The sequence below is a fragment of the Condylostylus longicornis genome, unplaced genomic scaffold (assembly GCF_029603195.1).
Source record: "Condylostylus longicornis isolate FDR11 unplaced genomic scaffold, ASM2960319v2 ptg000048l, whole genome shotgun sequence".
NCBI lineage: Eukaryota > Metazoa > Arthropoda > Insecta > Diptera > Dolichopodidae > Condylostylus > Condylostylus longicornis.
In genome coordinates, this window is record NW_026578017.1 from 16,787,219 (window position 1) to 16,851,391 (window position 64,173).

Below are 64,173 nucleotides of genomic sequence, written 5' to 3' on the forward strand. Positions count from 1 at the left end.
TAATTTCAAAAACAATAGTAATAATGATAATAACGGTAATAATAACAATTTTGAGAATAGCGTTGATAGTATAAATAATTATAATAACAATAACAATAAAAATAATAATAATGATAATAATGATGAATATGACAAAGTTGAGATAGATATTATTAATAATAAAGACGAATTGTCAATGAAAAGACCGGGAGATTCGATCAATAATAATAAAAATAATAATAACATTAATAAAACTAAAAACTTAAATATTAATAAAACAAATCGAATTGTTAATAATGATAATGATGACAAAGATAGGGATGCGAAATCATCTCAAACCATATCGACTGCCATAGAAGATCCAATCGCTAAGGATCCTGTGATAGAAAACATGTTAAGAAACAACATAGGAAACAAAAGGTATTTTTCTCTTTCTAATTTTTGTTAAACTTTCATAAATGTTATATGAACTATATTCTTATATTTTTTTTTCAATAACAGATCGAAAAGAGAAAATTTAAATAAAAGTAAAATATATCTGCGGCGACGAATAAGACCGTGTTTAAGTGTATGCCAAACTGTAGAGAAAAAATGTCCATATATGCTTCCTGCTGATAGAGCTCCGGCACTACCAACCCAATATGCTGGAGAACCAACATTTCTCTGTCTTGGTATAATTTTTAAAATTAAATCAAATTTAGCATTTTATTCAATAATTTTTGTATATTAATCTTTTTAATATGTTGTTTTTATTTTAGATCCAAATATAGATGAAACTGGAGAACAACTTGAAAAATCAAATAATGGTCCACCGAATTGTTGTTATCGTTATTGCAGTAGTAACCCAATAGACGGTATATGTGCCTATTGTAATGAATTTATAAAAAGTGATTCAACATATAATGTTACAAATATAACAACAAATAATATAACAATTAAACGTTTATTGAAAAATGGCACCCCAATTAATGAATCTGCTATATCAACAACATCAAATAAAATGACTTCAATTACAACAACATCAACATTATCAACATCAACAACAGCAACAAAATCTACTACACAATTATCAACAACAGTAACAACAAATAGTAATAACAATGTTAATAATAATAAAAATAATAACAATTACAATAATGTTGAAGAACCTACAAGGTATTATAATAATACAATTATAATTAATATAAATGATTATGTTATAATTGATTCTGATATTTATATCGATGATGATCCAAATGTTATGCCACGTGATAATATTAATTGTTTAAGTTTTTCAACACAAGGATCAACATCATTAAATAATTGTACACCATTATTTTTATTAGAGGCAACTGGTTCATCATCGTCCAAAACATTAATTGCCAATTTATATTTAAATGCATATCGTCATTTATTATTATTGGCAATATTATGGTATTTAGTTAACAATTTAATAACAATAAAAAATATTATTAATAATGTTATAAATTTGGATTTAATATTAATAATCCATTTAATAGTATTTAGTAATAATTATATTACAAATATAATTATATTTATAGTTATATTTGTAATTATTATAAATTATTATACATTTTCAAAATTGCTAATAATAATAACATCAACAATTACAAATAATAATAATAATAATAACAATAATATTAATAATTATTATAAATATTATAATAATAATAATAATAATAATAATTTAATGATATTATATTTAATAATTATTATTAGTATTTTCATTGTAATTACGTTTAAAGCGATTACAATGTTTATTAAATACATTATTAATTTCGATAAGAAAAATAATAATAAAATTAAAAATAAAATTAATATAAATACTAATAATATTGATAAAAATAATAAATTAAATTATAGTAATAAAAATGATTATTATTATTATTTTAAAAATTTTGTTAAAATAAAATTAAAGTCTTTAGTAATATTATATAATTATTATATTAATATTAATTATAATAATATTTATAAAAATATAAATATTTATAATAACAATAATAATAATCATAATAAAAATAGTAATTATATTAATAATAATATTAATAAATATTATAACAATAATAACACTAATAGTTATAAAAACAGTAAGAAGAAAATTAATATAAAAAATAAATATAATTATAATATCAATAATAATAATAGTAACAATAATAATAATATTGATAATATTTGTAATAAGCCAACTGAAACAACGCGAAAGGTCATTGCAATAGAAACTAACCATGCCAAATTATAGTCAATATTTAAATCTTACAATTTAAAAACAAAAAACAAAATTGAAACAAATTAAAATGTTTAAATAAAATAAAGTTTAAAATATTACTTAAAAAAAAAACACACAAAATTAAGAATCTATAAATAAAAATTAATTATCAATAATAATAATAAACAAAAAAAAATATTGAACAAAAATGAAAAAAAAAAAAACTTTATTACTCAAAAACAAAAAAAAATTAATTATTAATTTAAAATTAATAACAATAAATTTAATAGAAAAAAAAATAACAAAAGAAAAAACAAAAAACTGCGCGCAAATATTAAAAGAAGACATTTTGTTTATTTAACAGAGAATGATAACAAAAAAGATATGAAGATTTATAATTACATAATTACATATATATTTGTATATATATATAATTAATATATATCTTTATATAGGATATAATATTAAAATATAATAAATGTTAAATAATTTAAGTAAATAAAGAAATTAATTTAAAAAAAATATTTACCTGTAATATCAAAATTAACAAAAAAAAATCGTATTTTTAAGAAAACAGAAAAAATTCAAATGAAAACTAAAATTCATTTCTTCTTTCGTAAAAATGAAAGAAGGGAATAAATATATATATATATATATATAAACATTATTGATATATTCTTAAAACATAAAAGGAACTATATATAGATATACATATATATATATATCTAAGCTATAAAGCGAAAAAGAGAAAGTAATACAGAATTTATAAAATTTGTTAAAATTACAAAAAAAAAAAAAAAAATTAAAATTAAAATTTTGTCGCATGTTATAATTGTTTAAAATATTTATAATTCGATCAAAAAATTCAATCTATTTAAATAAATTTTTTGTTTATTTTTATCATAAAATTTTTATATTTTTAGAATGCTATTATCAAAATTTTCATTTAAAATATTGATACACAATTTCACTCACTATATGCTTAAATAATATTTACGGTGGATTTTAACAAATACATATATAATTATGTATATATTATTATATTATATTATTTTCTTATATTAAATCCTTTGATTTCAGCAATAAAAATTCATTTAAACACAAAAAAATTTTTGAACATTTCATAATAATATAACACTTAACAAACACTTGAAATTTATAATAAATAAAAATTTTTATTGAAAAAATTAAAATTGTAAAATTAAGCTCAATTAATAATATTAATTGAGTTTATTTGCCACTAATATTAAATAAAATTACAATCATTCAAAATTTAAACTCGGTCACCGAAATTGAGGCATAAAATTTAATTCGATAAAGAAATATATCAGACAGTAAACAAGTTGCAAACTCCCATTTAATATAAAAGTTTAATTTTTTAAAATAATTTTATTACATAATATAAAAATTCTCGAATTTTAAAATATTTCAAAATAACACACAAAATTTTTATTTAGATGCTAAAGATTTTTAATTTTTATTAAAATTTATATCCTTATTATGATCGGCGAAACGAATGACTAGGCGAGTTAAATGAACTAGGCGAATCGAATGATATTTTAAATTATGATGCTTTTATTTACCAGATCCAAAATGTTGCTAACGCAAGATATCAATAAAACCTACTGAAAATAATTAGGTTAACACCACATTGTTTATTCTTTTTTAGAAAAACGATTGAATTTTTCTATCCCTTTAGGAATGTCCGGGTTGTTCTTCATTAATTTAATTAAATGCTCAAATTGTTTTTGGTTCGTTTTTTTTCAAGCTTAAATTAATATTAGCAATCAATATTTTTCACAATAATTTGTAGAATTTTAAAAACTTACTCTACAGATAGTTTAGATCTTTCCATTATATATCAAATAATATCAATTAAAAAAAAAAAACACTCATGTATTATTTTAATTTTTGGTTATATTCGCCAAGCTTGTCACACAGAATTTTCATTTGACATATTTGATATGATTAGCGAATTCGCTAATATTTAGGCGAATTCGCAAATCATAATACTAAAAATTCATATTCGCCAAAAATTTCATTCCCTTCGCCAAACATAGTAAGGGCCTTAAATTATAATCTGAAATTTTTAATGAAAGTTAAGTGTTTATTAAATGTATAGAATTCAATTAAATTAAAAATGTATCAATAAAAATCTTCAAAAATAATTAAAAAATCAAATCAATTCAATAAAGAAAAATAATATACATAAGCAACTTAGTGCTGGTTATTAAGTTGCATAGCGTATACAATTAAAATTTAATAATAAAAATTTTTTATTTTTTATTTAATTAAAATTATTTATTTATTTTTAATTAAAAGTAAACACCCTTTATTCATATGTATTGTTCAAATTATTGGTTTAAAAGAAATTTTTATTATATTTTTTTTTATATTTCAAAAATTGGTATCAGAAAATAAAAAAATTCAAATTAAAAAGAAACATATATAAAATATAAATATATATACATATATATACAAAAAAAAAATTATGTACTGCCATATTAGATTTAAACAAAAAATATATAAATAAAAAAAGAATAAAACAATAAAAAAAGAGGGTATACACAGTGTTGAATATATTAAAAATAAAATTTAAAGAATTAAAGTTAAAATAATTAATTAATTAAAAATATAATAGGAAATACAAACAAAAAAACAATGTTTCATGTTTTCATTTTTCCCACTAAAATATTGAAAGAAATTTTATTCAAATTTTATATCACAATATTCAGAATTTTTTATTATTGCTTTTCTACAAAAATTATATAAAATACAGAATTTAATTTGAAAATATTTGAAAAAAATTTGTTGTTAAAAAATCTCAAATTTTATTTCAATAAAAAAACTAATTTGTTAACATATATATTTTATTATTAGAGAATAAACTATAAAAAAGAAAAGAGGAAAAAATAATTAAATTATATATGAACTGCAGGCAGTTCCCTCAAAATCTCTAACAGAGAATATTATAAAACAAAAGAATGTTATAAAATTTAATTATTGTAGCGGAAAGAAAACTTATTTAATTCTTATTATGAAGTAAATAATGTTAAATTTTAAAATCTTAATTGTTTTAATTAAGAAAATTTATTTCATAAAACTAAAATTTAATTTGAGAACAAACTACATAATTTAAAAACAAAAATAATACAGGATATTAATTGAAAATGAACAATTAAAATAAAGGATGGATGAAAGGTTTTTTAAAAATAAAAATTTGAAAATTCAAAAAATTTTGATATAGGTATTAATATATAACTCAAAACTTGCAGTAATACGGCATCTATACATACAATTCAACTTATTGAGTTAGGTTTGATTTTTTTTTTTTGATTTTGAGTTTTGATATTTTGAGCAATTGTGTTTAAATTAAGCTTCTTTCATTTTATGATATATTTTATTAGTAAAAATTCTATATAACAGATCAGGAGTCGGCAACCTTTTTTTAAATGACAGAACATTTTCAAAATTAAATTTTTTATTTGTTCCGGCGCAGATTCTAATGTAGCTGAAACAGAATCGAGATACATGCTCATTTTTATATTTTATGGCGAAGTAAACTAATATTTTTGGATTCCCTTTTCCCTTTACAAAGAGTATATAAGGAATAATAGTGCTTTTGTATAATCATTAATAAAGAAATAATGTAAAATCCATTTTTCATTAGATTTTTAGTTTTTGTCATTAATTTCTCTTTCTTTGGTATTTTATTAATTTTTCCTGTGATAAAATATGAATTTATGTATTTTACCAATAAATTAATAATAAAACGTACTTCTCATTATCTGTTGCGATGAAACATCATACGGTTCTAAATTTCTACGGCGTTCAATGTGTAAATTTCTCAAATAAATATACAGTAGTTAATTAGCGAAATGAAGAAATGCTACAGTTTCTGGTGGGGAGGCGGGGTCAAATCTTGGCACAGGCATTGTTGCCGCCAACATATTTCGTCACTTTCATGCTCTATAATTTAATTGAATTTTTTCTTAAAAAAATGTTGGCCGCATGCTACAGGCCCCCGCCTTTGTGACAGATAATTAATATTCTCTCATTTACACTATAAATTTACTTATAAAAATATTGAAATTGTGCTGCAAATTTAATTTAATAAAAGAAAAAACAAAAATACATACATTTTTAAAAAAGAAATAAATCCCTAAACATTTTTTTTTTCGTCAAAGCAATGTAAAAAAAAAAGTCCCAAAGTTTAGGGAATTATTTCACTTTTATTTCATATTTTCAATTAATATCTTAAAAATTCTAAATAAAAAAAAAACGAAAGAAAAAAAGGCAAAATAAAAAAAAAATAAATGAAATCTTATATACACCGGTCTTTAATAATAATTTCAAATTGAACAATAATATTTAAAAAATAAAAAAATTCTATAAAATGAACTTTGAACACCGAATTATTAATAATTTTTCTTAAACTATAATATAAAAAAATATATTTATTATTATAAAAATAAAATAATTTCAGAATCAAAAATAAAAAATATTATGACAAAAAAAAAAAAACTAAATAGAAAGAGAAGAAAACTTTATAAAAATTTAATAATATTTTTGTGATTTTATTTTTCTAAATATTTTACATTTATCTTTTTTAAAAACAAAAAACAAAAAAATATAAAATTTTTTCTAAAAACTATAAAAACTATAAAATAAAAATAATCTAGAAATTCTTGTTTTTTTCTTTTTAAAATTAAGTTTGAAATATATTTATATTTTACATATATATATATATACATGTATATACTATAAAATATGTATGTAACTCTATCATATAATTATTATAAGTATAATGTTCAATACACCTAATATTTAAAAAAAAAAAGAAATAGAAAACAAAAAATTTAAAATAAAATAATAGAATAGAACTAACACCAAAATCCACCTAGTTAAAACGATTTCAGAATTCATTCAAATTTTTTTAATTTTTATTATAACAAAAAAAAAATATTATATCACTTTTAAAACAAATTATAAGTATAATATGAAAAGTTGGAAAATTACAAAAAAGAAAAATAGCTAAAAATATGAAAATTAATTTATTTTTCAGAAAAAAAATTTATGAAAATGTTAAATTTAAAAAATAAAAAAAATATTTTGTAAAACAAAACAGAAAAAAAAATTTACTACTTAATTAATTAGAATTTATATTTTGAAACTTTGTTGAAAATGAATGAAAAAATATTTTGTAAAAAGTAGAATTTTTTCAATAAGGTATAATGGTAAAAAAGGGTATAAAGAAATTCCATAATTAGAAAATGTGTAAAATTTTAACAGTATGTAATTATGAATTAATTAAAATTTAATTTATTTTGTATTAAAATTTGCACCAGAATTTTCCCGTTTTCACGACAAAATTAAAATTTTAAAAATTTCAACACAAAATGCTTTTTTCAAAATTTTTGAAACATTCTCAAAAATTCTTGTAATTTTTGAATTAGAATTATATTTTAATTATTCTGGTTTTCAAAATAAAAATTAAAAATTGACTTTGTTAACACGAAAAGCAAAAAATTTAATATTTTCAATTGTTGAGTTTTAATTTTTTATTAATCTTCAATCTTGTGCATGTTTCAGCAATTGAAATATTTCAGCTACCCTAAACGAAAACGTAATAACTGACACAAGTTGGAATTTTCGAAAATATTATAGAAATTGATTTAATTTAAACAAATAATTACGATTATTTTCATTTAAATGTAATCATGTATATATAATTTTAATAGTGTTTTAACATTTCTTATAATTTTTATTGCCATTTCCTTACCTAAATATTAATTAGAAAAAATATTGACCATCCATCATAATAACCAGTTCTATTTTCAGAAAAAGCACAATAAGGAGCTTTTTCGTTAACACATGGTCAAATTGAATTTGATAGCATTGTAATCACTTAAAATTTGTTTATTTATTCACTAACTATATGTTAGTCAGTTCACTTACAATTTCCAGATATTTGATTTATCGCTTATAATAATATAAGGAAATGTGCTTAAATAGGAAATTTTTGTTCCTTGTAAAAAATTTGATTTCAAATTTGATGCAACCTAATACGACCCACTATATTATATACGTGCACTTTTATAAATAATTTTTTTTTTTTTTATAATATTGCCTAAATATTAATTAATTATCAAATATTGTTAATTTATTATACTTTAGTATATAAAAATAAATAATAAAAATTATTTAATTTTTTGTTTTCTTTAAAAAACAAAACAATTAAGAAAAAATAAAACGAAATTAAAACAATTAATTCACAATACAAAAATTGCAAATTTTAGAATGAAAATATTTAAAAACATAATTTATTAATTTCTTAAACACTAAATTTCGAAAAGAATATTTAGAAATGAATTTTTATTATTATTAATTATTGACCTCTTAAGAAAACATTTAAAAAATTGTATTTTTGAAATTAAATATTGTATTTAACGAAATGAATGAAAAACAAACAATTATACATCATAAAAAAAAAAACAAAACTTTAATTATTTCCAAAAATTTTAATTTTAGAGAAATTCAAATTTCAACAAAAAAAAAAGAAAAACAAAAAAAGAAGCAAAAAAAAAATTTACCAAACAACTAAACGATTTAGAATGTAATGAAAAAAAAAAAAATAAAAATAAAATTGTAATAAAATAAATTTAATGTTATCAATAATTAAATTAAATTTAAAAATATGAAAAACTTGTTTAAAAGATTGAATGATTCTAGGAAAACAAAAACAAAAAAATATGTAGATAATGAATTTTAGATATAAAATAAATTTAAAAAAGAAAACAAAACAAAAATGAACTTTAGTTTTAGAAAATTACTCAAAAAACAACAAAATGCATACATATAAAATGCATATAAATAAGAAAATAAATATAATAAATCTATATCTATATAATATAGAAATAAATTACATGGTATGTAATAAAAGAAATAAAAAATATTAAAAATTTAAAAATTCAAAATTGTACAAAAATCGAAAAAAAAAAAAAACAAAAAAATCCAGAATAATAAACGATTAATTGGTTAAAATAAACAGAAAATTAAAATAAATTTAAGAAAGAGAAAAAAAAATAATATAAAATTAATAAAATATAAAAAAATAATTAATTAAAATCATAGATACGAATAATTTCGAAGCGTAGTTATAATAATATAGTTAATATTAATAAAAAAAAAAATAAAATAAAATGAATAACTACTCTTCATTCTAAGATAAAAATTTTCTATACTAAACAAATACATATATATATATATATATATATATCGTATAACAATATAAAATTATATATAAATTGTATATATATAAATAATATTATAAAAATAATGAATTGATTTAATTAAAATGAATTAAGTACTTATAGAAAAACTAAAAAATTAAAAATTTAAGATATAAAAAAAAAATTTTTTTGAAATTATATATTTCAATAAAGTTACATAATTATTTTACATAGATATATTATTATATGTATATATTATATGCCTGTATATTTTAATAGTCAATTTATATTCAATTCTCATTTATTAAAATTATATATTTTTTTTTATAAATATTATAAAAGTAAATAAAAGCTTTCTCTTACATATTTTATTGTTTTGATTTTTGAACTCAAATTGAAATTTTAACAAAAATTTCTCTCTCTCTCTCTCTCTCTCTCATGAGTTTATTAATTGTAAACAGCTAAATTATTAAAAAAATTACGGTAATTTATTTTTTGCTCATCGCATGTTTAAGAGACAAAAATCTTTTATTAATTTAGTCAGTGGAAAAATTTGAAAGTTTCATTCACCAGCTCTCATTTATTTTTTAATTCTCACTTAAATTCTTTATTATTAATTATTATTACAAATAATTTAATCGACAAATATATAATTTTTATTTTTATTAATTCAAAATGTTTACAATATTTTTAATAACTGAATGAAATTTAAGTTAAATATGAAATAATTAAGAAATGATAAATGAAAATTGAATCAAATTCAAAATATTATTATATAGGCATATAGGTAACTTTATTCAAGTTGAAAAAAAAAATATTTAAGATTTTTACAATTTTAAATTAACAACAAAAGAAAAAATAATAAAAATAAGTAATAAATAATTTCCAAAATTTATATAAAATATACTGACTACAAAATGTAAATGAAAATGAAAAACGTGAAATATGCAAAAGAAAACCAAATGTTTCACTATAATTTTCACCTATACAATACCACCATCTTCGTAATAATAAAACAAAATTTTAAATAAGAGAATGAATACAGAAAGAAAGAAATTGGATTTTTGTTTTAATGTAAGCGATAATATTTTATAAATGAACGATTTTTTTTTTATTTGAAGTTATTTTATTTTATAAAAATTACAATTATTGCTCTTGTAGCCATTTTATTTTTTCTTACGTATAACACTTTAAATATTATTATTAAAGAACGCTATTATAATAATAAACAAAATAAATAAGAATAAAAACGCCTTAAATGCAATATTTAATAAATTCTTTTTTTCCTAATTTATATTTTCGTAAATATATACGCATATACTTTAAAAGCATATACAAAAACACACAAAAAATATGATTTATAAAAGAAATCATAAAGTATATTATTTAATATATTAAAGTTATATAATATAATTTATATAATATAATAGATTTAATATATTTTCATTTATATAATATGCATATGATATCTGGGTCATTTATACATTACGTTTAAATGCTACAAAACATATGACAGTTTTCAACATATTATTTATAAATGCATACATGCATATTACTGACACATCCTTACTCCAAATTCAAAGAAACAAACATAAAGTACATATTATTTATTTAAATTTTTTTTTGTTGCTATTAAATGTATAATAATATAAATAATACAAAAACAAGCGTAATAAAAAATATTAAAATAAAGAAAAAAAATTATTACAAAATGATTCGAAATACAAAAACAACCAGCGATATAAATGTCAAATGAAAAGTATAAATATATAAAACTTAATTTCATAATTTAGATAGTTAACATGCATAGTTGCCTAATTATTAAAACAAAAGAAATTAAATTGATAAAAAATTAAAAAAAAATAAATTGAATAAATATTTAAGATGAAAATGAATAAATAATTTGTAACAAAAAAAAAAAAAAAAACAAAAATTTATTATAATTATTATATTATTATTATTAAAAAGCAAAAATATTATTTTAATTTACTAATTAACAAAAATAAATGAAATAAAGAAAAGAATTTCTTTAATAAATAAATAAAAAATTAAGCAAAACGAAGAAGGTAAGAATTTAAATGAAGAATAATAGAAAGAAAAGAAGCGGAAATGAACTTTGAAATAAATCAAACACAATTTTAGAAAATAAAATATTCTTTATATATATATATATATATATGTGCATTATGCATATGCATTTCTATATATATAAATAAATAAAAACATTGTATTTAAAAAGATTTTTTATAAATTATTTAAAAATCATAGAAAAAAAAACAATTGATACGCAAATTGATCTTATGGAAATGTCTAAAAAAAAAAAAAAACAAAAACAAAAAACGGAATAATTTTTTTTTCTTTTTTTTTTACAAAATAAATTATTAAAATCCTAAAAAATAAATATTAAAAGAACAGTAAAATTAAATTATTAAATTTAAAGAGAAATGAAAAATCTTTAACCAATTAATTAAGTACAGTAATTTATAAAATGTAGGTATCGTATAACATTTTATTATTGAGAAAACAAAAAAAAAAAATAATAAAAAAATTATTTGAACAAAAATTTTTGTGTCAAATACAATGAATGTCGTTATTACAAATTATAATTATTATTATTATTATTATTATTACGATTATTACATTAATTTATTATTATTATCATATTATACATATATACTATACGTATATATTGAAGGCATGTACATATTTCCGTATAATTATAGAAAATATCGAATTGTGGAAAATTATATTTCATTTGTTATCCTAAATTCCTAAATTTATTTGTCGTTTTATTAATGGTTCTAATCCGAAGGCTATAACTGACATAACTTGTATGAAAATTATTGATTTTCACAATAAAAAATTGTTTTTTTTTTTTTGGTACAGAAATATTACAATTCTATAAGCAATTCCAATTTATTAAAATTTCAATCGAATTATAACAAGTAATATTGGTACAAATAAAAAAGATATTCCATTGAACTAAAGGGAAAATTATACATGAGGAAATTCCAGAATAAACTCCAATTAATTCTCCATTCAGTATTCCATGTAGTTAGTTTTAAGCTTCCTCGAACCATTATCGCAATTTTTGTACCCACCATTTTTCCAACATATTTTCCAATATATTTTTATTTCATTGAATTTTACTACTTTTAGAACAATATTGTTCTTATTATTATGTATAAATTATTTTTATTATGTAAACAAATACACGATTATATAATATGTATGTACATGCGATTGATTAAAAAAAAAAGAATTAATAATAATATTTTAGAAGAATTGTTGTTAGTTGTCTAGTAATAAAGAAAAATAAATAAGTTAGTTTGTTGTTGTTTGTTGTTCTTTTATCTGAGGAAAAAATATGAAAAAAAAACCAAAAAAAAAAAAAAAAAACAGATGATGTTTGTAAAATATAAGTATGTATTAAATAGAAAATTTTTTTAAAAAATTCTTAAAATCTGAATTAATTATAAACACCGAAAAACAAATTTGAAAATGGAATTCAAAAAAATATTTATATATAATATTGAATAAATTTTGTTTGATTGCATCACTATTACATAGTACAGGTACCTATATAATAGAAATAATATAGTCCACTTTTTTTTTTTTTTAAATTACATAAGCTCTGCGTAAAAAATAAATAAATATTCTGTTCGTTAATCTGGAAAAATGAAAAACTCCATTTAACGTTACTGTAAAACATATCTCAATATTTAATCTGTGCACTTATTAATGTACGAAATCTAAATGTCCTTGATCATTTTCAGAAATCGATTCACCTACTTTAAATAATACTTCTTAATTTTAATACCTAGCCTCAAATAGTGTAATTCTCATAGCGTATTTATAGCTACTGAGAAATAAGAGTGAAAAACTCAATCAATAATTTTGAGTACTTATTTAATATGAAAATTCACTCTTAATTTATTTGCATACATTTGGGCGTCAAAAAGCTTCTTTATGTTAAAAAAACTTTTAAAAAAATTTTATGCAAACAAATTTTAATGAATATTTTTTTAATATGAATGCAAAATAAGAAAAAAATGAACAAAATAATAAAATAAGATAAGCCCGTCCTATACAAATTTATTGGCCTAAATGTTAACAATTTTGGATTCCATATAATTTAATTAATTTCATTATTCTTTTAATATAGTTTTAATATTTGATTGTATTTGCAATAAAATTCTTTTAAATACATAATATAATTTCTCAGTAAAAAAAACAATATAGAAGAGGAATTGTAATAAATTATAAAAAATTGAATCGTATTGTATGAATTTTTTTAAATATGTGTTTATTTTAATTGAATTTGTTAATATTATAAAAAAAAATAGAATTTGTATAAAATTTTAAAATACTTATGAAACGAGATGATAAAAATTTGAACGATAAAAAATTAATTTTTAAATAAAAGGCTTTTAAAGATTCAATTTATAAGGTTAGAATAGGAAAGTCTTAAGAAGCTTTGCGGTTCTAACACTAATAATTGAATTTTCGAAAAAGGTTTGATGCTTTTCGAAATTATTTTTTTTTTGCCTAATTTTGCCTATTCGTATTTCATTTTGCTTTGGTTTCTAATTAATTAAATAGCCAATATAGAAATTAAAAAAAAAACACCAATATATAAAAATCACCAAAACAAAATTTACAGAAAATAAATAGAAAATATAGAACTACTATAAAATGGTGAATACAAAATTTAAAAGCACAAATTATAAAATAACAGAAAAAAACAAAAAATTAAAACTAAATTTAATAAAACAAACATAAAATATTTTATTTTTCTTTTCATTACCATTGGTGATTTCAAAATTATTTTCAAAATTAATTAATTTATTAAAATAATGGCAACCATTATTTTTCATATAATTTAAAGCATAAAAATTTTACTTATATATAATCATAAAATATATACAACTACATGTACAAATAAATAAATAAATATATAAATATAATTATTTTAAATTTTTACAGAGAGCCTCAATAGTTTAAGATTATAAATATTATTATATGTTATATTATAATTATATAAGCAGCATACACAATTATGTATATATATATATTAAAAATATAATGCAAAAATTTAATTAATATTATTATTTTATTTAAATTAAAAATATACCATTTTTTTATTAATTTAAATTAAAACAAAAATCCAATTTAATGAGAAAAGAATTTCTAAATCCGAATGTTTAAATATTTTAAAAAAAAAAAAAATTCTAATTAAAATTGATTAGAAATCGAAGAAATGGGAAAATTTAAAATTCTACAACATTAATCAGTATAGTCAGTGTCCAACGCACATAGTTATTTTATTCACTTACTATTATTACTATTATTATTATTATTACAATTATTATTAATATTATTAAATTTTTTGGTTTTTTGTAAAAGAAAAAATAATTAGTATAATAAAGAGAAGAAATAAAAGGAAAAAAAAATTTATAAATTGTTATATTATTAGTTATAAATATAATATATATATAGATAAGTTATATAAAATATATACTTATATATAGATATAATATTCAACATATATATTTATGTAAGTATATATTATATCTATAAATATATATATATATATATATATATATAAATAATGCATATGAGCACATACATACATATATATCAGGTATAATAAATTTATGGTATAAATTTAGATTACAAATATAAAATTAAAAATCAAATTACAATATAATAATAATAAAAAAAGGAAAGTAGTTAAAAACAAAAAGAAAAAAAAAAATAAAAAATTTAAAAAAAGAAATATATCAATAAAAATTACATAAAATTTATAAAAAATATTTTATAATATAAAAGAATGAATTTGAATTATAAACTCAAAATATATAATTAAATTTATATATACATATACACATAAATCAATCGGAATGTGAATTTAGATCAAAATGAAAAAAAAAATTAAAATGGCGATTTCTCAGCATTAAAATAACAAGAAAAAAATGAAACATTTCCAATTCTGCAATGGATTCTATAAACAATGCAAATGAAAATTTCTGGTGTATTTTTATATTTACTTTTGTGCTCTAAAAGACTTGCAGAATTTTTAATTTTACGTTGAATTTTACCCCCTAAATTTCGAATAACAATTTCTATACCGTATTTACTCATATTTTTCATCTGTTGATAAACCAGTGAATTCTTTTTAAATTAAACAATGCAATGCTTGTTTTTAAAACCGTAGAGCAAAATACTCAAACATCAGTTTAATTACTCTTGAGCCTTCTTAATTATATTAAATTCACTGTTTCCCTCATTCCAAATCATTTTTGCCGTTAATCTATAATTTCAGAATCTTGAAATATAAATTAAAAATTTAAAATGTAAAGTTTTGACCCCTTTTGACCCTAAAATATAACAAATTTTTTTCTTTTATTTCGAACTATTATGTTACAAATTTAATAAATTAAGAACCTCTTAAAAAATTCCAATTAAAATACTATAGAAACAAATTACTTATATACAAACATACGTGCATACATATAATAAAAATATAGAAATCGGATAATTGAATTAATATTATAGTATATATCATAATACAAAACTAAAAATAAATATTTTCAACTGCCCACAATTTAAATAAAATATATATTCAAGTTTTAAAATAAAAGAATAGTTAAAATATAATTAAAATTAAAATTATGATAAAAAAAAAATACAAAAATTAATAAAAGAAATTTTTTTATACAAAAATCCAGAAATAAACAAAAAAAAAACACAAAAACCTAAATATACTTGAAAAAAAAATTAAAATTATTTAGAAAATCAAGAATTAGAAACTAAATATTAAAAATATGTAAAAATTAGTTTAACAAAAAAAAAATATTTTAAGACTTTAAAATAAAATTAAAAGAAAAATAAATAAAATACACACACTATAAAATTATTTGGAAAGAAAAAAAAATCCAAAATTAAAAATAAAATTGAAAAGGCTCAGAAAAAAAATTTTTGTTTAATTAATAACTAAATTTGGAAATAGTACTAAAATTATAATTTAATTAAAATTATTTAAACAAAAGCAAATCTAAAAGAAAAAAAAGTGAAAAAATGCAGCCCTCAAAAATTTTTAGTACCAAACTTTTGAAACACAAAAATTTTAACTTCATTAATAAAACTCAAGCATAAATAGAATCAACTTTTTTAAAAGTAAACAAAATGTAGGAAGGTCTCTCAGTTGAGCCTAAATTTACTATATTTAGTATTGAAGTTTTAAGTAACAACGTGAATTTCTATTCAAATAAGATTTTTTGTTAGCAAAATGGGATTTAGTTTCCACGATATTATCTTTAATCTTGTATTAATTTGAAATAGGAAAAAAAGTAAACAATTTTTATTGTCGTTTATCCTAATTATACTTCATGAAATCGTACACCGATTAAATACACCGAACTTGTTGACATAAAACTGTAATATCTGAATAGACAGAATCTTCTAGTTAGTTTTAATAAAAAAAATTTTTAATGAAAAATCAATATTTAATTTTGTCTAATCTACAGATTAATATTTTATTTCTGCAAATTGTACTTTATTATTTATTTAGCAGTATTAATACTACATTTACGGGTAATAGTCATACACTACACTTAGTCATATAATTAAAAAATTTTCAACCTAACCCAGCAATCCAAAAATGTATGGATATAAATTTTCTATATTCAAAGAATGCACACTATGTTGAACTCGGATGAGTTACACGCATAAACTTTGAAAATAATAATTAAAGTAATTTTGTTCGGGGTAAAAAATATTAAGCCAGGTTTCCAACAAAAATAAACAAATCAAAGAATAATTATTAATAGGGCATATTAACATATTTAATTATAATTTTTTTTTTTAATTATTAAATTTTATGGCAATTTTATTCCTTCTCAAATAAATGGGGCGATAAAAACTATCGAGCTACTCAATTAATTTTTGTGTTGCGTTAAGAAATTAATTTCGTTTTCACAGATATTAATATATTGCCCTGCTTACAGTTTTGTTTTATTCAGCGAACTCACTTTTTTCCAGAAATTATTCAACCTTTAAAATTTATATTTCTTATATTTTACGGACATGTTATCAAAAACCCCCGTAAAACTTACTGAAGATTGTATAATTGTACTCCGAATAAAAATAATATTTTGAATTATTTTTAAAAAAATTTTTACATATTTCCACCAATTTATTTCAATAATAATTAAAACAAAAAATTTAAGAATCGTTTATAATAAAATTTAAATAAAATTAAATTCAGCAAATTACAAAAGTCATGCTAGAAATTTGAAAAAATTGAAAATGATTCGATCTTGCGAAATTTAAAGACAAAAAAAACATAATAAAAACTCGTAATTTAAAATTTAAATATAATAATAAAACAAAAAAAAAAAAGAAAAATCCTGAATTTTCACATAAGAATAATATAAAAATAAAATTGCATACGTCTAATAAAAAAAAAAAATTTAATTATTAATAAAAAAATTTACTATATATAAGTAGATAAGGAAAAATGTTAGCGCAGATTATTGAAATTGTATAAATTATCTATATTATAATAATTATTAATATTAAAATTTAGAAAATAATTAGAAATTACAAAATACATACATAGAAATAATATGTATATATGTGCATATGTGCATATATCCATATGAATATTATATAATATATTAAATGCATATATATATATATAAAATTAATATAAAATGCATTTAATATACATATATATTTAAATATGTATATTTAATATTATAATATGTATGTATATGCATATGCATTATATAAAAATATATATATATATAATAAAAATATTCGAAAAATACCAAACAAAACAAAAAAATTAAAATAAAAACCACATGAAAAAGTAAAGAGAAATGCGCGCGTTAAAGAAAATTAAAAAAACAAAACAAAAACCAGAAACAAATTAAAAATTCAAAGAACACACAAAACATAAAAAACAACAAAAAACCAAAAAAAAAAATAAATAAATTAAATAAATAAATAAATAAATAATATAAAACAAATCTTTAAAGCAAAAAAAATTATAGAAATTGAGTGCCTGTGTGTAAGTATGTGTGAATGTTATGATTTTCGTTATTTAATATTAAAAAAATATGAGAAAATACCAAAAAAAAAAAAAAACAATACTTATATATATATATATATATATATATATATATATGAAGAAAATTAACATGGAAAAAAAACAATTGAAAATAATAATTATGAAAATAAAAAAAAAAATGAGAATAATTTATAATAGAAATGAAAGAAAAAAAAAACTTAAATATTTTAAGCGAATTTTTTGAGTCTTTTTGTGTATGGAATGAATGTGTAACGATGTTATTAAATAAAAAAAAAAAACAAAAATCCAAAAAAAAAACAAACACTCTAATGTAAACAAGAAAAAAAAAAAACAAAAAATAAATTAAAGAAAAAAAATTTAAAAATTATATTTAAAAAAAAAAAAACAATATAGAAAAATCCAAAAAAAAAAAACATAAAAAAAACACAAATTGAAAATGAAAAAAAATAAATTATACTTTAAAAATTATATAATTTAAAAAATATGAAAAAAAAATGAAAAAAAAAAGAAAACAAATATTTAAGATAAAAAATATAATTTATAAAACTAAAAATAAAAAAAAAATACAAAAAAAAAAAACACAAAAATTATGGTATATATAGAGAAGACACTATAAATATACCTTATAAGAAAAAATATGTACGTGTTGGTTCGATTTCAAAGAGCATTAAAATGTTAGAAAAAAATTTAAAATTACATGTTGTTTTATTTGATACTTATTTAACGTGAGGTAATATGAATTGAATTACAGGTGAATAGCAGTTACGAGTAAACTACGCGGTCAAAAGAATTCACAGTTCGGTTAATGTTATACAGATAATTTGATTTCTACATCATTTTAATTGCATAAAGAAACAAAAAAATTGAAAAGAGAAAAATTTAAAAAGAGAACAGAGAAACAATGTTATACTAAGATGTAACACTGGTGTAAAATATATACATAGACGTAAATATGTGCATAGATATGGTAGCCTTTCATGCGGGAATGATTTCCAAACAACAAATGAAAACAAAAGTAGTAAATGAAGCTGAATTCATTACAGTATAATCTTCTGTATGGTCACATTTGATCGATTTTAAATTTTTGGTATATTAATAGGGTTTTAAAGGGTTCGATATTTTTGGTAAAAGTTGTTAGAAGCAACAGGTTGCCATATTCATTAAAAAATCTTTTCTTTAAAAAATTTTTTTTTTTTTTAAACTATCACTGAACTATATTAGTTGTACAAACTTTTAGATTCTTTTTTATGTGAATATGTATACAAATAGTGCAATATTTGTGCAATATTAATAGAAAATAAAAAAAAAAAAGACTAGATATCGAAAAATTTAATCGAAAAATTGATTTGAGTTGAGGTTAGTAGTAATACTGGACATTGCCTTACCATGGTTCATCTGAAAAGGATGGATAAAGTGGGGATTTAACTGTAACATCTCTTCTTGGAAGAGTATGAAACGGTAGAGCATCAGCTATGCAGCTGTAAGATCCTTGCCAATCCTTGCCAGCTTAAGTTTTGCGACCCCTTTGGCGTTCTTATACAATCAACATAATACTGAGATTCGTCAGAGGCCTAGACATAGTGCTCATGTAACCGGAGCCCCGGCCCCTCCTCCTTTAAAAAAAAAAAAAAACAAATGTAATTTTAGGATGATGCTGGTTTATTATTGAAATTCTCATGTTAATTTGTTAAGTCGTTGGAAGACTAAATTTTAATTAATTAATTAACAAAATTTGATAAATTAAGAAATTAATTAACAAAAATTTGATAAATTCAAATTTAAACATTTAAACAAAAAAAAAAAAACTTATTATACAAGTCAATTTTATAAAATGAATGAAATAACGTTCAACATATTCACTGAACAATTGATAGTATTGTCTTTGGTCATAAACGTGAAAGGCTTGAAACTCAACTTAAATTTTTTTATTAAATTTATTTTTCCGTTTATAGTTAATTCCAAATTTTAATTAAATTAAATATTTTCCGTTTATAGTTAATTCCATTTTAATTTCTATAGCATGTATTATAAAATTATTTTATAAGATATAAAAAAATCTCTTTCATTATTTGGAAATAAAATGCAAAAATTGACTTAAATTTCCTCAAAATATTCTGTTTGTTCAATTTAACTTAAAACGTTTTGGTTTTATTGTTAACAAATATATTGCATAAAACATCTCGTATTAACCGTTATTTTAAGTAACTGCTTCATTCAATTTTTAGTACAGTGTTTCAATGCAATATAGTTTAGTACAATTAACTGTATAACAGAATTTATTTTATACTGTTAAAAGTTGTTATACATAATAATTATGTTTATTTTTTATTCTCAATATTGTTATATTATAAAATTTAAATGGTTTATGACTTAACTAAAATTCCTTTATAGAAAGTGAAATTAATTAATTTATTCGATGATGTTTATGTGCAATTTAGAAATCATTCTATATTAGAATATTTAAAATACTAATGCCAAATTCTAATAAATCAATAAATCTAATATCAAATTCTAAAATTTTTTTTTTATAATATTTTTTTTTTTGAATAATTAATTTAAATAATAAAAGAAGACAGCCAGGAAAGTCTCCAATATTGTCTACTTCAATTTCCAGAATCAACGATTAATTAAAAAATTCTGAATAATATTGAGATTAAGACTGTAGCACAAAAAGACACTACTAAAAATGAACTTTCTGTTTCGATTTTTTTATTTTTTATAAAATTTCTAAATATTTAACAACGTTCTTATTTTTAAAAAATATTTAAAATAACTTTTTAATATTTGTCATCTCGATAATACATAATTGTACCTTAGGGAGCATAGTCTCTAAAAATTTCTTCTAATTTCTTGCACCTAACCATAATTTTGTATAATACCTAACCCAACCAAAATACAATGGAATGTTGTAATGTAAATTTTATGCAAATAAATTTTTAAGTCATCATCAACAAAAAAAATAGAAAAAGCACACATTATATACATATATAAAGTAGATAATGATATTATATTGCATAATATAATGCCATGTATGTCGGGGCTTCCCAAACGTCGGGGATTTCGAACCCGAAATGGATCGATTAAAAATTGTGTTATAAGGGGGAAATACGAGTACATTCTAGGTACAGAAATTTTATTTGCCGAATTCCTAAACTCATCTTATCTTTACTTAATATTTTTCGTTAAAATTTTTACAACAAAAATGGTGAGAATGTCTAAAATTTTTTAAACAATTGAATCTTAATAGATTTCACCTTATTTTTTTCTAGAAAAAATATTTTCCTACCTTACAAGAAAACAACAACATTTTGACTTACCATGCATGTTGTATTTTAAAAATTAAATCGGGCTTTACATCAATGCAAAACGAAATATTTAAGAATCTCTTGTCTATGTACAAAATATGATGAATCTAACTGCAAAGTCAAGTACACAATATAATATATGAAATGAATATTAAAAATATGTTTATAGTTATTTTTATATTTAAAGAATTAACAAACATCAGCATAAATATAATTTCTTATTTAAGTACCTATTTACGTTAAAGAGAAGATTTACAAAATAAAAAGAAGCAAAAATGAAAAGATAATGTACCTACCTGTTCCACTATACTTACTTATGTATACTTGTACACGTGTAATTATGTTCTTATGTATTCAAATATTTTTTCGTATTTTTTTTGTTTCTCTTTAAAACATAATTTTCATAATTCTTTTAAAATTTTACAACGTTAATACATTATACTAAACAAATATGTACTTCAAGTGTGAAACATAATATTATTGAACTATAGGATATACATATTTATATTGTTTTATACATACTTATAGGCATAATAAAGCTAAATTCATCTCTTTATAGCTATAATAATTTTCCAAAAAAAAATTGTAATAAACGGTAATATGATGCTATATAGGCTTCCTACGTATATATAGGGCGGCTGAGATTCCATAGTACTCTCGAAGTTTTATTTTGCATCAAGAGTACCATCAAGTAGTTTTGATATAATATAATACGTTCAGACAAAAGTACACCTAAAATACTTAGTGACATTTTGGATTTTGAGCCCTCCTTCTCAGTAATGAAAAGTAGAAAAAATTTTAAATAGAATAACTAAAATTGTGTCTTTTATAAATTTGCTAGCCAAAACTCAGACTCAATATTTACTTAGATAATAAGAAATTTTTATATTTAATAATTAAAATTATTATATTTTTCGTATAAAATTTCTTATGCCACAATTTTCACAAAATTTCAATTAGCTTGTGTGTCCTACACGCTTTAATAGCAATCAATTTCATCTGATCCAATTCCAATAGAAGATCATTTCCGTTTAACGAAATGAAAATTACATAATCCAAAGCGAAATTTATTCTTTATAAGGCAACTTAATATTCTTATTCAAAATTTTCTCTTACATTATTATTTATATTTGGAGTCATAAAAGCCATCTAAAGGAGAACAATAACAAAGAACCTTAAAACCATATAGTCAGATTTATATCCCAATTAGTAAAAGTTAAATATCTAAAACTTTTAAACACGTGAAAATCCTTATATAAAGATAACAAACAGGATCAAAACTCATATAGGTATACAAAATGAAATTATTTACTTCAATTCACATACACACTCATACGATATCCGTATGAACTTTATAATCAACTTAACCATGGTAAAATAAAATTTTCTTGTTTATATTTTTTTTCTTTTTTTGTAACAAAGCTCTTTCAATATAGAAAAAAAGCTCTCTCTTTTGCCTTTAATTCATGTAAAATGAAATCAAAAATCTTCACCACACAAAAACCAAAATACATGAAATTAACAAGAAAAAACTAAAAAACTAAAAAAACATCCTTTTAAATATCCTTGCAAGATGAATTTTTACTTTAGATACGCGAGAATCACCATCCGGATAACATCGCCTTCTATTAACTCGTAAAAATTTGGTTTCCGTTTAAAAATACAAAAACAAAATTAGATACAAAAACAATAAAGGTTTCAAATATAAAATAAGAAAAAAAAAATCCAAAACCCACCAAAAATTTTCAAAAAGTGTATATGCGTGTGTGTGTGTTTTAATTACAGTTAAAGTGAATTTTTGAATTCAAATTTTATTTTACAAACAAAGAAAAATGTCAAAAAGAAGAAAACATATTTTAAAAAATATTTAAAAAAAAAATTTAATAAAATTATAAAAATTTAAAAAAAAATAAAAAATAATAAACAAGTGAAGTGATTTTTTCACTCTTTTTCCACAATGTTCTACAATTTTAATTATTTTCATATAGTAGTGTTATTTTTTATTTATAATTTTCGCCCAAATCTATGCAATAAAATTTCAATACAAAATATTAACGAATATGAAAAGGAAATTTCTATGTATAATGAATTTGTTAAGCAAAGATTCGAACCAAATTTTCTTAAAGGTCTGTATATTAAAAAAAAGAAAAAAGGAGAAAAAATAATGGGATTTTTTTTGTTTTTGTTTTGTTTTTATTTCTAAATAAAAATCATCTGTTGATATCCATAAGTGTGGTGAATTTTTTACAATATTTTTATTCTATACAACATTTACGCGTTTTCAAATCAAATACTTTATTATTTTTTATTAAATTTTAAGACTGTAGTAGCAAAATTTCTAATTTTTAAAAATAAATAAAACAACAGTGCAAAATTGTTAAGATCTTTCTGTTAAATTCATAAAAAATGGACAAGGAAATCTAATATTGAAATCAATTATTTTTTAAGAATTAATAAAATTTATTTAAAATTAAGCCAGGGTATAGGCAGATAAAAATGTTGGGAAACCAATTGATATTAATTTTATATAAAATTTTTTTCGGTCTAGTAAAATGTGAAATTAATGTTTAAATATGTTAAATTTTACTTACTTTTTATATTTAATTCAAAAGTATGAGCTAAATACTATATTATATTCTTAGGGATTTTAATAGAAGTACGATTCTAAGACAACTTACTGCTAGAAAAATGATAATTTCTTGCTGACTTGCATAAATTGTACTTAAAATTCTTTGGCCATATTAGAAACATATTTAAGTTTAAAATTTGCCTATAAGAAATTTTCAAAACAAAATACATTTATGTTGAATTTACAATGTAGTTAAATTCAGTATAGTTTATCATTTAAAATTTCTAAATATTTGCACAAGAATCTTACGCCTTACAGGAAATAATGAAATTAATTTTACGTTATGATACTTTGATTTGCGAATTAAATTTTAAAATTATACTATAAATACTGACTAAAGGACAATGTTCTGAATTTAGTGATATTAATTATAAATTAATTTTGTTTTAAAATCAATAACCCGACAACATTCCACTTCTATTAACAGAATTCGAATATATATTATTGTTACCTTTGAATTAACTTAAACCTATATTGTATTAAATCTATTACTGAATATAAAGTGAACAATAATATAATCCACAAATATTTTTTCTACATCTTTCCTATATAATTTTAGATAAACCATCATCCTCATCATTATATAATCCAAAAAATTCTATGATACGTTCATCAAGAAGTGTTTTTCATGTAAAACAAAATCCACTTGAAAAATATATTGTTGAGGGTAAAGAAAAACCAGCTGTTAATAAAACAAAATTATCACCTAGACCAAGTTTTAATTTATCAAAAAATATTCCATTAACAATGGATCCAAAGGTATATCGTTGTAATATACCAGAATCAATTGAATGTAAAAATAGAACAAATTTATATCGTAATCGTATATACACGGAATTAAAGAAATCAATGCAATTTTATTTAAATGAATCGAATTATTATAATGTCGATACAAAAGCTAAAAGTTTATTTTTTGATTTAAGATATTTTCCATCAACATGTTTAGCTAAAAGGTGAGTTTAATTCGTAAACAAAAAATTAAAATTAAAAATTTTTTTATAAAAATTCATATAAATTTAAGAGCAAACGTGAGGATTTTAAAACGTAAAGATCATCCATTTAATAAAGTTTATTTGGGTAAATTATTCCCAAAGAAGAAACTTTTTAAACATATCAAAAATATACAAAATTGTGCAATAATATCAAGTGCTGGATCAATGGCTGGCTCTAAATTAGGAAAATTTATTGGTAAGTATAAGAAAGATAATTTTATATAAAATTAAAAATTCGCAAATTTATGCACGTTTGTATTAATTGTAAATCATTTTCAATCATATTTTTAGAGGACATACGGTTGCCTATTTTTTAATGTGAACTTATTCTTTATATTGGGTTTTACTCTCTAAAGATTTTTCTTTATATTTGGTTTTATTGCCAGTTTTAAATAGTAGATTAAACAGTTTCAAATACCTATATAACAAGTATAATAGTTTTGCAAAATATTATATTAGTGACATCAAGAATCAATATTATATTTTCTGAGTCAATATACTGCCTTTATACGAAATTGATATTGGAATCCTCGTGTTTTTAAATTAATAATACTGTGCAGACTCGTATTCTTAAAACAAAGCTATTTTATGATTATATTCATTATTACGAGTAAATTACACTTAAAAAAAAATTTTGTGGCCTTACGTTGTATATAATCATATATATAGAGTTTGAAAAACTTTCAAAGAAGAAAATAAATTTATTTTGTATTGCATTGTTTATTAATCTTAATCTGATTAAAGCAAAATATATGAAAAATAATATTCATCATCCCAAATAATTTATTAAATAAATATATTTTTAATAAATTTTACATTTTGCAATTCAATAACTGTATGATATACCGTAATTCCTGCAGACATTTTAATTTAGTTCAATGTACATTTCTCCTATATACAATCGAAATTCTTTATAAAGAAATTTAATTACATTATATTGTTTTATTAGTTAATTAATAGTAATACTCTTCAATCAATTTAATTTTCATTACTATTTAATTTCCATAAACGTATACAGTGCTCTCTTCTTGAGCTAAGAAATTTAAAAAAAAAACTCTGACATACATATCGTATAATAAATAATATACATATATCAGTATATTTTTTTGTATATAGACTGCTTACTATTATAATTTAAAAACATGTAAGCTCTTTGTATAACAAATCTTGTTTGACTCGTCATAAATTAATGCTTAACACTTATTTATATTCTATTGGACTTGTCTATTGGGATTTACTGTATACCATCATTTTAGTATTATGCTTTCAATTACTTACGCGAATGTACGATAATTTATTAAAATATTATTATAATTGCATATATATATATATATACATACGTAACTTAACTTGAACTTGTCTTTTGAAATTTATCACTCATATATGTACAACACATAATACACATAATGTATCTATATAAGCAAGTATTCTTGATACTTATATAGGTACCTTTAATTTATTTATTTAAATAACAATCACGCTTTTCGTTTTTTGAAATACTTAACAAAAAATTCTGTAATTTATGTAAAAATAATTATTTAATAAATATTATTAAATTATTTTTTCCATATTCAATATTCACCATTACGGTTATTTTAATATTTATTCCTTTGTTATTAATATTTATATTTTTAATATTAAAACAAAACAAAATTTAATTTACATATAAATTACATATCGTATGGGTGATATTGTTCTCACTATCTGTAATATTTGAATAAATTTAAACAGAGAAGAGATTAAAATTAAAATTATGATGACTCTCTCATTATATAGCTTGATAAATTTTTTATTTAACATGTTTCATTTGCAATATAAATCAAATTGAATTATCTTACAAATCTTCTCTTAATTAAAATTAAAAATTATTTATGTAAATAAAATAAAAATAATAACAAATACAAGAGTAAAAACCAAAAAAATTTCACCTTATCCAGGTGGCAAATATACGATTATATTTTTTTTTTTAAAAACAAATTTATTGAATTTTTTTGTAACTTTGTTATAGAAGCTTCATATATGCGGTTCTGAAAATATTCACGTACATTTAGCATTGTATTTTTTTTTATTATTTTTATTCTTTTTACAAAATATTTTGCTATTTTTTTTTTAATTTTCGATGTTAACAACAATTTATTCAAATTACAATATCGTATTTATTTATTAATTTTATTTATATATTTGTTTTTTTTTGGAATTTCTAGACCATCATGATATTGTTATGAGATTCAATAATGCACCAGTAGAAGGATATGAAGTGGATGTTGGCAGTAAAACAACAATTAGAGTTGTCAATTCTCAAGTAAGATTTTTTATAATATTTTTATTTTTGACTTTGAAATTTAATATTTAATACAAAATAAAAAAAGTGAGAGGGAACCTTAAAATACTATGTTGCTTTTTATTTTATTGACGCGATTCTATTCAACAAGGTGGTATAGGCTTTGATATTGAATTTAATAAATTAATTATGGTATTCGTTTGTTATATAAGTGTGTATATGTAAATTTAAAAGTTCATAAAAGAATCATGTGATTTTATTGAATTATTATATAATGATAACATAATTAATCTATATCATACATATATGATAAGAATTTTAAAATAGAAACGAAAATATTATTAGAAATTAGAAATTAATTTAGATTTTAAACAATTTACCTGAAGACGGTTTTGTCACCATCTTTAATGCGTCTAGACATTTACATACAATTTGTTTAAAATATAAAAATTTAAGTTTTGAAAGTATATGTTAAGTTCATTCAAATTTAGTGTTTTGAAAGAAATTTTGGCAATAAAGCAACTTTTGCCTATATGCATATGAAATATGCATGATTATTTTAATTCATTGGCTACTATACAACTTTCAATATAACTCTAATTGTTCCAAAAAAAAACTCCATGAAAATATTTGATCTCATTTACGAAAATCAAACAATAAAATAGTGTCCTATGTTTTTTATTCTAAATTCATTATTTTATCCTTAATTTCCTTTCATCTCTTGAACTTCATCAATTTTGATTATGCAAATTTAAAATTCTTATATACATGAATACTTTTAATACAAAATTGTAACCGGAAATCTTTAACATTTAAGTAACATCAATCAAATGTATTCCAAACCGGAAATGAAAATATCATAAAATTATCCATTACCTATAATATAAACCAAATTAATTATATTATTGATCAATATCTTATTAATTTTAAATTAATTAATTAAAAGGTGAACATTATAAAATAATGTTAATTAGATGAATAAATAAATAATCTAATCTAATCTAATGTATCTCTAAATCGCGCAATTACAATAAAAACAAAAAAAAAAATTAAAAAAAAAATAGGTTATATTCATTTTAATATTTTAATAAAATTGTGATAAACGAATTCTGCATACAATATTCAATTTCAATATTGTTAATTTTAATAATAATAATTCACGGCACTTTTATTAATTGTAATTCTAAACGGCGTAATGTTGAAAATGCACTCGAATAAAATTGCAAAAAAAAAAATATTATAATTTTGTTGCGCATTTTATTTATATGCCAATAACTAAACTTTACTACATACAGTGCTATAGAGAACAAACCGTAGTCGTACTACACAATGACTTAATTAATATTCAAAATATGTTGCCGTAATATTCATGATAATCGCCGTTTTTCTGATGGTTATTTTTATTTTTATTTCATAAAATATGAAAAAAAAAAATTAATTTTATTACAAAAATTTTTTTGTTGCTGATTTTTGTTTTTCATGTTTTGGAATGATTTTATTATTTATTTATGAAAATAGATTATTTAAAAATTACAGGAAATTCCAAAATTAACAGGACATCTTGACATAGTTCGGGATCCTTTTAAATTTGTTATTTATTTTCAATTTTTTTTTTCAATTCAAGTATTAAAATTTGCTGGGAATCAATAAAAAATTCTTTCTAGCATTTTTAATTTATTTGCGTTTCAAATGAATAATGGCGAATAAATACTGGCGAATTTTGCTTACTAAGCATAGTTTGTAGGCAAGCTATTTTAGGCCTATGCCATAAAATTGTCTAAAATATTTTGACAGACCTCGACTATAAATTATTTTCTCATTTTCTGATATTAAATTGGTTTTGGGCATAAGATAAAATCTACGAATTCGAAATCTTTATTAAATCTGAATCTGATGAGATTTTAAAATATAAACTTTTTTTGACATGGAAATTATTTTGTTCTCGTCAGATTTTCTACCATATTTTTTCAAAAGCTTAAAGATGACATGATTTTGGACAGCGATCAACTGATTTTTATTTTGTTTCTTTTAAATGGCAAGACTTTTATCAGATAATTTCAGGCTGAAGTGAAAAAATTCATCCTATTTTATGGACATTTTAACGTAGATTTTCTTATATTTATAAACATTAATTTAACACTTTCTCCATAGTATACTGAAAGACCTATACTGCTTCAACTGTGATGGATAGTTCTAATTTTTTTCGGAATATTAGTGGTTTATGGGAATTATTCAAGATAAAATATAATTTGCAAAAATTTTTTATTCGTTAAATTGATATTTATTATTAAACTAATAAAATTTCTCGAACATATTCAGAGATGTTCAAAACTTTTATTTCTGCTTAGATTTTTGACCATGTTTGTTCTTAGAGAATAATATTCATCTGTTAACTGAAATTTAATTTTTCTAGATGTTTACTTTAATTTCATACAAACTTATGCTTGTTCATAATTATGACAATGTTTTAATACAAACGATAATTGTAGAAGTCTTTACAAACCTTAATATCCATATATCGCACTTTATACAAAAAAAAATGTGTAGAGTTCAAAATTACAATTTTAAAATTTCTCTAGAGACTCTCTAAATGTATTCATTTTCATAACGTATCATCATTATTACACTTGTGTATGTTACTGAAAATTATGTACATATGTATCTACATACTTATCGGATGTAAAAGTTCTATAGTAAAATTTTACAGCATTTATTTTTTTCTTTTTTATTTCATTTCCTAAATCAACAGAACATGATATTGAATTTTACATATATTATGCGTATTTAATTTTTGTTAAATGTTTTTATACTATTGAATATTTAAAAAAGAATTTTATGTGGTCAGCACATGACCTACCGCATTTCGTAGAAAGAAGTTTACAAAAGTTTAAAAATGTGTTCTACAAGTAATTTTACATTTGGCTAAAATTGCACTGTTAACTATTTAAGAAGGCATTAGTTAATGTGGCCCAATTTCTTGAAAAACTATATTGTTCTGTTGTCTCAGTAAAAAAAGCTGAAATATCAAATTTAGTACATGTTAAGCCTAACAAGAACATAAATTCAGAAATTTAAGAGAGGACTCTGTTGGTAATATAGCGTAGTATGTATGACTCGTATAATAAATTTCAAAATTAAAATATTAGCCTTTAAATTAGTGTTAATTCATTAAAATATTTCCTTTTAGTGAGAAGCTAAATCGTTATACTGTTCATGAGTTTTCAGTACTTGAACTTTCATAAGGCCGATTTTATTTATCTTGATGAATAAGAGTTATGAACATTTTTGAGACCTTTTCACAATATGTCGTACAAACACATTGGCAAAAACAATTAAAATAAAATGTGTATTATAACATGTAAACTGTTATATTTTGATAACAATAAAAATCAGTTGATCGCTGTCCAAAATCATGTCATCTTTAAACTTTTAAAAACTTATTAAAATTTGTAGCGTTTGTATGTGGCGTAGATTAGAAGATTATCAAATCCATATTTTTTTCTTAAAATTTCATCCTCCTTCTCTCCTCTTTTAGAACTCCTTAAGTACCTTCGAATTGGGAAAGTCTCTGAAAACTTTATTACAATAATTTACAATCAGTCAATATTTACTGCATTAAAAACTATTTTCATATAACAAAATGAGATTCTTTGGAAATTCTACTTTCAAGTGAAATATTATTTAAAGTACGTACGAAAAAATATTTTCCCACACAATATGTATAATAGAGAAAAATTCTTATATTCAAGGATAAAAATAATTATAGTAAGCTATTACTATTCAGATACTGCTTCTAAAATATGAATTTTTTATTTGATTACAAATGGATAACAATCTCAAGAGAAAATACGAGTTTAGAACTATTTTTACTTCATCTATGAATTTTAACACCTAATTTACATAATTAATTTATTCCTTGTATGTGCCAATGCACATTATAATTTTGTAATCTAATAATTTCCTTATCCATCTCTTTAGGAAGGATTATCCTTTAACATGAGATTCAAAAGTACTTATCACAAAGAAAATCAATCAACAATATTTCGATGTACAAAATGAGCAAAATCAAAAATCAAAATTACACTTGTTTGCAAAATATTTTCCAAATCAAAAATCAATAATCCTTTATCAATATAAAACACTGAGTGTATAAATATTTCAAGTGTGAAACATTCCTAAACAATACTGTTATACTATTATAATCAACAAAAATAAAGATGAAGAAGTCAATATCAATTATTTAGAAAAAAGAAAAATAAATAAATTTCTTAAAACAAAATACATTCAGTCATCAACATAATGAAAAAATAATTGAATAAAAATTGAATTCCTTATTGCCATAAGCACATTTTCGAAACAATAAAGAATAAAATATTGTGTACTTTTAATTGTTATATTGTGAAATTACTATGCATCCATGTATGAACATATTTATAAATAAATTATATAACACGTTATGCATGATGGAACTCAAGAGTCTGTATAAGAGTATACTCATAAATATATGAAATCAGGAATCAATCATTCAAGTTTAATTGCTCTCTATACATACATTTTGTTCTCTTGAATTTTTTCCTATTTTCAAGGTGTATAATTCTTCCATTATGTACGAGTATGTATTGAGTGCCTATACATCTTGTGCACAATGAAAACATTTCATTTGAATAAATATCCTTTGTTCATTGTAAAATTTTTATTATATGAGGTGCTACACACCCCATTTACACATTTTGTTTTCATGTAAAATACAAAGAATCAATAATAATTTTAAGATTGAATCTTTGATTTAATTTTAATATTTTCCAAATTTATCAATTTATTGCTATTACTTAAAATTTTATTTCCTTATATAACAAGTTACATATTATATTACAGATTTTTAGAAGAAGAAACTCATTGATTTATTTTGATAAATTTTAAAAGACATTACAATAGAAACTCGACACGATGTTGTTAACTAAGCGGTGTTGCCACATTACTGATCCAGTTTGAAATTTTACAAATTTATTCAAAACTTCGTTTTATTTTTTACATTTTTGTTCACATTTAGTTTTTATTATAATCCTGTGGAGTCAAGTACACAGAAGGATAACTCTACATTTTAAATTAAGAGCGTTTAAGCCTCAGATTCATTTTATTCCCTTAAATCAAACTTTTGGCAGCAATGTTGTAAATATTTGCAATGTTTAAATTAAAAACACTCAAAATAATAAAAGAAATCAGCTAATGAGGCTAAAATTTTTTAAAATATTAGCTTGTCCCATTTTGTTTTTAAAAATATAACAGAAAATCTAATGATAATCGCATAGTTTTCTATTTTCTCCATCAAATTTAAATGCAGAGCTTCTGCCCCACATTATATTTTTATCATTTTCAAATTAAATCTCAGACCTAAGTTTTTTATCTCATTTCTATGAATTTCCCATGGTCCTTTAAGATTTAACTAATTTTTTCTCATTTTTCTGGTTTGTGGTTCATAAAATTTTTTTTGAGAGTGGTAACCCTACTGAATCTTTAATATAAAAAATTTTAATTAGAAACATAAAATATAATTATTGTTTTTGTGTCAAAATTTATATTTTCTTGTCACTTTTTATTTCCGTTTCATTTTTTTTTCATCATAATAGATTTTGAAATTAATTCAATTTCAATAAGTCTTAAATTGGAAAAGTTTATATTAATTATTTTTACTGATTTCTAGAATAATTTATTGAAATAATATTTTAAAAATTTTTTGAAATCGAAAAACTGTTTTTAAAGTGAATTCATTAAAATTAGATTCTGAGGATTCAATAAATTTTTGAATTGATGAAAAAATATTTTATTTGCTGAACTATAATGATTCTGGGGTCTAAATAATCAATAGGAATCGGATATATAACGACGAATTAAAATACCAATTTAATTTAAAGTTAAAATATTGATATAAGTGAACGGATTCAAGATTACTACATACATTTTAGACAACATTAATGTCATTATTGAAATTATTTAAATTTTTTTTTAAATAGCCTGGAATTTCTGTGTTAAATTCTAGATATGCATATAAAATTCAGTGCGTGCCGTGAGTCTCTGCCATGAGAGTCAAATCATAAATTCTAGTAATTATAATGCAAGTCATTTATAGGAAATCAATACAAGTAATTGAAATATGGAAATGATTTTAATCTAAGAGTCATGGTCACTATGGTTGGCTGGCCTTTTACTCAAACTGACGTTGCCATTAAGTTTTAATTTTAATTTTAAATTAATTATTATGATGGCCGTGTGACATCTCAAAGAGTCATTGTTTGAAATATGAATGGGATCATAATAATAACCGTGACAATAACACAAGCAGAAGGTTCTTATTGAGAATTTATTGAGAAACGTGATCATCTAAACTGCTAGAAAAGGTGCGTTTTTCTAAATGGAATGGAGTACAAACTCCAGTCTCTTATGAATTGATTTATCATTAACTAAATTTGATTATTTTCAATAGCCTTATCGCTGAAAATCATATACAAGTTCGTAAATTATAGCCTATGACTTAAACCTACAATAAATTTTCAATAACTATGAATAATGTTCAACAATTTAGCATTTAGTTTTCATTATATTAGCAAAACTAAAAAACTATTATTGTGTTTAGTCACGTATCAAATTTTTTCAGTTAAATATACTTTATTAATCAAATTTAAAATGATCATTTTATGTGATAAAATTGATTATACAAACATAAAATTTAAATTTCCATGATTCTATAACGTCACGTAATATGGACCTTGAAAACAAAAACACCTCTAGAAAATTTTAAATTAATTTTTTTACTTTCACCGCAGCAATATTAATAAATTGTTTAATATGCAATTGAAAGGGAAACTTCTTTATATTAATTCTAATTTTCTAATTTTGTCAATAAAAAAACTCTTATAAATATTTGAAAACTAAAATTATTATTAAAATAAATTACCTATGTTATGTATGTATATGAGTAATTCAAAAATATTATTTTATTTAAAATAATTTTATTTATTTTAACTATAATAATAAATTTTTATTAATTTTTTTATTTTTTTTTAGGTTGTGACTAAACCACAATTTAATTTTACTGAATCACCAATTTTTCATAATACAATAATTGCTGCATGGGATCCAGGAAAATATAATAGTACACTTAAGGATTGGTTAAATAATGCTGCTGATTTTGATTTATTTTCAAATTATGAAAAATATCGTAAAAAATATCCAAAATATGATGCATATTTAATTGATCCACGTTCAATATGGCATCTATGGCAAATGTTACATATATTTTCTGGTGAACCAATACGTAAAAATCCACCAAGTTCTGGTTTTATTGGTTTATCATTATTACTGCCACATTGTCCTTATATAGATTTTATTGAATATATACCATCAACAAGATTAAATGGTAGATGTCACTATTATAGTAAAGAGGTAAGCTATATATGTAGAAAATTTGTGATAATTAAAAAATTATTTATTACATTGAATAATGTTGAAAGCGTAATAGTGTTAAAGCTCATAACTGATATATCGGACATCAAATTTAAAAAGAGTCGTGCTAATTTTTGTGACAATAGGTATGGATCACAAGAAAAGACTTGGATGACAACCTGAACTCTTATCTTACATGACTATTCAAATTAGTCAATTTCCTACATTCAAATAACGCTCGAACATAAAGTGTTCAATATTTCTTTGTTTATATTCATTTTGAATAACCTTACAATTATACTTTAAAATGGTATTAAATTTCATACAAGGCATCATTATTGTGGCCATATTACATTCCAGTAATCCGGAAAAACAAAACTTTAGCTGAGCACAATTATTTCCAATCCATTAATTATATTTAAAAACCTTATAATAATACTAATGCTCTGTTGATTTTTCAAAATTCATTGTAATGACACACAAAAACCAGGAAAATCAACAGCCTAACTTGCAGTACAATATAAGGAAAAATATGAAAAATGTTCACATTGTATTAGAAAAACAAAGTCACCAAGTTCAATAATATCAGGCATTGAATAATCAACATGAATAACTATTGTTTGCCATGTATATCAAATTACGATTTCTTTTATTAAATATTATTAATTCTTATATAATATTATTTAAAACATAATTTTATTATACAGATATAATTAATTTACAAAATTTCCTTTATTATCGTGACATTAAACAAAACAAAAGGATATTCTAATGATGCTATCATAATTAAAGTAATAGTAAATCATAATTAATATTTTATTCGTGATGAAAATTAAAATTTGTATATAACAGATATCTGAGTGGTAATGAATATTGTATATCAGAAAATCAATTGCATATAATAATTCATTTTTAATATTTTTAAAATATAACAATGGAAAGAATATTTATTATAAACAAATGAGCCGTAGGTTTTATAAACTGTTGTATAATATTAAGGATGTATGAATTAATTATATAAAATCTATTTGTTCGAATATTTGAAAATCAACATGTGAAATATTTGCTCACATAATATTGTACTCGTATAAAATATACACGTATGCTTGTGTATAATGAATATATTTTATTTTAGAATATTGATTTAGAATGCACAAACTAGCTGTTATATGGAAATATTTTTGCAATGAATCATTTTCATAAATTCAATTCTTACCACATTTCCACAATCTTTTATACATTGAAATAAAATAAATTGATCAGATTAAATGATTCAGATCAACATACAGACAAATTTTCTTTGTTTTTATATTAAATTTATACAAAATTTTTGTTTATGCTGTCCAGGACTGGATAAAAATTATGATAACGCTCATTTAAAAAAAATTAACGCCTTTTATAAAATAATACGATCGTAGGTTTTGCATAACAATTTTGGTAATTTAAAAAAAAAACCCTACTTTATGAAAAAACCAATGCCATGAGAGTAATCAAAAATATTATAAAATTTAAAACAATTTCTAATAAAGTTGCCCAGAAGGAGTAAATAAATTATTCGATTCTTAAATAAATGTGTAAATCTTTCGGAAATTTTTGTTGTCTTACAGTTAAAAACATCTTATTTTGAACGAAAATCATTTTCCTTGAGTATTCCTTGAAGTAGACCCTCTTCTTAATTAAAAAGCATCAGTAATTTTACTTTGGTTTGCATGTCATTGAATTTTTTCTCATTTTGTTAAAATTTTAATAAAATTCAAAACTTGAAACCTGGTTTCCCGGAAAATAGAACGTTCTTATAAAATTTCACTTGATTACATTATAATATTAAAATATTTAAAGATTGAATCCTTCAATTTTAATCGCTATATTTTTTGCAGAATAAATAATTCGGAATAATAAAATAATCTCATAAAAAAATTACTTTCAACCTGAATTTTTTCATTAATTTCTTTTTTTATATACAAATATATATATATACATATATTTCATGTGCGAATATAATATACTAAAAAAAAAAGGAAAACCAATTTATTCAATTAAATTATAATAAAATTTTCCTCAATAAAATACAATTTAAATAATCTATTAGACGCAAATACATGACAGGGGTATTCAACTTTTTCTCTAGCCAGTTTATAGATTTACTTGCTCTGCAAGTCAGTGACGCAATATTAATTTAAATTTGAGGTAATAAATTATTTGGAAGCATAAGTTTGCTACTGATTACAATTTCTTTGAAAAAATTTTAGAAAATTAATCAGATCATAAAATTTATTAAAAATCTCAGTAGCTATACAGAACAGTAATTAGCAGCCAAAATCACAAATGTTTTATTGACAATATTTCTTAGTTATGCTTTTAATAAGAACGATTTTAGAACCATTTCCATAATAAAAAATTCTAGTTCAGCCGCTCCTTAACCACCATTGATTCAATGTAAATTCAATATAATATGTTAATGTGTATATATGTGCTATAATGTGCTTGTATACAATTTATAAGATATTCGTATATATGTATAACAATATCATCATTATTTATTTGAAATAAAAAACACGTTTTGTAACTTAATAATCATAAAAAGTAAAAAGGATTCTTTTATTATTGTATAATATCCTTGCAAAATATTTAAAAAAAATCTTTACAACATATATGTATGTATTTATGTATTTTCTATTATAGAAGCAATATGTATAACAATTCACATACAAAAATCTTCAGAAAGATATCACTTAAAAAAAAATTATCCTTTAAAAACAGAATAGAAAAACCAAAATTGTTTTCGAATCATCATAAAAAAGAAGAACAAAAAAAAAACTTGAAAAACTTTAGATTTGAATGTCGTTTTCCAAAAAAAATTTAATTTTGTTTTAATATCAAAAATATTTCATGGATTTTTCAATACATACTAGTAAATGTGTGCGTATAAGAGAAACACAAAAGATTCAGCAATTGTCCGCAAATTTCTTTGCGCAGCAATATTATTTCCATAGAGTAGATTGGCAGGGGTCTTAAATTTCTGATCAATATTTTTTAAATTACTTAAATTTTACACTGCTGCATAAAAACCACAATTATTTTAAAAATTTTATATTTTAAAAAGTCACTAATATTATATAGCATCCTGGGTACACAACACTTAAAACATATACAAGACTCTAGAAATATAACACTTTAGTACGAGTATTTGGCAGAAATAGTTGCGTACATTTATTACCAATATCAAATTTTCAATATTCAAATTTATTTAAGTTAGTTTTTACTACTAAATACAGGTTTTTCACAGAAACAAAATCGCAGTTTATTTTTTAAATGAGTTCGAATAAAATTGAAGTATTAGTATTTGCACTGTTTATAGATACTAGTTATTTTGTTACCGTCGTGTAATTCACACTTAAGTTCATAATAAACATTCCTTTTTATAAAAACAGAAAATATCATTAAAGTGAAAAACTGATCGAACAATTATAACACAAAGTGCCCATATCTATTATCGTTCCCCACGAAATTATGCCATGAACGCTTATTTTACGGTATTAAAATGTAAATATGTTCCAGTAATCAATAAAATTATTCATTATAAACAAAATCCATAACTATATCTCACATTTCACCTGGAAGAACCTAGTTATATTATTATTAAAATTTCAATATTCTAGTTCCCTTCCTCCTAATTTTCCCGTAAAATATCATCTAAAAATAAATAGCAAAGAATTATATTTGTATGTATATACGTACAAATAAATTTTAAAAATATTGAATTTATATTCGAAACATAAATTTAAATCAAAAATGTTGATATTTTTGTCCTACTCCTCCTCCTCGTTTTTCTAGGAAAAAACTCGCAAATATTACAAGCTTATACTCACAGATAATGTTACTATCCTAACAAGGATATTTTTATATTATTATTATTATAAAGTTAAATCAAAAAACATTAGAAAGAAGAATTTGAAATAAAATAAAAAATGTAAGAATTAGAAAAAAATCCTTAGAATATGGAAAAAAAAATTCAATTTTCCAATGAATCTAGGATAATTTAAATTCGATAATTTTTTTTATTTTTCATTTTATTTCAAAATGTTTTCGTAGGAAAATCTTTAAAATAAATTCAATTTCAATTCATTTTTAATGTTTTGCACTTTAAGAAACAAAAAAATTCACTTTAAAGAACTAAATATCAATGTCTAATCGAAAATTTAAATATCTAATCGAACAAGAAAGACATAGTAAGAACTTTTCCTTAAATAATAAACCTAGATTATTTTTACACAAATCACAAATTTAATTTAAAAATTTATCATAGAAAATTCAAAAAATCAAACAAAAATTCGAACAGTGCATAAAAGTTATAAATGCCAAATGAACGTACATTCCTCTATGTCAAAATCTTTAATTTATTATTAGTGATAAGGATATATGTACAAGAGTAATAATACTTGTATGATTCTAATTAATGTCAGTATAAGAATTAAAAGCGTATAATCAATCCTTAAATATAATAATGCTTGTTACTATCACAAAACATGAAAAACTTTTTTTCTTACAGAATTCTTTTCAAATAACATAAACGCATAATATTATTATGATAAATAACATAAAAGGATATATGAAAAGGATAAAAAAAATGATTGATTGATTTTTATATGAAATCTGATTGATTCTTGAATTTTTGATAAAAGTACCTGCGTATTAGAAAGGAAAGAGCATAAAATTTTTATATATTTTTATACTTTTATAAAAAAATTTTTGAATCCTTTGTATTTTAATTTTTAGTAAATACAAGAAAATATTGAACACTTGCTCAAAATGTGAGTAAGGTTTTTTTTATGAGGCGGCTGCTTTACATGTTATCAGAGGCCTAGCTGGGTGCGTTGTTAATAAATATGGGAATGGCAATCACAAAAGATCCTATAGGTCGATGTGAGAAGGGTCTATGGACCTCGATTCACAACAGAAAAGAAAATACATTTTTGTGATAAGTTAATTTTAATTTTCGTAATTTTTTCTAAAATACAAGTATTCCTAAATCGTTGAAAACTTTGTTACAATTTCTTCACATAAATTTTAAAAAAAAGGTTTGAGTTTCGTAAAGCACTAACATGCCAATTATATTGCAAATTGTTCCAGATGAGCGATATTTGTTCCCAAAAAAATAATTAAAGGGCATGAATTTCATCAGCCGACTGACATGTTAAAAGCAGTTAATAAATTTCTTATCAAACGTGTTCTTGATTAATATTTGTAAAATATTGAATTCCGATATTAGGATCGAACATCAGCAAATTAAAAATAACACCGAAAAACTAAGGAACCATAAGTATCAGATTTATCTTAATATATTTAATTTCAAGGCTATGATTTCGGCGCATTCTAATGCGTCTCACCCTCGTACAAACAGAATCTGCGACACTATGATTCTGTTAAAAAATTCGAATAGATTGTTAATTTGTTATACGCACTTGAATAATCTCTTTCGATAAAATCTCATTAAAAATACTAAAAATATTCTACTTCACATTTTTTCATTTCGTCTATTTTCAAAAGCACACCCCTATATCGCCATCTACCAACTCAAAATATAAATAATTTTAAAAGAAAAAAAAATATATTTTTTCCTAATCAAATTTTCATATTTACCAAAATTATTTTTAAATTGAATTTTTCTTTAAGTGGTTTAAAGTTTTAAAAGCACTTCTTACATCTAAAATATTTTCCTCTTTAAAATCTTCCTGAAATCTTAAGTCCTTTTTATAAAATTCAAATTTTTCATATATGCGCTGATGTCAAAATTTTAATACGATTTTCTCTTTTAAATTCACATTTTTTTTACATATTCATATAGGTAAATGTACAAGTATGTGTATGTACATATCAATCATGTGGAAATATGAAAAAGGATTTTAAAAAACATTTTTTGTTTTGGCAAAAAGAACAAAACAAAAAAGACAACAAAAGAATATTAAAGTTAAAATCTAGTTGAATGAGGTAAAAAATGAGAAGAACTTATAAAAGGAATAAGAAAAAAATATGAAATATTAATGTTGTCAGATATTTAGAATTGAATTGTAAACTGATTGCCTTTTGATGTCCTTAAATGTTTGAGGGAAAAACGATAAAGCCTTTTCTAATATCATAAACATGTATAAGCTATATATGTATATGAGTTTGTATATATTTTGAAAATCAAAATTTATTGAAATCCTTTTCAAATTTGGATTTACACATATCTGTAGAGAATCTTCTCTAAAGCATTTTTAAGGGGTAGATATTTAAGGGGTTGTGTTGAGATGAAAATGTAATTTATTGCTTTTGATGGCTTTTCTTTTACGATAATATACAAAATTTATTTTAATAGTTTGTCAACTACCATGTACAGTACATGTACTTATTCGAATATATTCGGGTATATGTATATATAGAAGCTAATTATTAGATTTTATGAGTTAATTAATTTCTTGATGAGCCCACATATGTGTTAATAGAATATGAACTTAATAAATTTTTAAAAACAAAATGGCATAAAGACAACTAATTTTACTGTACAGAATAAGTTCCTGATATTCAATAAAGATAAAATACTGAGGGTTGAAGACATTTCATATAAGAGTAAGTGTATAGTAACTAAACGAAATACCGGCCGAAATTATTTTTTAAATCATTTCAATGGCACAAATCTACGATATACAACAAGCAATTTTCATAGCATGTGCTCTGCTACAGAATGACAGAAAATGAATTAAAATTAAATTTTTTAGCCTATGAGTAATTTGCGAAATCATGTTTGGAAACCATATCAAGATTTTAAATTATTTAGATAAATTGCTCCAAATTTTATAATTTCTTATATTCAATTTGCTCAATTCAAAATTGTTTGAAAACTATACAAAACTATTGAAATCTCACTATTCAAAAATTTAACAAAATCTGTTGAAGTTGGCGAGGATTTCTTCTTTTCCAAAAATGAAATTACACTATACTAATTCTAGTTCATCAATATTACTTATTTCACTTAATTAAATGTTTTAGTTCCAAGTTTTCAAGAGTTCATTAATGGGAAAAGTTTTCATTAATGGGAAGACACAAACAGTAAATCATAACGATTCACAAAGTTTTTTTGCAAAAAAAATATATCTAAATTTCAAACCAAAAAAAATTTACTTTATTTGGCAACGTCGAACAAAACTTTCTTTAACCAATTTAAAACCAAACTGAAAAAAAAAAAAACAGGAAGAAAACCATATCAAACCTTATTGCAAACTTTTTTGTTTTGAATAACTTTAACTCCATGGTATGATAGGCTCTCTTCGTTTTTGTATACACGCATAGTTTTCCTGAGTAAAAAAAAAGTTAGATTATGTAGCAAAAAAGTTAAAGATTTTTTAAACATTTTACAAACTTTATATCTGTTATACAAGTTTTTATTTTAGAAAATAAAAAAAAAATTTTTAAATATTTTTGTAAGACGAGTGTAAGTTTTTTTTTACATCTCTTCAACGAAAACTAAATAGAAAAAATTAAAGAAAATTTTATTTTGTAAATTAAACTTTTAAATTGGCTTTTTACCTAGCATTTCAATGTTAATATCTATAATTAGATCCTAATTGAATAAAAACTTCTTTAAGAATTTACTAAAACTTAAAAAAATCTGCATTTTATGTGAAAGTTTCTGTGAACTAGTTGAATAAGTGCAATGGAAAAGCACATTAAATTTTGTTTTTAAAACAAAAAAATTGTTATACAATTGTTATACTTTGCAACAAAAAATTGTATGGGTGTGGGATGGGGGTGCAGATATACTCGTTTTCGAACTACAACCTGTTATCCAAAAAAAAGGTAGCAAATTTTTTATGCTTATACATTAACGCTTATACATAACTTCAGAACCATGCGACATAGAGTAGCCGTCGGAAGCTTGTTTTACAGTGACTGTTCTTTATTTTCGGTCTTACAATTAATTTTATTAGAGCCATGGTTTTCGAGATGCAGCCCGAAATTTGTAATGGAAAATTTATAATTTCTCATACCTTTTAAGGCATGCCAAGAATTGTAGATCAATTTAAACTTAAATTACTAAATTAAATTTTTGCCTTATTTTAATTAATCATTACAGCATTTGTTAAAGCTAATATACAGTAGATATATATCTACTGCATATGCAGTAGATATATAATTATTGTTCAAAATATCAACAAATAGTGAATGATAACTGTTATACAAACCGTTTTTTTATAAATAATCTTAATTCTTTAATTTTTAATTATTTTTCTTTTTTCTTTATAATATTAATATGTATAGTTAAATGCCGCATGTACATTTGGAGCATGGCATCCATTAGCTGCTGAAAAATTAATGACACTTGATATGAATATTGCTGATGATTTTACTGTATTTCAAGAGGGTATTATAAGAATTCGCCGTCCAGATCATCTATTATGTGACTCAATATCAAATTTATTAAGATTTTAAAAATTTTAATAAGTAAAGCATACACAACACATACCAATAATTCTCAATCATATATAAATGTATGTTATATTTTAAGAATATTCAAAGGAAAAATATTATTGATTCTAAAAAGAAAAATAATTTGGGTAAATAATTTTTAATTTTATGAGCATTTTAACAAGCATTTCTACATGTACTCAACAATATCGAAATAGTTTGTAAGTTCAAGAACACGAATGATGTTGGAACCATTACTCTGAATTTCAATTGCTAAATCTATCAGGTGAAAATGGTTTTGCCATCTTCAAGCTTTTATACGTATATGATTTTCTCCTTTTTTTAACATTTGCGGTAAATTCAGATTTTAATGAACAAAATATCGTAATTCAAATGGAGCCTACGTTATTATTTTATATTGCGCTGGTTCCATTGACATTTTTTTTTAATTTTGCTTATAATAACAATTATTATTAAACATATCAAAATTATTACATATCATGGCAAACCTATAAACTGCTGCTAAGAATATGCAAGCCTTTACTGCTTTCTATGTTTTCTATATAATAAAAAAATAATATCTTAGTTTTGAGAATAAAGTTTTTTGCACCTCTACAAAACTCAATTCAGAGAAAGGATTAAAACAATTAACTGCATACAGCAATCAAGGACTTGTCAAATAAATCTCGCTTAAAAACGCTGCTTAACTTCAAAATAATTAGAATCGGTTTTTGTTCATATAATGTTTTGCCCTCCCGCATTTCCATGCCTATAATCAATTTCGATTTATTAAAAATCATTAATATTCTTCCTTTAGAATACAAAAACAATGTATAAACCAATAATCGCAATAATATTAATTATTGAAAAGAAAAATTAAAAAAAAATAAAATACTCGCTTTACCAAAATAATTTTTGCCAAATTTCAAAGAAAATAAACAAAAAAAAAATTATTAATAAAAATAAATTTGCTATATTTTTGTGAAAGTTTGTTAATTAATTGGTAAATTAATAATTAATTGATTCCTATTAAGGAAATTATGTATATTTAATTAAAAAAAGAAAAAAAAATGAAAATACAAAATTAAGATATTTAATAAAAATTGTTTAAGAGTATTAAATACTATGTTCCAGTTCGATTGTAAAGAAGAAAACAAAAAAACAAAAAAATATTAAGAAAAAGCAAAGCTCAATTCCTATGCAATAATTATTTTTAATAAAAAATGAAAAATTTTATTTTAATAAAGTTAAAAATAAAGAAAAAATAATAATAATAATTAAGAAGAGTTTTAATTCTTATATTCCAGATGGTTATAAAAATTTCAAAATCAAAAACACAATGACCTAAATTTATATTTTACCTCCTTTTTTCTTTGGAAACCACCCACAATCTAGAATTCGTCCTAAAAATTTATTTTTGTACATCAAAAATCTTGTTATCAATATTTTGACACACAATATTTCAGTTGAAATGTAGATGAGTAATAAATTCAAATTTCGTATAAAGAAGCAAAGAAAGTCAAGAAAATTTAAGCAAGAATTGAATTAAGAATATTCAACAGATTAAATGTCACTTTATATTGTATTGTAACTACTTAAGTATCTTGTTGACAAATAAAAATTATAGTTTTTTTTTAAAAACCTAGCTATTTCTGTGAATGGAAACAGAGCCATCAGGTAACAACTACATTTTCTGCGTGAAATTTAATTTGCTTGCATATACGGAAAACAAAACATAATTAACAAACAATACAATGTCAACAGGCGAAAAATTTATTTGCATATAAGAACAGCATGACAACTATATAAGAACAATTTTTTGCAAAGAAATCCAAAATAAAAAAATACTGTTTTTAAAAACAATCTACCACATTATTTAAATTACTTTTATTTATATATAAAAGTATATCAATTTAATGCATACTTTTAGGGCCAGAAAAAAAATTTCGAATAGCGTTAACATAATTTTCAAATGTGGCTGTTAATAAGTGACTTTCTCCTTTAAATAGAAATTTAAGAAAAACTTGCAGTTTCGAAATTATATAGCGCCAAAAGTTCAAATTTTTCAGAATTCAAGAGATGATCTTCTTCTAACGATACAAACTATAAAGAGTTAAAATTTGCTAAATTCTAGAACTCTACGCAGCTTACCATATCTAAAAGAAAATAATACTAAAAATGTGAAAAAGTGAGTGCTGTTCCGCGGTAGACTATTTAAATAATTACGTGCATTGTAATAAAAATTTCAACTCCATTTCAGTTAATTAACAAAATATATATGTAGGTATGCACATACGTATATGCGAAATTTACATTAATGCAATAATGAATGGACGAACCCTTTAAAATTTTCTTTCTTAATGTACGTACAAAGAAAAGCATTATGAATGTGCGATGTATGTAATTATATGTGCAGTCTATGTACTATAGAATCTACACAACTTTTTATAAAAAAACAATATAATAACATAACACAAACTTGCAAATTTGAATAAATACATACATACATACATATATAGTTCACAGTTCAGAGCGAATTCAGTTGAGTGTCATTAGAGTCGTGTTTAGAGAGCGTGTTTTTTTTATTAAATTAATTTTAATATGCTTTTCATTCTCTTACTCTTTTACACCTAAAATATTTTAATTTTAAAGTGATATTTTTCTCCGTTATTCCGTGACTAATAATTTTTACCCTAGGGTGTTAAGATTTTAAACTGCTTATACTTACATACGTGTGTATGTATGTACGTTTATGAAAAAGTAAAAAATTAAAAAAAAAAACTACAGAAACGACGAAGTTCATTAACAAAAAAATAAATTTTTTGTATTTTTTCTTTTTCTCACCGTTTTATTTTTGTTTTTGCTTTTCTTTTGGCAAAAGGTGATTAATCTGTTCTGCATGATTAAAAAACAATAATGTTAATGTAAAAGAGAAGAAGAAAATATTAAAAATACAAAAAACAGTTATAATGATGCAAAATCGGTCATCAAAGAACGGAAGGTTGGTAGGTAGCTAGGTAGGTAAAGGTATACAATAAAAAATTTATATAGAAAATTGAATATAGAAAATAAAAGTGTGGTGGTGATGGCGGTGTCATCGAATAATTTTGATTTGTTTTTTATAAAAATAAAATGTAGGTCGGCACCATGGCTTCATTCTTGTTTACTTTTTTATATTATGTGTATAGATCTGATTTTGATTCCTTTGATTTGCACCTTTTATATTCAAGAAAAAATTAATTTATTTAAAAGGTTTATTTTTCAAAATAAATTTCGTATACCTAAAACGAAAAAAAAAACTTTTATAGGTTTATGAATATAAAAGAAAAGGAAATTTTTTTTGGGGAGCCTTGATAGACACTCTCATAAGCTTTAGGGTGTTCTCGAATAAATAGCTCGAATAAATAACTTGAACAAATTAAAAATGTAGGTCTCTTATATTTTACTAATTTTATTTCATATTCAATGTCATAGATTAGAAAACAACCTATACTAGAAATGTTCAACTCTATGATTACAAAATTTATTGTATTGTGAAAGATTTTTCTATGGATGAACCTGAGGCGACCTTTTAAAAATTTCGTAAAGAGCTTATTTTTACGGTTGTAACGAGAAAAGTTGCTAAGAAAAGTTATTTGGTGAAATTTTGAATAATATTTATCAATATATTCGCACTCATTCCTGAAAATTATTCGTCTTAGATGTAATTTGAATTTTATGTTATTAAGTATCTATTTCAATTTATCTCAATTAGTCAAAAATTAAAGCCGCAAAAGTTCCAATTTTAGTTAACTTGTCACAAACATGTTAAAATTCTAATTTTTAAAAGATTTTTTTTTCCGAAAAAATTTGATTGCAAAAGTCTTACATTTCAACAATTTCAAAATTATATTAAGAAACGGTCACTCCTGGTCGAACACTATTTTTATTCTAATTTTACAATTACAACATAGAGGTGGTTTTGTGTCAATAATATTCGGCGAGTTACCGTTAAACATACACATAAAGTGGTATGTTTCTTATATAACTTCAAGTCCTATAACAACAATTTCATTAATTTTAGTTAATGTTGTTCTGTAAAGGAAATTTTTCTGCATTATTTTTATTATAGATTCAAATTCATCTGCATCAAATGGAATACAGAAAAAAAATAAAAAGTAACTTGAACATAAGTGTAGAACCCAACTTTTATTGGATCTAATTTTAATTTATGGAAAAATCCTAAATAGAAATAAGAAACCGCAAAAAATGAGTTATTATTCATATATGGCTCTCGAAAAAATAAAAGGAAAAACAATTATTAATAAAAAAAAGAAGAAATAAAAAAGTTCAATAATCTAAATTTAATTTAATGTTCTTTTCAAGTTATTTCCTTTCCGATTCAACATATGTATATGTTTTGTTTCCAACTTTTCACCATATACGCTTAAAGATACCCATGAAACAGCCTAATCATAATATGAGGACAATATTATTAATCAACCACATATGTTCAATAACAATAACCTTCTTAGAAATTGAAATGCAACAAAATTTTCTATATCCCTATAAAAAAAAAAAAACAAAAAATTATTTACTTAACGTGACAAAGTCTCAAATTCGTTTTTCATTATTCCTGGAATAAAAGATGTACGCAATTTTTTGATTCATCTAAAATAAGTAACATTGTTCGCACACATTCATTATGCTTGCGAATTTTTACCACTGATCGCTTTGTTTCATTACAAAAAATTTTTTTTTTAATATTTTGTCCAAAAATGGAATGAATTTTTTTTTAGGAATGCTTTTTATTTACAACTTTTTCGAGAGTTTCAAAATGATTCATAATCAAAAACATTATCATTATTTTTATGAAGAATTCGGCGGCAGGATAATTTATAGCGAAAAGAAATGAACACGTTCTTTTTCCTCACTTATATTATTTAAGTTTATTTTAATTTAATTTTAAATTATTGCATGTACATGCAAAATATAATAAAAATTTTATTCTTATTCTTAAGGTCAGTCCCATTTTTGTTTTGTTCAAATTTTTACCAATTTTAGAATTTTTGAATATAATTTGTACAAAATTAAACTACATTCAATTGTAATATTAAATTCTGTGAGGTCTTGGCTTGATCTAATATTATGACAAAAGAAGACAATTAATTCATAAATTAATTTAAAAACAAAAAATGACTATAAAAAAATTTAAAAACCACTTTTAATGCTCGATTAATCATTATTTTGTTGGCTTTCATATTAAAATGTTATGGGTTTTTAATGAATAAAACACGTACAATAAACCTTTTTATAGATGAATTATTATTTTCACTACATTATAATTTAAATAATGTCATATTTGTCATATGTATATTTAATGTACACATGTGCGAACAGTTCTTTTAAATATGAAAGAATTAAAAGAGAAAATTATTAACAAATTAATTGACTCATAATTTACACATCAAATTTTAAGTTTATTTTTCATAAAAAAATTCATTGTTTACTAAAAAGTTTTAAAAACACACAAGTGTGCAAAATAATGGTATTTTTGTTTTAATTAATTTAATTACTTTTTAAATCAGTAAAATTTTCTATAAAAATGGCAGTAATCATGTATGTAATGCTCTTACATACACAACTATGTATTTATATAAGTTTGTTTCTCCTTTACATAAGATAGGAAAATTTTGTATTATAAAATTTGAAAAAATATCATAATTTAAATTATGGTCTGGTTGTAGTACTTAATAATCACTTAAATATACTAATAAATGAAGTAGTTTTTTAAAAAGTTAAAGAGTAAGAGCGAAAGTGGTTGGTACAATAGCGTCCCGTTTGTTAAACTTTAATTTCAATTAAAAGTTTCCAACTGAGTATTTTGCAGTAAATTTCATCAGTTACTTATTGTTGCTATTAATTTTTCTGTTACTATACGTTACCTAATAATTGAGGGGCTCAGAAGCAAAGTGGCCCAACAATAACTCCCAAAATTTTTGCCACAATATGTGGTTTAGGCCACTTTTGCACAGAAAAAATTTAAAACTATGGCTTAGGCAAAAAAAAATAACTTCGGCTATAATAATTTCGGCTATAAAATTAAATTTGGGTAATACACATTTCCAACAAAAAAAAAATAAAAATTACAAGAATTTTAATTTATAATGTGTATGTAAAGCTTTTGACATACTTAAATAAATGATGCCACGAATATTTATTTATTAAGTCAAGTTTAAATTGTTTTGTTATAAAGACGACAAATATAAAAAATTCAGCAAAGTGTATGTCAAAATATTCAAATTATAATTATACAAAATGTTCGAGATGATGTTCGATGGTACTCACGAGGGAATTGTAAGAGGGGCAATCCAGACAAATAAAAATTTAAAGAGAAATTTAAATTTTTTTTCGGCTCTCTTTCTCGAGTTATTAAACTTGATATTTTATAGGTATTTCTATTATCTATTCCAATAATGTTCTAAATAACTGCAGAAATGGTAAGTTAATAAATAGTGTCTTACAATATCTGGATTAACCTTAAGTACAAATATATAATCAGTTTGCAATATCAATTCCATATTTATTACAACGGTTTATTATTTATTTTTTAAATTTTTTAAATTTGATTTCAAAAATGTGTTCCTCATTTTAAGAGTTCACACCGTGGAAAATTGTTTTCTTAAATAATTTAGACTGTTCTTAGATACATAGGTTTTAATTTACATAATGTATGTGTGAGTGTGAATAAAATGTTAATTTTTCTCGCGAATAATTCTGCGTATAAACAATAAATATAATGCCGCAGTGTTAACAATAACTACAGACATATTATATCGTATTTATTGTTGATATACTAAATTCTAGTAAAGTAATATTGTTATACTAGCATTTAAAATTATGACGTATAATTTCTTTAACTTCGTTAAATCTTCCTATGTTTTTTACTGAAATTTTTAGAAATCAATTCACGTTTTGGCCATTAAATTTCAAGAAATATTTAAGAAATATTTATAGGTTTACATTAAAAAATATAAATATTAATTTTATTATAATAATTATTATTATTGTTTTTATTATATTTAAATAGTAATTGTATTTGTGGCTATAAATCATAACCAGACAATAATGAGTAACTATTAAAGTTATTTTTGAATTATTAAGTGTTAAAATTTATAAAAATGCTAATAAAACGGCTTAAATTTTTATCGTTTTCTTTTATTTTATTTTACAGCTGTAAACATTTTACAAGAAATTATACGCTTAAATAAGTTTTAGAGAGCATCATAACTTTTATTGGGAAATTGAACAATACAAAATTTATTTTGATTAAAGGATGCAATAAACTGGAAAAGAAAAATAATATTAAAAATTTAAACAAAGAAAGCTTGGACTATGTAGACAAAATGACTGACAATAAAGCAATTGTAAATATTACTAAAAATTATATGTGGTGATCCGAAATGGTTTTTAATATTGTTATCCTGTGTTCCTATAGATTGTTAACTGTTGTTCTTTGAAATTTTTCAGGAATGAAATTGGTTCCGTGTGTTCAGCAGAGGCAGGGAGCTAACTGGGTTGTAGGAAATTATATTGAAAAAACTCGGCCTGACAAAAATCCATAACAGCTTTATAAGTTAATTTTCTGAATTAATAGACCTACGTACCAGTAATGTCAGACCGTCGTACGGCATTGCCAAATTTACCATTTTCAATTTAAATCAGCTTCAACATTTGATATTTTGAATAAAAAAAGAATTTTTTTTTCGGTATTTTTATTACAAACTTTCAAACCTTTATTACAAAATTTAAGTCTTTCTTATCTTAACCCGAATTTCTTTACCGGAATTTAAGCGGTATAATTAAAAGGAACTTTAATTTTGAAATATAATAAAATAATTTTAAATAAATAACGAACTAAATTAGAATATTGATATAATAAAAATAAGGAGGGAAAGCTACCCATTCTTAAACAACGATGCACGGGTAGTATGAAAGTTTTAGCAAGGTTTTTGCACTTCCCGTTTGAAGATCAAATTGATATTTATTTCTTTCCATAATGTTGCTGCTTTTAAAGCCTATTTAATCAGTTTTATTGACTCGATTTTATTTGATTGTTTAATATTTTATGAAAATAATATGACTTTTAGTATATAATATAATTTAAATAATAAATAATATGACATCAAGTCGCGGTTTGCACTACATACGTATTCAAAACTTTATTTCCGTATTAATTATTGCAGACATATTCATTTGTTGACTCAACATTAAGTAAAAATAAAATATTAATGAAATTTCTATGAATCATTTTCAATATTTACATATATACACATTTAAATTCAATCATAAAATCAACTGTTATACTGATGACAAAAGGTAAATTCTGAATCTGTAATGTAATCATAAAATGTCAATACGAATTGTTTCTCCCGTTATCTTAATTAATTATTAATATTATGCTTATATAAAATACAAAATGAATTGTCGATTTTAAAACCAAATTATAATCTTTTTAACTCCTATTTGATTTTTGATAATAATTCTTTACTAGATATACAATAATGTGTGCGTTATTGGTAAAAAAATGTAGATTAGATCTTTAAAATTTTGATTTAAAGGTGTAAATATTTTTAACACTCCCATTATTGTGTAACTATTTCCGGAATTTCTTTTGTTAAGTCAGTTCATTTGGTATCACACCACCATATTTTTAATTTTGTACAAACATATGTAGATATATGATGTACAACAGTTTGTAATAATAACTATACTTTATGGGCCCTTGAACTTTTTTTAAATGTTCTTATAAAAATTTATAAAAATTAATGTTTTTCTTTTGTAAATTTTTGCAATTTAAATTATTTAAAATTTACAATAAGGTTTAGCGTCTCTGCATTGAACTTTTCTTTTTCGCTCCCTAAATTCAATTATAAAAATTTTGAAACCAGTTTACCTAAAAATTACTCAATTTGTATCATGAGTAAAGATTATATTTTTAATTTTTTTTTATGAATAAGAAATTTTTTTCTTATGTATTATCGTCTTTGCCATGAACTTCACCAAAAAAGAAGTTGGAAAACTCTATTTAACTTTCTGATGCTTTATATTTAATTCTTACATACATACATAAGTACGTATAATAATGGATCTTTAAAAGAGAATTTCGCATCAGTTAAATAATCAATAATCAAATTAAAAGTTTAACCTTAATGAGAATTATTCAACCAAGTATTTACCTGAATTTTCTCTGATCCCTAAAATATTAAAAACTTTTTTGTCAAAAATTAATGTTAGAACATTCTTTCCAAAGTTAATAAAATATTCATTTTCTTCATTTTTAAATTATTTTCTTGAAATTTTATGGTACCTGTTTTTTCGGAATAATTTTAAAGAGTAACTTAAGTCTATAAAAATTTATTTAAATTTGTATAGTGGTGTAACAGGAAAACGGGGATAAATATGTAATGAATAGTCGTAGGAGAGCAAAAATTTCCTCAGTAAACAGAAACATATCTCAATGTTAATTTAAGCTCAAAGCTAGGATGAATTTTTTTTACAGTTTTGCTTCTTACTTTAAAGAAGTAAATTTATTACAGCAACACTACCCAAAACATTGGAGATTTCGATTTAGTATTATTAGGAAATTCGTACCAATAAAAATTTACGCGTTTAACCTAAGTAGTTATAAAATAATAAAGAACCTTTTTAAATTATTTAATTACAAAAGAGGATATAAAACTCTACATACATATTAAATTTATATTAGTTACATTAAACATATTTTATTATGACCACACATTAATATAGTTAATTTGTTGATTTCAAAGGAAATAGAAATATTTACATTCTTTAAAAAGAACCAAAGGCCCACAGAAAACAAAAATGATAAGATAAATTTTTCGAGGGAAATAAAAAATTCATTTTGAAAAGGATCAACAATGTGGCACGGCACACCCTTAATTCTATTCACATTTCTATATACAATGCAAATGTGTTCTAAAATATTTCATAATATAATATAAGTTTTATTATTTCAACCCTATATCACTGCCTAACCACGAATAAAATGTTATAATACAAAATAAATGTGATAATACACCCACACACATGCATATTTGTACCTTAATTGCATATTATTTATTATACACATACATTGACTATGAATTTTACTACCCTACGTGATAGGATTGTGCACGTTTTTGTTGAAAGGATTTGAGGTTTTTTCTTGTTTTTCTTGTTTTACCCTGTCTTTAGTTTTCTTTCTTTCATTTATTTTTTTGCTATAATTCGCATTGAATTTCCCTAAAATAATTTGTTGCTTTTCCCACTTTAAACTAAAATTTTTGTAACTGTTGTAATCATAGTTTGAATAACATCATAAGCACTAGAACGGGAAGGTGTTCTATGAATTAAGGAAAACCATAATTATACTAGGATCGAATAAGCATTGGATAAACGTAAACTTTCTTATGAAAATTGTTCCAGCCAACAAAATATCCTAAAGCTGTAGAAGAATCACTAACCGTTCTATGAAAGCTTTGCTGTATCGCAGTATTCTGCAACATCAACATTTCCGATTATAAAATAAAAATTCTGATAACTAATTTCATATAATTTTAACACTATACGGTCAAATAAGTACCTTTGACTACATTTAGATCATTCAATTCACATTCTGCTTAACTAATATCGACAAGATAATCCAAAGGGCTCCTAAAAGTCTCTTCTCTATCAATATTTTCTACATGTTCCAATGATAACCTTAATATACAACAATCAGAAATTGGAACAAAATGGAATTTTTAGCATTCTTTTATACTATCTTTCAACAGGATATGAAATTTTGTAAGGAATTTAAAAAGAAAGAAATAACTAAATGCACATATACACATACTCCTTTTTGTAACAGTATAAAAAACAAAAATACAATTAAATATTTTTATATTTTCAGCAAACACAAGAATTTATACGTATAAATGTACAGAAAAACTTATGTCCTAGGTATCCTTCGAACATTTTAATCAATATTATTGTAAGAAAAATAGCTACAAACCACGAAATTCGAATACAACAAGATAACATGGAATCCTTTAAAAAGAAAACTATTCACGAAATAACAAAATGAAATTCTACAAAAAATAAATTAAAAAAAAAATAAAAAAACAGAGACAACATAAGTTTTTGGAATTGGAAAAAAGAAAACAAAAAATAAAAAGACGGAAAAACTTATATTTTATCTATTGTAAGGAAAAAAGTAACAGAATTTCCTTTTTACATTGTACTCATTTCGTTCACTAGTAAATAATAAATATTCGAAGTCCTTTAAGGATTTGTTTTTCTATGTTTTTTTTTCATTGTTACTTTGTTGTTGATTCTCAATGTTGTTTTTTTCAATTACAAATATAATGATATGCTGAATTTAATTTTTTATTTAGAACTGTGAGAGAAAACACGACACCAATTTTACTTTGAATAAAAAAGGTCGGTTCAAGTGACTTTCCCAGATAAGACCTGGTGGGCAGATGAAAGATCGAAAAAAAACTAAAATATATTGTTGTATTTCAATTGTGAAAGTATGTTTACATTATAATATAAGCAGAGAGAAAGTTACAGCACTTAATATTTTATAAATTAGATCAAATCTGATTTAGAATTCCTTGTGAAGGGCGGATATTCTAAAATCATCTAATCATTAATATCTCGTCCATGAGCAGATGATAATAAAAGAACCGTAGCTTTCGCCAAACGTAGTGTAATATACTATTTTCTTGCGCTGTTTGTGATCTGCTAAGCTGTTATGCAAAAGGGCTTCAGCAGAATCGATCGACTTTAATGGGAAAGCAATTTAGTATTTTAATTCCAGTCATATATGAGCGAGAAACAGGTGAATTCTCGAGGTTAAGCATAAAATATGTTCGAGCTGTAGCAATTTCCTCACTAGGTACTATAGACAATTTTGCCTTTTAAAAGCTTCCATCTTGTTTAAGCTTCCAAGTTTATTCTTGAGATTTATTCTCTGCGAAATTTTACAGATACCCGAAAGAGACATCTGCACATCTAAAGAAATTTATGATTTTGCAGAACATTTTTGGTTTCTTATCTATAGGCGGCTCCTTCCATCCTATACTTAAAAATATAATACAATCTACCACACAGCGCGTTTATATAATTTCATATAGTGCATTGTTTGTTGGGTTAACAACACACCGCAACATACATAACCAATCTTCCTGATGATCTCGAGCAACTTGCGTATCAAATTTGTTAGCAGGACTGATAAGACGCCTGTAACTAACAGATGTCTTTGTATTCTCACTTTATTCTTGCCCATTTCACCTATAATAGCTTTATATTTAATGTTTACTTTATACTAATGAATATCATACACTCTTAGAGTTAACTTGACCAACGGTGTGAAAATTCCACGTTTTTCTTTAAATGTTTATCGTATTTTGAAAATCTTATATATACCTACATGAAATACACACATATATGAATACGAATAAAAATATTTAGGGTAAGAGTTTTTTATAAACAATAATCGTCGGTTAGTCGCCATTTAACTGTTAAAGGGCAAATAACACATTGATTTTTTTTTTTTGTATTGTATCTGCCTCTAGAATTTCATTATGTATCTATAAACATACAGAATTTTTGTATTATAGTGTTTTTAATTTAATATAAATTCTTAATAAAATGGTAACACTATTTTATAAAATTCGATGAAATTCTGTTGATATAAGCAAGTTCGTGAAATTTTAGAAAAAAATTTATTTAAATATTATGTTTTCGTATAATAATCGGGTAAACTTCGTATTTGTATATATTGATTTCCTTAAATTTTTCGTACAAACAAAGAATAGTACCTTGAGAAACCTATTATTTTTTTTGTATCGTTTTGTAAGAATTGCTTTTGTTTTCATTATTCACTTTTAAATCCTCTCCTTAACACTAATTTTAACTTTCATTTGCTCATACAACTGTTTACTTTTTTAAAAGAAAATTCCTTTATAATTATTACTAATTATTTACACTTTAACAATTTATTTACCATTGTATTTAGTTATACTCAAATAGAAAATAAATTTACCGTTACATTGTAAAACAAACAATCTATTCAAATTAATTGGTATAATTAGATACACTTTTATAAAAATACGGTTAGCAGGTATTCTAAATCTTAATCAGAATTTCCGAAAACAATAATCAAGATATTGAAAATTGATAAAGGAAAATTATACACAATAAATTTTTTGCTTCTCCTTCTTTACACGGTATATTAAGTTTTATATTCTTACAATTACTTGAATTTTAACGTATATGTACGAGTACCATGTACCGACATTCATATTAAATACAAACATGTACATGAGTACATTGTTGTCGTACATTTCACACATAAATTTTTCGATATTGTAAGCTTTAAAAGGTGTATAATTGAGTGTATACATTTTACTATGTAAATTTGTAATTTTTACAATATTATTGTAATTTTGTTTACTATATGTAAATATTTTATTGATAGTAGAAATATAAGTTACAGACATTATATTAACACACACACACAAGTGAAATGTAAAATATATGTTATAAGTGAAACAACAGGTGAAATAATGAATTAAATAATAAGAACGATATTATAATAATTTAAATAATTGTTAAAATATGATTTTATAACTTAAAGAAATTTTAAAAATGGATAAGTGAAAATGAAACAGTTGAAAAATTTAATAAATATTAAAAAAATTTGCACCTTTTACACTTGCATGTAAGTAAAAAGATTTTATAAGTAAACTTTAAAGTAATTTTGAATATTAAATGTATGGTTGCTATTATGGAAGAAAGTTTAAATTAGAAGTTGAAACTAGACACTTGGATTTGTAATCAAACTAGAATATGTAATTTGAATGGCATTTCTCAAACATGAACTCGTCCCTGATCCTTATAGTAATTCGTTGATTAAAAGCGAAAATTTCCATTTGCGTTGATAATTTACTAAAAAGTACCGACTTGAAATTTCCAAAGGCTGTTATATTAAAATTTTTTTGAAATCTATTTATTTGTACGAAAATACGCACAAAATCAAATCCGTTTCATAATATTCAATTAAGGAATAAAACTCTATGACAGATCGGTACGGAAATTAAAATTATATGAAATAATAAGCAAATTCCAATGAATTTTATATAAGATATACAGAGAGAAAGAGAGAGAGCGAGATAGTGGGAACCAATCGTATATTTACCTACCATTTACTTCACTTTATTTTGAAAATATTTGAAGAGTAAAAATATGCCTGTTTTGAAAGTATTTTTAATGGAAATTGGATTGAAATTAAAAATAACTTTATTCTGAATCCATTTTAATTGAAAATAGTTTACAGAAACATTTGACAGAGTAAGCAATTCACGAATTCCCAAAGTTACTATATCGCTATAAGGTAGACCAATATGTTAGTTTAAAAAATTTGCTTCGCATGTAGACCTTCTTATAGAATAAAAAAGACTTCTTTGCAGAAATTATCTTGTTTATTTTGAAGAGAAATAGCTCTCAATACCATACACATATAGTATTAGTTTTAGATTTCATTCTTGAATATTTTGGCAAGTATTGTATTGCAAACCTTATTAAAAATTATTTATTTTTTTGTTATTAAAAATGTAAAAAGTGAATTTTTTTTTCGTAATTTTTCCGGTCCATTTTTTTTACTAATAATAGATCACAAAGTATATTAGAATATTAATATATCGATAAATATTAATTTTATATGCTTTTCAATTCACAAACTATATACACAAAGTAATTTTTTTTTTATTAGAAAATTGATTTTATTATGTGGTTCATTTTCAGTTAATATTATGTAGCTACCATGAAATTGAGTATTCTGAATCAGTAAATAGGTCAAAATTTCTTTTCATGCCATATATACATGAATTATATATATTGTGTATATGTTTTATAATATATTTAAACCTATAGTGAATTAACTTCTGTAACCCAATTCATAAATCCAATAATATCGCTTTGTAATATTAAATATTAAAATATTCCATAATATCCTTTATATTTTGATAATTTTCTAATAAATATTCTATATTAAAAATAGGATTGTGAATATATTGTCATTTAAGGATTATATATACATATAAATAAAATATAAAGAAAATAAAAAAGTTGATGATACAAAATGTTTAACATGACAACTTTATATTTTTGTATATGATATTAATATAGGGGGCGTACATTTACATAACTTTAAATATAGAGCAGATCAATAACAAAAAAATATTTATATATTATGATATATTATATAAATAGAAATAAATTCATATGAAATTTTAGAATTAAATTTAAAATAAAGAAAATGTCAAAGCTTCAAGTTCCAAGAAGCAAATTTTATTTGGAATACAAAAATTAACATGTTCAAAACAAAGAAAATGTACGGTTTTAACTAAAATTTTAATATCATTTGGAACAAGGATATTTTATTGAAAAATATGTAAACATAATGGTATACTGTCAAATTTTCAATAGAAAACGAATTTTTAGATTGTCAAGAATATTTTTATGGGTTTTTATTGTTATTTAAATTAAAATATTGCAATTAGAAAACAGGCTCAGGCTATTAAAACATGTAAAGAATTTTTTTAAAACGGTTTTATTTGTTATAATTGCCCTAATTATTTATTAAATAACCTTGGAGTTCTATCCTATAAATAAGTATCTATATACGACTACACACAGTATGTTTATATATTTCAGTATACTATATGAAATTAAGCCAACTATGTTAATTAGTATAAATTTCTGTATTGGAAAAATTAAGATTAAGTTTTGAAATAAAGGTTTAGAAAGTTACAATAATTTATAACTTTGCTAATAATCTATTGAATATATATTTTAATATTTAAAAAATTAAAATGAACTCCGATGTTTTAATATATATGTAAATGATCTGAGGTCCATTTCGTTCGGCGCTTCTCATTCTATAGACTGTCAATGTCTGCCATTGGCGTATCAATGCGGCAGCAGATTGTACGCTGTGCTTAAGGGAGAATCAAATCTTCGCTGAGACATGTCATCATGAAAAACTGTTTCTTAAATTTTGTTCAAGCGAGTTCTCCTGTGAGCAGTTATTGCTTGGGATGGACCGGAATCGGACCCATGCTGTTACTGGATTTTGTGTAGATTCTGTTGGGATGACGAGGAGACGGCCATACGTTATCTGTGTGGCTGCCCGGGTCTGGCTGTCATGAAGTGCAGATGGTTTGGACGGGGCTTCCTCAGTGTTCACGTCCAACTCCCTGAAGGATATCTTTGGATATTTACTTGGAACTGGAATAGTATAGTTGGGATATGGGACGGCTACAATAAGTTGTGATTGACTGTGGTGATCGGGGCAGGATTTCCTATCCATTTAACAAAAAATTTACAATCTCTCCATTGAAAATATTTTTTACTTTTTAACATTTTTTTAATATTTTTTTAATAAGTATTCTGAAGATTATAATATGCATCCATTTTGTATAATAAAATAATTATTTACAAAATGAAATTAAATACATTAAATGCAGTATTTTACTAATTAATTACTAAAGCTCATAATATAGTACGAGAACAACATTTTAATTAAATTTAAATTTAATTTATTATTTAAATTAAATACACATACATATATATTTTTTGAATTTACAAAATTACAACTTGCAACTATTTTTAATTAAAAAATAAACATTTATTAAAATTACATGTAATTATGTACATGGATGTAGAGTCCAGACAAGTGATATATGGTATGTAAGAGTATATTTCAAAAATTATAATTATTATTACATTTGTAGTAAACGCAATAGTTAGTATAAAAAACCATTACGTATTATAATATTACAATTTTATTATATACATAAATAGAATGACCTCCAATAACTAAAGCAAAAAAAATTATTGTAGTCAAATAACTAAGTGAATTATATATATACCTATATTTAGTATAAACAGAATAATTAAAGGTTAGTGTAAAAACTCCCACAAGAGTCAAATTAATTGTATATATATAGAATAATAAAATGAGGTTTGTTTTGTCTGCTACATGGGGAATAATATGGTTTTAACATATTTGTTAACAAAAATTTTAACAATATTATGTATTTGTGCCGACATTATTTTTACGACCATATTAAATTTTTTTATTAAATTACACGTGCATATTTCCAGTATAATTCAATTTACCTCACGAGTGTTTGTATGTAAATGTATTATACAACAAAAATTGTTACAAAAATGTTAGTACAATTTAATGATTTTTGATAGCATACGCATACTTAACAATTATTTTAACCGTATATTAAATTATATACATTCCCATATATACACACATCATATATAACTCTTAAAATTTGGTTTTTTTTTACTCTAAAAACTAACAAGGATATTTATTATGTCGCTGTTTTTTTAATTTTTTTTTTCGGGGAACGAAAAATTGCCATACAATAATATTAAAATTATTGTTTCAAAACACACATATTATAAACCTGTCAACTTTTTGTGACTTAATACGTATGCTTATTTTTTGTTAGTTCTTTTTATATAAAAAACACACTTATTTGTGTATGGAAGTACCGGAAAAATAATGCCGTTTCCATTGCAGATATAATATGAAAGTGCTTCCGTTTATGTATTTATGTATAGATTGCATTATATACTAACATAAATATTTTTTTTAAATATAAATTTTTCTAACACTCACTGGTGATTTGATGAATGTTATTTTTCGTACACGTAATAAAAAAAAAATATTCAAGGTCTTATTAATGAAAAAAAAGCATCTAGATTCTAGATTTTGATAGAATTTTAATAAAAATATATTGCAGTAATAAAGCGTTTGCAGTTAAGGGAAACGAAAAAAAAATCCTTTAAATTTTGTAACATTCCAGAACGTATTTTTTTCTTTTGAGCTTTGCCTACATGAATTCAAGTTTCTATAAAAAGTATTCTACTCCAAAAGCCAATACTTATGAGAATTTAAAAAAAAAAATTTAATTTTTCTTAAAGTAGTTATTTTTTCCCATTTTCAACTCGATCATTTGTAATTATTTTGCTGGTATAATATGTAAAATGATTTATCAATAGTGTGTAGTTGCTTAGTAGAGGAAAAGTGCACTATTTAAGCTTAGAGACTAAAACAACCATACAACAGGCTACCAACGCAACGGCACGTGTATAATACAATAATTTACATATTTCTTTAAAGAAATACAAAATAGAGCATAAATTCTTTATTAACCGCCCTAATATAATTCAATTATTCATCTGGACTCCAATTCAATTAATGTCGTTTTCATTACTTTATTAATTTTATAAAACACAATAAATTGAAGATTATTACAGCTCCGCCTCAAAGCAACCCTGCTTCTTCATAGTCCGCGGACCCACTTTTGTATTCAATATGTTATTTGAGAAAAAAATTTAAATGAATATTAGGAAATGATATTACGTTTTCCGGTAAAAACAAAAAAAATAATTTAAAACAAAAAATTCAAAATGTCTTTATCTATTTTAAAGTTCTCATATGTTTTTAATATCCTTAAAAATTATTTTAAATTTGTCTTGTCTTTTTCTGTTTTAAATGCTAGAGTACATTTTAGTGTAGGTTCACAATAAGTATATCTATATGTTATCTACATACTATAATCAGAATCGCGTATAAATCTACATAATTCACACAGTCGAAAGAATACAACCGCTTGGCATATAAATTTTTAAATTTTAATTTTTAAAAGAATTAAATTAAGCAATACGGTTTTGTTACAAATCCTTCCGAACTATAAGCATAAGAATAATAAATTTGATGAGATGTATTAAATTTTGATTTTTTGAATCTTTCTTTTAATTGACCTATAATACGGCAAAAATTATTGCCATTCTCAAATTCTTCAGAATTTTGCGAACTAAAACAAAATAAGTGTAACTAAAAAATTACTGATCAATGATTGTTCATTCAATTCCACCTTGTTCTCAATTTATTTTGACAACAATTGATAAAATTTTCGATATGCTGCCATAATATAGTTTTATGGGTGCAAAATATTTTTAGTTTTTTTAATTTATATTATTAAATACCGCAGTGAATTCTATACATTTTTTATAAGTATTTAAATTCCATTTTTAGATTTTTTTGTTTTTAATTTTTCTCCTTATACTTAAATTTCATTTTGTTGTCATGCAACTTGTATACCTACATGTACTTTAATTTTTGTATATAAATTGGAGTGAAAATTGTAACTTTAAATATCATTCTATTATATTAAAATCTAAAAAAAATTCACACTTGAATTATAGCCATATGTCAGTTATAAATTTTATTAAAATAAAAAATTAAAAAAAAAACCGGCATGATACTTGTAGCATTTCATTTTTAGTTTTTCAAAAAATTAAAAATTCTTTCCTTACATAAACTTTAATATTTTTATATGGTTTTGATATTATTGTGTAAGCACTGTACAACACACACATAAATATTTTTAGTAAAATATTGTAATATAAAGTATGGTTTTAGATGGTATATGCACTGATAAATTCTTTGAAATATTGTGATATATATATATGAAAAAAAATAAAATTAAATTAAAAAACAAAAATTCTTTTGAGAAAATTGAAGGTTTTTAAAGGCAACATATGACTTTTAAATGAATGTATGTATTAATGCTTATGCTTAAACTATATAAGATTTAATCATGCAAACAATAAGTTATTAAACACAAATTGGACCATATAGTAGTGATTTCGAACACTAATTATATTGTTATTAGTGTAAGGAACTGCAATGGTTTTCAGCTAAATTTGAATAATGACAAACACAATCTCGTTCATTTAAAAGTAAATGAAATTTGGACAGCATATTAATTGGTAAAATGTGACCCTCTTAATTATCTTTAACTATATCTTTAATATAGTTTCTTAGATTTGACTGTCAATTTTAATTAGGTCTATTTACTCAGTAATCGAAAGTTTACAAAATTGCATGAAACAATTTTTACTTTTTTAATAATTAATCAAAAGTAAAAACGCTAAGCAAAAATGCTTGGTGAAATACAAGCCAGATCGACTTTTTACAATTTTACTCACTATTTTATCCACAATTTAATTATTTTACCCACAGCTCGATTATTTTACCCACTGTTCAATTATTTTACCCACAGCTCGATTATTTTACCCACTGTTCAATTATTTTACCTACAGCTCGATTATTTAAATTATATAACTCTTAAAATTTAGTCTTCCAAAAATTTTTTATTTAATCTTCGAATCCAAAATTCAAACTACATTATCTAACTCAAGAATTCCATACCACTTTACTGAAAATGTTTGACTTTCAATTTTCTATAATTCCAATATGAATTTTACGGCTAATTTTTTTTATATTATGTTACGAGTACAAAACAAGCAACACATGTTACAACCCATTTACAACCATATACACCACATCCTGTACATTTTCATAAAATTAAAATTAAAAAAGAAAAATTCGCATAATATTCTATCAAGTGCTTTTTTTTCCTTTTTTTTTATTTTCCTTAATTTTTTAT

General features: G+C 22.2%; 1 protein-coding gene across 1 annotated transcript; it reads left to right on the forward strand.

Annotated features, from left to right (window-relative positions):
• The first annotated feature begins 23,420 nt into the window (after positions 1-23,420).
• LOC129611019 (beta-galactoside alpha-2,6-sialyltransferase 1) lies at positions 23,421-43,936 on the forward strand. The gene is made up of 6 exons (XM_055523922.1): positions 23,421-23,945; positions 25,008-25,401; positions 25,470-25,636; positions 27,645-27,742; positions 34,784-35,161; positions 43,460-43,936. The coding sequence occupies exons 1-6, from the start codon at positions 23,777-23,779 to the stop codon at positions 43,628-43,630; spliced, it is 1,377 nt and encodes a 458-aa protein (XP_055379897.1). The 5' UTR covers positions 23,421-23,776; the 3' UTR covers positions 43,631-43,936.
• Positions 43,937-64,173: the final 20,237 nt, after the last annotated feature.

What these genes read in the sequence shown, in the direction of transcription:
- LOC129611019 (XM_055523922.1), top strand. Translation starts at nt 23,777, where the DNA reads ATGTTCTACAATTTTAATTATTTTCATATAGTAGTGTTATTTTTTATT. An exon ending in CGAACCAAATTTTCTTAAAG is followed by an intron (nt 23,946 to 25,007) that starts GTCTGTATATTA and finishes ATATAATTTTAG; the next exon opens with ATAAACCATCATCCTCATCA. An exon ending in TCAACATGTTTAGCTAAAAG is followed by an intron (nt 25,402 to 25,469) that starts GTGAGTTTAATT and finishes TATAAATTTAAG; the next exon opens with AGCAAACGTGAGGATTTTAA.